General features: G+C 39.3%; 2 protein-coding genes and 1 long non-coding RNA gene across 4 annotated transcripts in view; 2 read left to right on the top strand and 1 right to left on the bottom strand.

The window, feature by feature from the left end:
* The window catches only part of LOC123755090 (uncharacterized), a 21,539-nt gene extending 4,534 nt beyond the window's left edge, over window positions 1-17,005 (top strand). For both annotated transcript variants that reach the window (XM_069332813.1, XM_069332814.1), the window contains exons 2-7: window positions 1-901; window positions 1,624-1,800; window positions 2,891-3,002; window positions 4,083-4,267; window positions 8,287-8,449; window positions 13,709-17,005. The exon at window positions 1-901 is cut by the window's left edge and continues 22 nt beyond it. In XM_069332813.1, the coding sequence (XP_069188914.1) occupies window positions 6-901; window positions 1,624-1,800; window positions 2,891-3,002; window positions 4,083-4,267; window positions 8,287-8,449; window positions 13,709-14,428 (2,253 nt within the window). In that variant the 5' untranslated portion in view covers window positions 1-5 and the 3' untranslated portion in view covers window positions 14,429-17,005. The remainder of the gene's footprint in view (window positions 902-1,623; window positions 1,801-2,890; window positions 3,003-4,082; window positions 4,268-8,286; window positions 8,450-13,708) is intronic.
* Window positions 17,006-20,472: 3,467 nt separating this feature from the next.
* Window positions 20,473-26,722, bottom strand: Wee1 (Wee1 kinase). Its single transcript, XM_045737488.2, has 5 exons — window positions 26,014-26,722; window positions 24,650-24,922; window positions 24,298-24,519; window positions 23,850-24,007; window positions 20,473-22,410 (listed from the first exon to the last, which is right to left on the bottom strand). Exons 1-5 carry the CDS (start codon window positions 26,577-26,579, stop codon window positions 21,797-21,799), a joined length of 1,833 nt encoding a protein of 610 aa, XP_045593444.1. The 5' UTR covers window positions 26,580-26,722; the 3' UTR covers window positions 20,473-21,796.
* Window positions 26,723-26,980: 258 nt separating this feature from the next.
* Window positions 26,981-54,889, top strand: LOC123755041 (uncharacterized). Its single transcript, XR_006772463.2, has 3 exons — window positions 26,981-27,199; window positions 42,745-42,901; window positions 50,648-54,889. It is a non-coding gene; the product is annotated as an uncharacterized lncRNA (long non-coding RNA).
* The last annotated feature ends 17,200 nt before the right edge of the window (window positions 54,890-72,089 follow it).

The raw sequence follows: 72,089 nt of genomic DNA on the forward strand, positions 1-72,089 counted from the left end.
TAATCATGGATGTAGACGAAAACAGTGACACAGCCATTACCGCTTATGATGATGAGGCTGATAGTGAAGATAATGACAATTATGGAGGTGATGGCAATGGTGACGATGGTGATGGAGATGGTGATGATGGCTATGATATGGAAGGAGACCAGCACTCGGTAACAGAGCTAGAACTAAGTCGAGAACTTGAGCCAGACTCCGATTTTGAACAAGAACAGCCACAAGCACAGACCCCCAACCAAAATGAAGGAAACGACCATTCCCAAGGTGGTTGGGGCATTGACACCAATTCTCAAGGTGGATTTGGAAATGACAGCAACTCCCAAGGGGATTTGGGATATGATGACAACCCACAGGGTGGTTGGGGATACAATGACAATCCCCAAGGTGGATGCCGTAAGAGGAACTGCAAGAACAAGAAAGGCAAAAAAATTAGTAAAGGCATTAACACGAGTAGCCATAATTCTCAAGATAATTGTAGTAAGAACAATTACCAGAATAATAAACAGAGTAATTCTGCTAATAACAGCAACTTCATCAATAAACGTCATTATAATTATGAAGATTTTATGAAGAGCGGTAACAACAATTCTGACTTCAATAACCAGAACAATTATACCAGCAATAACAAGAACAATTATAGCAGTAATAACAAGAACAATTATAACAGTAATTTTAAGAGCAATAATCTTAATTATAACAATAACAACTACAATAATAATAATAAGAACAACTACAATAATAATAACAACAACAATTTCAATAATAATAATAGTAATAATAAGAACAATAACAACAACAACAACAACAACAATAACAATAATAAGAACAATAATAACAAGAATAATAACAAGAATAACAACAAGAATAATAACAACAACAACAATAATAAAGAACAAAAGTAAGTTGCAGAAAAAATTTTGTTGTAGAATAAAACATATTAAGTAATTTAGTGTTAAGTTCTAAATAACATTAAATTTTAAGTTAACTAAAGGAATGCTTTATCATTTAATTATGAAAGCGGGAAGCTGCGTGAATATTTGTAAATCTTGCATTTCATTAACTTAATTAATGAAGTGCAAGACAGTGGCGTGACTCCATAGATCTGGTAGCTGGCACTCTTGACCTTATTGCAATGGCACTCATAGACAAGTGAATGATTGGACTTCTCAAACCCCCATCATACATTTTGCAGTACAGTAGTATTAAGTACAATACCATATTATGTGACATTACCCAAAATACATTCTAATTAAAAACCCTCTCATTAATCTTGAGTCCGCTGAAATGCTGAGCAAAATTGTGGCTTCATAAAAAATACAAATATGTACTTTGAAATCACTGTAATCAGGTCTTATGTTATTTTGTAATCAGGTCTTATGTCACAAATACATTACAGTACTTAATAAGCATCTAGGATGGATAAAAATGTCATGTCCATTTTACGTGGGGATTGGGTTACACATTTGTAATTTTCTTTACTCTACTGCTTCACTTTCCCATGTTATGAATTTATTTACTCATATTCTAAAAAGTAATTCTTCTCCTAAGAAATCTTCTGCCTGCATACCATATTTCATGTTTTATGTGATCAGTAATATCTTTTTTTATTGTTTGTATCAGGAATGATGATGGAGCTAGCACCCCAAAGAAAGTTGATTTCTTCAATCAATTAAAAGGCATCTTCAAATCATCTTTTAAATCCCATGAGGCTGGTCCTTCACCAATAGATAGTCTGGTGCTGAGATTACACTATCGTATGGGGGTCTGCTTGTTCCTGATTGCATACAATGTAGTCCAGTAAGTTTCTCATAAGTGTTAATATAATGTGGTTGCTTTCCATTCCAGATTAAAGGTTGTGTAGATAATAATAATTTCTGGTGTCCAGGGCAGAATTACTGTACTAGGCATGTACCGAGGTTTTCCCTGGGTGAACCAACTGATCTTTTCTAGGATTTAACCGCAACAGTTGTCTAACTCCCAAGGATCCTGGGACTTGAACCTGGGATCCTAGATTGTAAGTCAAGAACATGAATTACAGGTATTATTATATCCCGCTTTACTACAGGACCCTTTAATAAAGAATTTATTTTAGTATGGTACATGATAAAGTGTTAAATAAAAGTGAATTTTTTTTTTTTAGAATGCTTAAAATCTTGGAGATATATGTTAGGAAGGAGAGCGGTTATTGAGAAGATAGATATATGGTATTTATGTAACTAATCTAATGTCAGTTTGACTATATAGTAAAAATTAAGCAAATATAAATGTTATCTGAAGAATATGTTCCACTGACATTTCAAATTATATATTTTTTGGGTGTTTGTAAGAGAAAATTTGAGTGCATGAATACACTTGTTTTGCATGTGATTTTTGTGTTTCCTTAGATGTGTTATTGTTAAAAACTTTATTTTATTTAAACTTCCTTTTTTTCTTTTACTTGACACTAAGAGAAGGGTGTACAGTTAAAATTGTCTTTAGACAGCACACAGCCCCTCAGTTTAAATCCCTAAAAATGCTAAAAATACACTCCATCCACACATTCTCTGGTATTCTTTACACTTCTAAAGCCTTATTCCTAAATTCTAATCCTGTTTTGAAACACTTCCTAGATATAATAGAATCCATGAAGATCACACTAGTCAAAAGACTTTTGATCCTACAGTATATCCTCTAAATTGCTAAAAAAATAAAGGTAAATGTTGGCAACAACAAAAATGATGGGTTAAGTGAAAAAATGTGTGAAATTTGAGTGAAAGAGAAGTATTAGAAGAAGTTGGGAGGTAAACACTTACAACTTGAGGTATGTGACTGGCTAAAGACGAATATACGAAAAGAAATTACTGCACTTAATTTTTGTCTAGTTGATCTTTAATTTTTTTTTTTTTAGGTCTAATTGGTTTTTAGGAGATAGTATCCACTGTGTGTCTCATTTTAATGCTGAGGAAAAGGTCAAGTTTTACATAAGGAACATCTGCCTCTCTTATCCCTATGTCTGTGAGGTACGGACTCAGTTTTATGTTTTGGTGAATTTTTAACATAACCTTTTCAATTCATTGCAATTAAACTTCAGTTGGTTTTGTCAAGTTATGCACAAGAGGTACAAGAACTAAATTGCCTGCATTGCTCTTGATTATACATGTCAAGTGGAATGCTTTATAAAAATACAAATTGGTAGAGTAGATTTAAAACTTTAGCTTGGAATTTACCATAAATTATGTGGTCCAAGAAACTGTAAATGCACAGTTACCAGCTGTAGCCTTATTGCAATGAGGTGGTGGTTGTTGCAAATTCGCTTGTAGAAGCTGCAGCAGAATTTTTGGGAAATGTATCTTGTATTAAGTATTTGTATTTTTTTTACTGCACTGTAATTATCAATCTATGAATACTTATTTAACCCTCTAAGTTTTCACTTGAACATCTATAAAATTAGTTGTGTATCATAGTGGTTTTGCAAGAATGTATCATTTAATAATCAAAATCTGTACTGTACTTTCCATATATAACCCATTGTACCACCTTTTATAGATAAAAAATAAATAAATAAATAAAACTAATATTAATAATCAAAATAATAGTATTATATCAATACTGGTATCAAGTAATTAGATCATAATTTATGACAAGATTTTTTGATAATGGCCTTTATTTTCTACAAGTTGTGCTACTTTTTGCAAATCTTTGCTTCTTGGCAATAGAGTAATGTTTTCTTTTCACTTGATGCCCTTAGTGTTTCACACATTTTATCACACACAGAGATCACACTAACGTGATGCATCAAATGAACAAATCCACAAGGGCCGTGACGAGGATTCGAACCTGCGTCCGGGAGCATCCCAGACACTGCCTTAATCAACTGAGCTACGACAGGGTAAATTAGATCGTAGCCTCTCCCGTAGCCTCTCCGAGGCTACGGGATCCAGTAAGTTTAGTAGAACTTCGGTTTCAACCCTTTTACCCTGTCGTAGCTCAGTCGATTAAGGCAGTGTCTGGGATGCTCCCGGACGCAGGTTCGAATCCTCGTCACGGCCCTTGTGGATTTGTTACACATTTTATCTTCATGTTATTGCTTTATTGTTCAGGAGGAAGAGATTGCTGGAGTCAAAAAAGGTGTCTGCCCCCGGCAATACATCCTTTTCTATCGTTGGATATACTTCTCTTTCCTGCTTCTGGCTGGGCTGTATTATATTCCACGGATAATTGCCAAAAAAGCTGAAAATCCACGGCTTCGGAAACTTATGACTGATCTGGCTCAAGGAGAAAATAGGTGAGAAGATTTTTGTTTGGAAATTTTGCAAAATTTGCAAATTTTGTTTACTATGCTCTGTAATCTTCTCGTATATCTGCATTACATCTGGGTGACAGGATATCATAAGCCTTTAATTAATTTGTCAAAATGCATTTTATGTATATTTGCTCTTATTATTACTAATGCTAAATACTATATCTGTACTGTTGCTAAAACTATAGATTCTATAATGTAGTAATCTGTGCCTATTACCTTTATATTGTCTATCATTATTAAATCTCTTGAAACATCACATTGTTAGCATATTTTTAATTTTGTATTAAATTACCCATTATACTCATACAATTTTTCAACTGAATTATTCTAAGTTTTGCCTGAAATGCTTTGTGTATTATTGGCTTTATTTAATATGCAACCTCTTTACCTTCAAGTATACATCTGTATTATGTTCTTATTTATGCATGTTTTATGGCAAAAAATTGTAGACTAGTTGCACTAACATCACACATAATTAAAGTTTTTGAAAGAGTGATTAAGAATCAAATTTCTAGTTTTATGGAAAATAATGAACTATATAACCCAGGACAACATGGATTCAGAGTGGGGAAGATCCTGTCTGTCACAATTACTCAACCACTATGACAAAATCACAGATGCCTTAGAAGAAAAGCAAAATGCACATGTTGTATACACAGACTTTGGAAAGGCATTCGACAGATGTGACCATGGAGTGATGGCACACAAAATGTGGCCAATGGGAATAACTGGTAAAGTAGGATGGTGGATACTCAATTTCCTGTTGAATAGAACACAAAGAGTAACATATTTATTTATTTATTTATATATATACAAGAAGGTACATTGGGTTTGTGAGAATACATTGGATAGTACAGTATTTACACTCTTGTAAAGCCACTAGTACGCGCAGCGTTTCGGGCAGGTAAACTATATATAATAGGCAGGTAATATATATATAGGCAGGTAAACTATATATAATAGGCAGGTAATATATATATAGGCAGGTAAACTTTATATAACTATATAAAATCAAGTCCAAGCGCAGTTAAAAGCTCTGTACCTCAAGGTATAGTCCTTACACCACTGCTTTTATTTATCTCATATCAAATATAGACAAAAATACAAGTCACAGCTTTATATCATCCTTTGCAAATGACACAAAAATCAGCATGAAAATTACCTCTGCTGAAGACATTACAATACAATTTACAATACAATACAATTTTATTTAGGTAAGGTACATACATACAATAAATATTTACAAGGATTGTTTGACTTATAGGTATAGCTAGTACATACAATGCCTAAAGCCACTATTACGCAAAGCGTTTCGGGCATGATAAACTTAAAAAAACACATTGAAACATTGAAAACACTTAAACATTGAAAAACTACAAGCAGATATTAATAAAGTTTTTGACTGGGCAGAGAAAAAACACTATGTTTAACAGTGATAAATTCCAGGTACTCAGGTACAGTAAAAATGAGGACCTTAAACATAATACAAGGTACATAACACAATCAAATCTGACCATTGTAGGAAAGCAGCATGTAAAGGATTTGGGAATAATGATATCTGACGACCTAACGTTTAGGGAGCATAACCAAGCAAATACGTACTATATTGCATAAGCCAGAAAAATGATAGGATAGATTACAAGAACTTTCAAATCCAGGGAACCCATCACATTGATTGTACTATTCTAATCATTTGTGATGTTCCATCTTGAGTATTGCTCAGTACAGTACTCACTTTCCCCCTTCAGAGCAGGAGAGATTGCTGAAATAATGGGAGTATAAAGAACATATACAGAATACTGTACATAGTTGCAATAAAGCACCTAAATTATTGGGATCATCTCAAAGCTCTCCAAATGTACTCACAAGAAAGGCAACGAGAGAGATATCAAATAATATACACATGGAAAATGCTGGAGGGCCAGGTCCCAAATCTACAAAGTACAATTACAACAAACTAGAGTGAACAATATGGAAGAAAATGCAGAATAGAACCAGTGAAGAGCAGGGGTGCCAGAGGCACAATCAGAGAACACTGTATAAACATCAGAGTTCCATGGTTGTTCATCCTCCCAGTGAGTACAGTGGCACCTCGACTTACGATTGCCCCTAATTACGATAATTTTGAGTTATGATGTAAATTTCATCGAAAAATGCGACTCGACATCCAATGGTGTCGTCGACTTACAATATTTGTTGGTACATGTTCGGGTCGACCGAGCACGAGGTTCCCGGTCACGCAGCCGACCTGCCTCAGTTTTCTACAGCTGCTCGCTTAGTGACGATCGCGCCTATAAGAAATTTCGCTTTTGTGGTGATTTTTTTCATTTTGAACATTAAAGTAATTATTATATATCACGCCATGAGTTCCAGGAAAGTCAGTGGTAAGGCTCAACATATGAGATCCCATGTAAAGATGATCATAGAGCAGAAACAAAAGATCATTCTTAAATATGAAGATGGTGTGTGGGTTGTTGGACTGGCTAGGCAGTACAACAAATCTCAGTCAACGATATCCACCATATTGGCCAAGAAAAAGGACTTTATGGGTGCTAAAGTGATGCATCATTACAGACAAATGTTAAAATGAAGGGAAAACAAATGTCTTGACAAATTTGTAGTGAGACAAACAAGCACTGAACCACAACCAGGTCCTAGTGGTAGTCAGGCAAAACGTAGGAGAGAGAGTATCCCAGAGAAAACATCACTGACTGATGTGATAATGAAAGGGGACTCCCCTTCCAAACAGTAACAACTCTCCTCCTCATCACCATCTTCCATATGCCATCAAGAGTCCTCCATAAAGGTAAGATAAACTTAGGTACTGTATTGTAATTAGAAAAAAAATTGTATTCAGTATAAAATGTATTTGTATGTTAATATTTTGGAGGGTGGGAAACGGATTAATTCAAATCCCTTTATTTCTTATGGGGAAAAATCACTTCGACTTACGATATTTTGACTTACGATCCGTCTCTGGGAACGGATTAGCATCGTAAGTCGAGGCCCCATTGTATTAGAAATATTACCAGAACAACCAAGAACAGCTTCAAGAGAAAATTGGATAGTTTTCTTCTAGAAGTGCCAAATCAACCGGGATGTGGTGGATATGTGGGCCAGCAGGCCGCTCCAAGCAACAACCTGTTGGACCAAGCTCTCACAAGTCAAGCCTGGCCTTGGGCCAGGCTTGGGGAGTAGAACTACTCCAGATACCCCATCAAGCAGGTATCCTCCCAAAAAACTACAGTCTACAAGCTCCAAATTTAGCCTCAGCATGTATTTTGACAACTTTTTGTTCTAGAGCAGGTTTTTTTTTCAATAACTCGTAACCTTTACATATACAGCTCGACATTTACATATAAATTAGTGATCCTTTAATGTATTAAGAGTTTGTAAATTTTATGTGGTTTGTCTTGTATACTGTATGTACATTGGTTATAATATATGTTGTACACAAATGGTATTGTATATCAGTACTGTATATTTTCCATAAGGCTGCTACATGTAATAATGTAGGGCATTTTGGGTAGATCTGAAAAATTACAATATGTTTGTGATAAAAGTTGAGTTAACATGGTACAATATAATATACAATAATATACAATATAATATACAAATGCTAATATACAAAGTACAAGATAATTTAATAATAATGTAATGATGATAATTTATTTAGACAAAAGTACTGTATATACATAGAATACAAGAACACTGGAGGATACCTAGGCGAGACAAGTACAATGCCTAAAGCCACTAGCGTGCACAGCATTTATAGTGGAATGTGAGCTTCAGTTTATAAGTAAAATATATGTAACTATATACAGATTTATAATACCATTATAAAGAAATATTTTACCAAATGTTTTCAAAAACCTCACAGTCCTCGCCATTTGTTTATAAATATTTCTATTCAATTCCAGTGACCTTGTTATGGTACCAAAGATGTTATTTTTCAGTAAATAAATCAAATTTACCTATCATTAACCCCATCTTTATTTTAGATATGATGGATCCACCTGGGATAAAGACACGGAGATCATGCTGAAGTATCTGCAGAACCACACCTCCACACACAACACACTGTACATCTGGCATGTTGTGTGTCATGTGATAGCATTGGCTATTGATGTAGGGGTAATATTCTTCTTTGATTTTTGTCTCAATGTAAGTATGTACAGAATTATTCTTTGCTAGTGACAGTGGAAGCATGCTCTCGACCATTGACACTGCTACTAAATTCAGTAATTTCTTTGTATGAATTGCCACAAGTCTTGCAAGTGAGATCCCAGTAACCAAAATTAATGTAAATAAGTACAGAATCTCACAGGCAACTATCACACTAGCATTATATAATTAAGATCTGAAGAATTTGTTGGGATAGATATGGACTCAGGATGGCTGCCTGTTAGGTTGTTCCAGTTGATGAGAGAAACTGACAGCATGTTTCCACTGTTGCTGGCATGGATACTGGTTTTTATTTGTGTTACCATTGATTTTATTACACTTTTCATAGCACTGTATGAGCTCAGTTATCCTAAGCCTGTTGAGTTGGATATTTGGGTTATCAGGCAAAAATGGAATTCAGACAATTTTCTGGCAAAACTTCACCATATCTGGACAGAAATCGAGATAACCTGGGATTTGGTTGGATGCCTCAGACTGGCATTGAGTCTAAATCAAGTCCTGATAACTTTCTGCCAAACTTTACCATATCCAGACAGAAATCCAAAAAACCTGGGATTTTACCGCATAACTGGGTCATTGGGTTGGCATTGTGTGATACTGTATTAATCCCTTACAGCAGTGACACGAGACACGGGGTATAGATGGGGGAGGGTTATGTCAGGATAGGGGATAGTAGGGAGGGGACCATCTGTGGGATGAGAAGCATGTGAAGGAGCCTGTGATTACTGTATAACCAAAAATTATATTAGAACAATAAAAAATACTGTATATCAAATATAACAAATATAAATTTCTTAAAAACTGCGCATACAGGCAAGAGTAGTTCTCTGCTAAAATCAGGGGAATTTATTTTTCATCTGGCAGCTTATGTAGCAGGCCCCGTGGCGCAGTGGTAAGACACTCGCCTGGCGCTTTGTGAGCTATTTGACCTGGGTTCGTATCCTGGCTGGGTAGGATTGACCTGCCAAGCCTTAACTGTAGCCTCTGTTCACCCAACAGTGAATGGGTACCTGGATAAACAATTTGGCAGGTCGTATTCTGAGGAAAATTAGGATTAAGGACCTGCCCTGAAATGCTGTGCGTGTTAGTAGCTTTACAAGAATGTAAGAACTCTTGTACTGGTATGTATAAATACATAATGTGCCCCAACTGGACCCGTCCAAGCCCAGTCAACAACTGAGAGAACATGCCATGTGCTCTCTCCCCTTGCATTATACCATATTGTCTTGCCATTAGAAAAATTTTCTTAGCTATTTTTGTTTTCGTAGTAACCTTGATAATTTTTTGCAAAGACTTCCCCATATCTGGCGAAGTCTGGTAGCAACAACAATCATCTAGGAGTTGTTAAAGAGAAAGAAAGTTGTGCTATGCATTAAAGATAAGCTACAAATTATTGAACTCTGTTGGTCACTCGGTTGGTTGGTTGACTGTGTGTGTGTGTGTGTGTTGCAAAAGATTTTGGTATAGGCACAAGTAATATATAATATATAATATCCTCTGATATAAGGAAACAAAGATGAATACATGGAAAAACATAACAACCAGTAGTTAAGGAGCATGCACTCTTATAAGGTGTAATAGAAAAACGTTGAAGCCTGCACACTGTGCAGAGTTGGATGAGGATGTGTAGAAGTGGTTTGCACAACACTGCACAGTTGGTATGACAACTCACAGTGCAGAAATAAGAAATGCTGCAAGCAGGTTTGCAGCCACCCTTGAAATACTGGATTTTAGGGCAAGTGATGGTTGGATTTCCAGGTTTAAAGTGAGGGATAATATTGTAATGAAGAAAAGTGAAGTCTCACCAGAAAGCCAAGAGCTTTCAGCCAGTGATGCTTCAACAGCTGACAATTAGAACTGACCTTATGAAGCTTGTAACAGTTCTATTGTTATGTAAAGTATGGTGAGAAATAAACACAGACACTAAGATATTGTACTATATATATATTTGGTCGAATATACAGAAGTACACAGGTGATACTTTGGTGTGAGTTGAGCGCACTGAGCGTCGGTACAGTATCTCGCAAGTGTCTGCTCTAGACCACACTTGAAAGTTGACTAGTTAATGTTTGCTATTCTGCTGCTTATATGCTCGGGCAACACCTCACCGTGTTGCCCGGGCAACGCCTCACCTCATTCATCTCCAAAGGTTGACAGGAATATTAACAATGCATTTGGAGCGAGTATATTATTGGGATAATCTACTCGCTACAAGCTCATGAACAGTAATTTTAGTTTTGTGTTAGATTAGCTTACGTAACATTTCAAGATCTACAATATCAATAAAGATGAACAAAAACAAGGTAAGCAGAAGATTCTGTTTTAAATTATATTTTGTAATTATACTGTGTGTGTAGAAATTATAATCGATGTGGTACAAACAATTGGGAATACTGTATGTATATTTGTTTTAGGACTTTCCCAGTAAGAATTCCAGGGTCCTTCCCTATAGTCCGGATGAATGAGAGTAGTCAGTAGTTTGTTTTTGCTCTTTATTACCTTAGCATTGTCAGGTGCAGTGGAACCTTGGTTTACGAATGCCCTAGATTAACACTTTCGCGCTCACGGCGTTCAAAAAAAATCATACCCTATGCGCTTTTGGCGGTTCGCACGCCTACACGGTAAGACCGAAAAAGTGTACACTCTTTTGACTGTCCTGACAATAATTGAAGGCGCACGTATTTAAATTTGGTATCACTGTGTTCGCAATAAAATTGTCTATAATAACATACCTATAAAATGTCGCCAAAGCATAAGGACTATCAACACCAAATAAAAAACTATTCAGATCACTCGCCGAGAGCGCCAAACAGCAACAAAATGTTTCCACTCTCTTAATGGTTGCGAAGCCTACAGTTGTCCTACATCGCTAATTGTGGTATCATTGGAATCGCAATAAAATTCTCTACACGGACATATGCATATAAATATAGATTCAATGTCGTAGCCCACCCAAAACAGTGTGGGAAGTGGCCGAAGTGTTACCTGCGGCGGCATATCGGCGAAACTCGCTTTGAAAAGTGTATATTCAATTCACTGTCCTGACATTATTTGTAGATGTATGTATTTCATTTTTGTACCAATGTGCTCGCAATAGAATGTTCTATAAGAACATAAGTATTAAAGGTCACATAAGGATGCGTTCGACCGGCAACATATATAAAAACTACGTCGATTATACTCGTCGTGTCAATAATACAATTGTTTTACCACGATGATTGACTGCCACGCCGTTCTCTTTAATAAGCTGTTCGGCTATTAGAGAAAACGTAAATTTCATGGCAAACATTTGTAAACTATTCCCAAGTTGATCGGATAATTTTTTTTTTTTTTTTTTTTTTTTTTTTTTAGATATATACAAGAGTTGTTACATTCTTGTACAGCCACTTGTACGCGTAGCGTTTCGGGCAGGTCCCTGGAATACGATCCCCTGCCGCGAAGAATCGTTTTTTCATCCAAGTACACATTTTACTGTTGCGCTAAACAGAGGCTACAGTTAAGGATTTGCGCCCAGTAAATCCTCCCCGGCCAGGATATGAACCCATGACATAGCGCTCGCGGAACGCCAGGCGAGTGTCTTACCACTACACCACGGAGACTGATCTGAGACTGTGTGGAAATGGATTTTATACAAATATTTTTTCTCGTGACTCCCGAGAGGGGCACGCGTGCGGTGTGATTAATAATATTGGTGACAACGACGGTCTGCTGGAATGCGCCAAAGTGTTAAGAGCTTTTTGGTATACGAAGTCAGTTTCCTTGTAAACTTTGACTTGGTGTACTAAGTTTGCCTTGGAATATGAATTGTCTGTTGATATTTGTATGGGCCGAGCATGTGGTTCTGCTGGGTGTGGGGCGAGGCACGCTCAGTTTACCAGTGCATTTCATCTAGTGACAACCGCGCTTGAATTCTCTGTGACGAATTTCATTGTTTTCGGCTTTTATGGTTTTTGAACATAAAAGTTCTTATTATATATCATGCCATGGGTTCCAAGAAAGTCAGTGGTAAAGTTCAACCTAAGAAAATAGTTGAGTAAAGGCAGTAGAGGCTGTCACTTCCTCATTAAGAAAATGTGTGCAGTATGGGAAGAACTGCAGAGTTTCGTTGAAAAGACTCTTCCAGATAAAGCTGTAGCAGGCCATTGCATTAACCTTTTTAATGATAATGTGATGTCTCACAACAGACAAGTGTTAAAATGTAGGGAAAAACAAGTGTCTATAGACAGATTCTTATTAAGGCAAGCAAGCAGTGAGCCACAACCAGGTCCTAGTGGTATGCCTGTATACCATAGGAGAGAGTACCCCAGAAATGGCATCACTGCCTGATGTTAGAGTATAATGGAGGGGGACTCCCCTTCCAAACACTAAACCTCTTTTCTCCTCACTGTCTTCCATACGCCAACAAGAGTCCTCAATAAAGGTAAGGTATAGTAAAAAATATGATTAGTATTCTGTATAAAATGCATTTTCAAGTTAATATTTTTGAGTTTATGGAACAGATTAATTCAATTTACATTATTTCTTTTGGGTTTATGAATTTATGGTGTACAAACCGTCTCTTGGAACGGATTAAATTCATAAACTCAGGTGCCACTGTACAGCTTTGTCATTTATTTGGAAATGGCCCCTATCCGGGGCCCGGGAGCTGGTGGCTGAGCTGACAGAACACTGTACGCGTGATCCTGTGGTCCCAGGTTCGATCCCAGGCGCGGCGAGAAACAATGGGCATAGTTTCTTTCACCCTATTGCCTAGCCGTAAATAGGTACCTGGGAGTTAGTCAGCTGTCACGGGCTGCTTCCTGGGGGTGGAGGCCTGGTCAAGGACCGGGCCGCAGGGACACTAAGCCCCGAAATCACCTCAAGATAACCTCGAGAGGCTCCTGTATTTTTCTCGTTCTTATTTTTATAAGTGCCCACTGTAATATGATCCTTTGTCTCTATACAAGAACAGCTCAGCAGCTCTTATGGGCAAGCCACCACTGCATGTTTGCACAAGTGAAAATTGAACTTAAATTGTTAAGATGACAAAATTGTTCTTTACAACAAATCCTTGATACAAATAATTAGGAATTGAAATATTTAAATATATATTAAATAAAACTTGGGGAATGTTTCATAGGATGCAGTATGCTATGAAGATGAATACTATATAATGTTTGAAAATATAGACTTTAATTGAATTTATGTTCTTTAGATGTTAATACAGATTTGTGGCCAATGTTTTGTATCTTTTCACAGGGTCGCTTTTTGAAGTTGATTTATGCAGCATATCCTTTTGACCGTGATCCAGTATACTTCAAGGATGAGCTCTCTCGCACATTTCCTCCATTTGTATATTGTGCTATTGATACTCAAATGTTAATTAACAGTGAGCGAGAAGATCTGCTTGGATGTCATCTAATGCTGATGGAGCTATATGAGAAAATGTTCATCGTGATCTGGTTTTGGCTGGCAGTAGTAACGCTGTGCACAGCTTTGTCAGTAGTATGCCTTCTGCTGGTTGTACTTCCACCCTTCAATCGACTCTTTCTTAAAATGCACACAACCTCAAAAGATATCCGAAATATCAAGAGGAAAATATTAAAACTTTGTCCCTATGGTGACTTGTATGTTTTGTACTTGATGAAATGCCACAGGAGTGAGGCACAATTCATCATGTTTCTCAAAAAATTTGTCCATTATTCTGAAGACACTTTACAAGAGGTTGTGGTTCAAAGTGAAAACAAAAAATCATTGAATTGGAGGGAAAGGTTAACAAGCATAGAGAATATCACTAATTCCTCCAATACTGTGGAAAATGAGAGACTGTTAAATGATAGTCAGGATTTACCTCATCGTCAGCAAACATCAAATTTTCATAACAAGGATGATCATTTTCAGAATGTCAGTACTTCAAATCCATTTCCAAAACCTTGGTATCGCCCTCCTACCATACAGTCAAATGAAATTAAAGAGTGATATCCAGTAGTTTAAGCTTATGGAATCTTGAAATGGGTGAAATATTTAGTGGAAATTGTCTAGATATAATTGCATTGAAAACATTACTCAGGGATGTATATTGATACACAAATCCAATATTTAATAAATTTTACTTCAGAACATTTAATATCCAAAGTGTGAAATTGAAAGGTTCTGAAAAAACTATGGAATTAAAGGTCCATATAGACATTAAATGTTATGAAGATAATGGTAAAGTTCCAGATAATAACTTTTAGGACAAATTAATGGAGCTAGTTTCCTTTTTTGTCATATTAGAATGTTGTTTTATTTCTTGTCTGTTGATTTTGGGTAATTTACTTTGTGCATATCATTTGTTTTGAAAAACTGTTGGTTTCTAGTCCTTTAATGGTGATAGAAGTGTTTTTTTGGCAGGCAATCTATATGCTCTTATGAAAGGCATTCCAAAAGCATTATTAAATAATGTTCAGTGTTCCCTACACATGGTGTTGCTTAACGACTTCCAGACCTGACGAGTGTCATTTTGTAAAAGAAAAGCAAGGTTAAAGGAAAAGTGTAAAGAGTGCTAACTTAGGTTTATTATAGCTATACCACACTTGGCCTTGAGAACCCATGCACTGCTCATTAGTTCTTACTTAGGAATGATTCTTAAACTGTAACTACTGTATTGTATGTGCTCCGAGTAAGTAACCTCTGTTCAAAATGTTTTCCTGTATGCAGCAAGTAAGCATTAGTAGTGTTCAAAATGTTCTGTATAATATTTACTTTAGAAATTGTGTTCATTTTATTGCTCACTGTGCTGTGTAATATTAACCTCGTATACAGTACTGTATTTGTGACTTAAAATGTGCATGTTTAGTTTACTCGGTAAAAACCCATGTATTTACTGACATAAATTTCTTGAAGCATTTTCATAGTTGTTTAGTATGCCTAGTTGCTCAAATCACTTCTCTTTTAGTTAATGTTAGAAGGAATATGTTTTTTTTTACAGTGACAATTACTTATTTGGTTACCTGTAATATAGCTACTGTATATCAACTTATTTGTACTCCTTAAGATATTTATGGTATACTGTGTATTTTTTCATGAACCAACCTTAATCATTTTAATGTTCAGTTTTTATTCTGAACATTTTTGCAGTCTGTGAATTGTTGTTTCCCCTAATAATTTTCTGCTTAGTCATATATAATTTCATAATTAGGCTACTCCAGAGCCTAACTTGTGTGTATTTTATTTTGAATTTTTTGAAAAAACGTTCAAGAATATTAGAAACCTGACGAGTTAAGTGTTAAATATTCTTGGAATTATGTAATGTGCTCGTCACTGCAGCCACCTGTACAGTTGTCACTACAAGTTTGCAATTATCAGTTTAAAGTAATAATTTGCTTCTCCACTATTGTACCAAAAAGGACAAATTGTCAAAGATGTATCCTTACCTTTTGCTTTCATAACTGTATAACTGTTTAGTGATTATATATCGTATGCCAATTCTTTTTCAAATACTGTATTCATAATTTAAACTATAAAGCTCATATAACAGTTTTGAAAAATTAATAATTATAAGTGATTCTTTTAAGTGTCATAATGGCTCGAGTAGATGATTATCACAATTATACGAGTCCACCCAATTTAATTCACACTATGAGACTTGGTTCATCTTACTGTGGTTTAAAGTATTTGTCTGTAACTCCTTACATATTTGTTATACTATACAGAAAGCAATATAGATTTTGTTTATTGTGAAATGTTTTCCATTATTAGTTAAGCATATTAAAGGTTGAAATTATTATTTGTAGTCATATGAGTGTAAATAAGTACTTGATTGGCTTAACTGCATTTTTCAGAGTGACTATTAATTTGAATAGAATTTATAGTCTTTATAGAATATTTCTGTGCGTTACAAAGTACAAATCCTTCACTTAAGAGTACAAATTGCTCAGCAACAAGTAGGCTAAAATTAACAACCAAGTTATTTACACATGAAATACAATTGAACAAACGTCTTTAACTTTTACGTTACTCAATATTACCTACACACAGAAATCACAATAACGTGATATATCAAATGCATAAATCCACAAGGGTCGTGATGAGGGTTCGAACCTACGCCCGGGATATTTCCAGATGCGCCTTAGTCAACTGTACCACAGCCGTGTCATGGTACAGTTGACTAAGGAGCATCAGGGAACATCCAGTGCGTAGGTCCGAACTTTCATCAAGGCCCTTGTGGATTTGTTCAATATTACCTAATCTCTCACTTTTTTATATGGCGAAGATTCTTTAGAAAAAAGTTTGCAGCAGTGTTTATACTCGCTGAATTTCAGAGCTCAGCAATGTACATACTGTATTTGTGTTTATCTTTTTCAAACAGGTATGTGGCATTACAATTTTTTTTACTGTAGATGGTTTAATTTTAAATTTTCTTAGTGTTATTGTCTGCAATTAACCTCATTTTGTCAAAAGCCTACTTGTTAAGCTAAAATTTTGTAAAGGTTCATGAGATGCTTTCCTTAAATCTTTTGTATAGGATCCATTAATGGTTATGATTTTGAAAATAAAGGAATTTGCAGCTGTGTATCTGAAATTTGTTTTGTTTTCCGTCATTTATCAGAACATTGGCATAGCTGTGTTTGGTTTTCAATGGACCAAGATGTTCAAATCTTCGATGACAAATTCTAGTAATTATATTTCATCTTTGGTGGGGGGAGGGGGTAACTCTCTCTGGTCAGGACAGAAATTGTACATGTAAATTCACCCATTTCCATGACATCCTTCATGTGTAAAGTTCTTGAAAGGATTATTATTGACAGGTTGATAGCTCAACTCTGAAATCAATGTATGGTTTCCTTGCTTTGCTGAATACTTTATCAACCAGTGATAAAGCTCTCATGCATATTATATTGAGCTTCAAACTGCTTTTGACACAGCTAATTACGAGTTTATCTTGGAACAATTAGCCTCTTTTTGTTGTCGAAACTACTGACATGCAAAAAGAACATTTGAGTACCACATCTGCTTTGCTCTCTTTGAGGGTATAAAAATATCAGTTTTATGCCACTGTTGACCATGGTACACACAATTTTTAATGCTTTGATGCAAAATTGTTGATATGCCTAAAGCTGTAATAGCCATCATCTGCTATCCCCACACGAGAACTAATAACCCTCTATATATAAAAGTTTTCAAAATTAAAATAAAATCAACACATTGGAACCCAGGGACAACATATACCTCAGAGTAGGTATCAGAACAGTGATATAGTAAATAATTAGTAGAAACATTGGTATCAATGTTAAATATGGCAGACTATTTTACATGTGTTACCTGAAGAGAGCTCTCGGAGTTGTATTCCCCAAGCCCAGCCTGGGGCTAGGCTCAACTTATGCGAGCTTGGTTCAGTTGATTGTTGCTTGGAGTAGCCTGCAGGCCCACATGACTACAACATGGTTGCTCCAGCACACGTTTTTTTTTTTTTTTTTTTTTGCAGGGAACTGTCCATGATTTTCACGTAATTTGCCTCCCCACTATTGAACTGAAACTGAAGTGCAAAAGGAAGCAATGAAGGTAATTCTGTGTTCATAGATTAAGAAAACTTAACAAAACGTGTTCACTATAACCTACTAGAGAATTATATAAATCAACAAGACTTAGAATCATGAGGCCAAAATCTCCAGGACTAAATATATTACACTGCTTTGTATATATGCTCACTGGTGTAGTACAGACTTTTCCTTGCTTTTCAGACCTTTAAAAGCAATAATTGTCAATGACATCCCACCTTATCTGTACCACAAATAAATTATCACACCCATAACCAAGTATAGGAATCGAACTCCTTTCTGATGCAGTAACGCTTAAAAAAAAAATGGCCTCCTGTTATTAATCTAAGGCCACACAAACAATTACACTAATGTAAATTAATGCCATGTTATGGAGTGTAAAATAGAACAGACCCCACACAACCTATAAATTATGTGAGAAATCTTTAAAGAATTCTGATAAAGAAAAAATCTAGGGGTGGTTCTAGATAGAAAACTATCAGCTGAGAAGCACATAAAGAACATTGTGCAAGGAGCCTATGCTACACTTTCTAACTTCAGAATTGCTTTAAATACATGGATGGTGAAATACAAGAAATTGTTCATGACTTTTGTTAGACCAAAGCTGGAATATGCATTGTACATAGACAAACTGGAAAAGGTGCAAAGACATGCCACTAAGTGGCTCCCAGAACTGAAGGACAAGAGCTACAAGGCGAGGTTAGAGGCATACTGTATGCCAAAACTAGAAGATAGAGGAAAAAAAAAAAAGAGGCACTATGATCACTACATACAAAAGAGTAACAGGAATCAATAAAATTGATAGGGAAGAACTCCAGAGACCTGGAACTTCAAGGACATGAGGTCATAGATTTAAACTACAGTAACTAAACAAAGCCGCCGAAGAAATATAAGAAAATTCACTTTCGCAAACAGAGTGGTACAGTACACGGTTGGAACAACATAGGTGAGCAGGTGGTGGAAGCCAAAACTGTCAGTAATTTCAAAGCATTATATGACAGAGTGCTGGGAAGACAGGACACCATGAGCGTAGCTCTCATCCCATAACTTGGGTAATTACAGTACTGATATTTTGGTTCAAGTAACAGGATGCACTGCAGCAGCTTCTAGGCTTTACATCAGTCATATACATTTAATGTATAGGAGAGGTATACCCCACATTTTGTTTGCTTGTTTTCGGAAATACAAAGCCTGTTAGGCTGACCTTTCCCAGGACAACTCCCACAACAATTGTCTAACTCTCGGGCACAGTACAAACTTACTGGTAGGTTTAAGAGGCATAAGGTGAAAGGAAACGTGTCGATGCTACGAGAATCAACCCCTGGAACTTTTGGTTGTGAACAGATTGTGCTGTTCAAGATTGTAGTATTACCATCGATTCATTAATTTATTGCTGTGGTTATAGTAACTCTTTCCTGGATGATAGGCTTTAAGCTCAACACCAAATGAAATTTTACAGAAACATCTGCAGTTAAGACTAAAGAATTGGCTTAACTATTTAGATGTGCAAAAAAAGCTACATATCTATTCGCTACATGCACGAGTTTAGAGTTGAGCCTGACAGTGATTGCACAATTGTCCATGTACCTTAGGAGCTGCAGTGTACCATATTGTATGAACAGAGCCATATGTCAATATAATCCTTGTATGACCGTAGGTAAATACCACACCCATACATAGAATAGAAAAGTTGCAGATATGCTAATACATGGTTATCATACCTAAATGAACAATGCTATGAGACTATAGTTGTTAAGTAACCCAAAACTATAATACTGAAGGGCAGTAGGAATCATACAATTAAAAAAAAATTGCAACAATGAGGGCTAGAAATCAGATTCAAATAAAGAAAAAGCTACCAAAAATTACTTACACGTTTGATTTTTTGCACTGGTTAGCCAACTGAATAAATTGAGGGTAACAGCAGCTGCCAAAACCACCTGAAGCTTAAAAATTTCATGTAACATAGATTACACAAAACCCAGGTGCTCTTCCTCTGGATACCTTTGGTAGTTACCACTCAAAACAAGTATTTCACAACAGCAATCAAATAAACCTATTGTTGCACAATACCGTATACTGTAAAGTATTTTTCAAATGAATACAATCTTAATAAATATAACTATGACAAAAACACCTATAAAAATTTAAATTGAACTATGCTTAGGTACCTGCATATTACTAATACTGTGCCAAACAATTGGGTACTTCAAGGTCCAAAATCGCCACTATAAAGAACAATTTTGCTTTGATCCAACACCAGTATCGAGAGCAGAAAAGTATATGACATTTACATTGAGAATTAGGCATGGGGGTCAGTACTAGAATCATGGAGGTCATTCAGCTACATGTACCTCCTGTTAGTCGAGGATCCTAAGACGACTAGCTCTTTCCTTGGGTTTTAAAGGAACACAGAGCTGGAAATTATTAAAGCAAAATTTATGTAAGGTATTTTGTGCTGGTGGTCCATTATGAAAGTCACTATAAAAAATATAATTTTATTTTGGAAAACAGCAGACATGTTTTGTTTAATGCAAAATATATTTTATTAATTTTAATGCCATACACCATCAATTCCTGGCTGACAAAGCTCATAGGGACTGATGTGTACAATAATGACAAAATTCACAAAAACTTAATTTGAAACTGAATTACAACCTAAAATTCAGTATTTGCCAGGAGCAAACAAAGCAGTTTACAAATTAATATAAAATTTATTTATACAAAACAGTACAGGGAAAGCAAGAAATCACAGTAAACGGAATGTCTTATCAGAAGACAGCCTGAAAAAAACCTGGAGAAATTTTGTGACAAATCTACTATATGGTCTACTATCGGCCAAAAGAAAAAGATGGCATTTCATCCATTAGAATAAAACTAAGTATACATACATATCCCTATGTATCAAAAACAATTTTACCTAAAACATTTTGTGATTATAGAAAAAGCTACCAATACTTTTGTTTAATAGTAAAAGGATAACCAGATAATAAAGAAGATATAACTACTATCACAATAATAAGGCACGTGATTGTATGATTGTTACAATGCATTTTGAGTACATGGTAAGGACAGTATCACAACACTTGATATGGTACTTTTGAACACGGATCATTAAGGTGAACATCTACCCTTACCATTAAAATTTCAGGTTATAATCAGAGGGCAAGCATTAAAATTCCTGAAACTGGTATTTTGTAACGAAAGACTTGACATGTGACCCCAAGACACCTTAGATGCTATATTGACTTTTAATACACAAAATACTGATGAATAAAGCAGTCAACATAACATTCGAAGTTTGTGTTACAAAATCAGTACCACCCAAAACATTCGGAGTATATTGGTGCCCAGCAAATGCGAGGCCAATACATAAAACAGTGCTTTTGGAACTGAGCACTATATTGCTATGCATACAAGGTTCCCCATGAATTGTGGGAATATCAATATAGTGTGAGCATTGCATGAGAAAGCTCATGCACGGAGACTAGATCCACTTCTTGAAGTCTGACTCCATTATACTGTACATCTTTCACTCCCGAGAATCATGCAAACTTCTACATCCACATTCTGAAATTACAATTCAGTTCATATCCACATACTCTACATTATCTAGATCAATATTATCTTAAATTACTAAACAATAAAGATCTTTTGATCTGACTATTTCTGCAGATACCACTGTACATGTATTTACAAAATGACTAAAAGTAATATGAATTGACTAATTCACAAGACTATTGAGTTGAACTGCATATAATTAAAATTTTAAATCGACATATAATTTACTTATAATCTTTTATACAAATCAAAAATTACTTGTACTCGCACTTCGATTGGCTTTTTTACCTATTAATCTAGAGTTTCTAGTGGTAGGACCTGATCTCGTGGATGGCAGAGATGGAACATTAACAGGGGCAGGTGCCACTCCAGCAAGCACACCAGATGATACGGCAACTAAGTTAGATGTTACAGTTGCGGGACTTAAACTCTGAAGACACTTCGCAGCCTCTTTTAGTTGTCGAGATAAAATATCATTTTTTAGTCTTTCTGCATTCAATTCACGTCGTAGTTGTGCACGAGACATGATTATAGGAGGGCAGAGTGTAGGATGGTGAACCAACTGTGCTGCTGATGGTCGAGAAACTGGATCAGTTTGAACCATGTGCTTGAGTAATGATTGCATTTCTGTGGAGTATCCTCGAAGTGGTTCCAGCTGTCCATTACGAATAGCATGCCACTCGTCTCCATTAAGGGGTAGAGGTTCTCCTCTTGCAGCTTCATATATTGTAAGCCCAAGAGCAAATATATCTGCCTTTGGTAACTGAGAAAAGTCTTCTTGTAGAATCTCTCGAGGAAGGTACCGACAGTCTCCCTCTTCCACTTGAGGGTTAACCATGGACGTAACATGACCAAGATCACCTGAAAAAAAAAAAAAAAAAATTAGTATTTTCTAAGCAACACAATATGCACATACAGAAATATATAAATCAAGCTACAGATTTAATGCAGATTTGTCTAAATTTTTGGTGTTCTTAAGCCAGTTCAGAAAACCTGGAAATAAAAGTACAGTACAGTACTAGCATTTCTCTTATTTACAACATCCTTATGTTGACTACCAATTCCTACAATTGTCATTACCCTACAGTATAGATTCCAGTCCTCTTTATTATGTAATTTCTCAGTTATGGGGGAGAATAAAAAAAAGCAAATCTAGTAAACATAGGTCATAAATATTTGTGGTGGGACAATACTAACATTTCTAAATTCCGATACCAATTCCACTAAAATGTCTATTACAATACAATTATCAATTTAGATTCAATTAAAAAATATAGGTGAATATTTTCTGAAAATTGTCCTATTTTGGATTGGAAAATTAAATGATTAACATTATGAATATATAATTGAAACTGTATCTTTAGGTTATCTTGAGATAACATATCTCGGACAGGTACTACTTTACATTTAACTGGCATTCGTTAAACCAATTTTCCAAAGGGGCAAATGTTTTTAGGGACAAAGCATAAGCTATTACAGTATTTGATACACACATAGATCAAGAGCAATACTTGTCTCAAGGCTGACCTATGGGCACTACTTTTAATACAGTACTACTATTAATGTTTAGCCAATTTAAATCGCTTCCATTTAGAACTACTGCTATACCTGTTTGTGTAACAATAACCAACCAACTTTATTCAAGACTTGGTACCAAATGCTTTAATGGAATAATATTCCAAGAGGAACTACCAAACAACTTAAAAAATTTAGATAAAAATATCCCATTGCTTTCAGAGTAATACAGTACTGAATACTGAACTTTTTTTAAAACAAGATTTGTCCAATTCTAGCACAATCACTGCCCTGCTCAAACATTTGTTACTAATTAATAGTACAGTATAACTTAATACAGTACTGTATACCGTACCCTGTATCCAACATATCCATATTCCTTAGGTAAGATTTCTATTCAATGTTCCTCAACATGTGCACTCATGTATTATATTTCTAGAAAAATGTTTAGTACACGTATAGTATTTAGGAAATGCAAGATTAAGCCACATTTCACTTAGCTAGGCAGCTCTCGTATGGTGTTGCAAACCCAACAGAGCTATGGACACTTCATCATATTAGTTGAATGTACAGTTCAGAATGAGGTGGCTATTATATCTTATCCAAATGCAGCAACCAGCCTGTATCTAAATGTACAAGCAGTAAACTTGCCAGCTGGGTGTTAAATTAACCATTTGATGAACCTTCGGCCTACCACTAAATTTTTATTTAACACTTGCAATAAAAGACTCCTTGCAGTTCCTGTCTATAACACTAAAGTTAAAGACAAACAATAAACATCTTACCAATTTTATAGGTAACCTCTTCTTCCTCTTCTACATGTTCTTCCTCAAACCCATCATCTGCTGATTCTTCCCCTTGCAAATTAACTTTCTGCTCTCTTGATACAAAAATATTGGCTGGCTTAATATCCATATGAACTAGCTGGAGTGAGTGAATATACCTGCAAATAAGAAGTTAGTTTTGTTGAATAATTAACAAGCATACAGAAATGTAAATATAACAAACCTTATGCATTAACATCAATCTTCAAGTGCACAATCATGGATTAATACACAGATATCACATTAACATGATATATCAATCAACAAATCCTCAGGAGCCTTGAGGGTTCAAACCTATCCCTAGAGCATGTATGGGAACACCCAGCGCATAGGTTCGAACCCTCATCAAGGCTCTTGTGGATTTGTTCATCGTGATTAATACAAACACCAACTTGCATAAAATACTCACTTGAGGCCCTTTGCTACATGTAGAAGAACTTGCTTCAGTACATGTTCATTTATTTTGCTGCTCGTTTTATTCTTCTCTATCTTATCTGCCAAGGATCCTCCATTACAGTATTCATTCTGGATGATCATGTGATCATTCTCCGCCCAAGCTGAATAGTACCGAACAACATGGGGATGCTTTCCCAAGACTGCATGCGCGTAAACTTCATTTAATGCTATTCTCCTGTGGGGGAAGAGTAAAAATTTGTTTAATTAATAGCAATAAAACAGTATGCTAAAAGCTTTCTTTAATATTCATGCCTAGTAGTGTATAACACCCGAATAAAAGTTAAACTAGTTGAAATAATACTTACTCATTGACTGAACCTGCAACTGGTTTAAGAGACTTTTTGATGGCATAAATGCAGCCATCTAATCTATGCCGGCACTTGTACACCCCACCAAATTCTCCTTGACCAATTTGTTCCAATTCAAGAAATTCATGATGATATCTTGAGACATTGGCTTCATGCATTGCTAATCTTTTGGTGGGCCTCCCTGCTTCATCCTCACACTCGTCACAACAACAGTCATTACAAGAACATTCTTCAAGACTGAGGTCCATACTCTCAGGAAAGCTGGTTTCCCTGAAAAAAATTAAAACAATTAAGTAAGTGATGGAATGTGATTAATTCTTACAAGTTATTAATTAGTTACATTGATAAATGTTGGTAATTTACATATTTGCTCAGCAATAAGCTAGTATAAATAAAATATCAATAACAATATTAATATCCAAGGTTTAGATACACTAAAACACAGTACAAGGATGGACATATTTCCATGTATGACTAAACCTTTTGAATACCGTACCATAAATAGGCAATAAATATTACTTCATTATAAATTACAATACAGCATTACCCAAACATACATAACTCAACAGGCCCGTAATCTGGTTTTTAAATACCGTAGTCTATACAAATCCCAATTAACTTAAATTATGTATTAACGGTAAAATTATCGCTCTAGCGCACTCTAGCACCAATGCTAACTATCCCTTTACACAAGCCATTACAGTATACCATATAAAAAGGCTCCAAACCCCCTAACAATAAACCCCAAGGGGTCAATTTACGGCGTGTTAAAACCCCCGCGGCCGCTGGTACTGGTCAGCGCGCGCGCCCGTAGCAACACCCACCCCACGCCACTCCCCCCTAACACTTCAAAATACTCTTCGCCTTTGTAACAAAATAGATACCATTTCACCCAATGTGACAACATCCTAGACATTATTAAGCCTTGAATCCAACCGATTAGTTACGTGGGAATGTGTAATATTTTAAATGTGTAGACCGTGAGGTTTGGCAACGCTTGTGGTGGGCCGGAGAGGAGGGGGATGCCGGGGAGGACGGAGGGAGGCAGCTCTCCTGTACCTATTACTCACCAAAACCTAAACTACGTAATCCAGACAACGTTGCAGAGGAATATATATAGTAAATATAACAAAAACATCAACTTTTGTATGATTAGAACAAGTCCTCTTAATATAATAGGGACTGATAAATTAAAACTGATAACCAAACCGCTGCTATACTCGCCAAGATATACTACCAAGACCCATCAAGAAATACTCGTTTAACGAGTATACACACACACAGATTTAAACGCCGCCGTTAAACCACCTTAAGACATATCGCTAGCTCGTCCTGTATAAGTGCAACAGAATGTTTCTTACCCAGGAGTTACTTCTCTCCTTGATCTTGTCCGCTTCCTTGACGACAGCAACATCCCCGTTGGCGTGAAGGGATTAATATTGGCCACCTCCTTGGCTGAACACTTGCCCTTCTGGTCCTTGGGCGGCGCGGAGGCTGCGGGCGGCGTCACCGTCGCCGCTGGGGCCGCTTGCGGGGATGCTGTCAACACTGATCTCTGTCGCAAGTTGGGGAATAATCGTGATCGCGAATTGGGTTTGTTTGAAGTTTCTGTTGTACTTTTCTGGAGGAGCGTCTTGGGCGTCGCTGGAGAGTCGAACAGACGCAATGCTCGGATTTTCTTATACGGTGGGGACTCGAGGGTCATTTGAGTGGCATTTTCGCTCTCTGGTTTCATAGCTGGTCTGGCGGATTTTCTAGGACTGAAGAGACGCGCTGGGTTAGGGCTGGTAGGCGCTATGGCAACGAGATCGTCGCCCGAGAGATCGCCGCCATAGTCTATATCACAGCCAGAGCTAAGCGTGTGAAACGACGTATTCACTTCCTCGTCGTCACAACTGTCAAAGTCTAACTTCATGGCCACATCCATCTTCACCACTTTATATAGAGCGCGCACTAACGTTTAACATAACACAAGAGCACCACACACACAGTGTCGAGGCAACGCAGGCTGTCACAAAACTGAGCACCCGTTCACCCCGCACGACTTCATCATCTCAACTCAAAATGGAAGCGGCTAGACGCGGGGGATTGTGGGAGTCGCATCTCCACCAATCACAGCCCACGCCCACTACTACAGCCAATCAGCGGCGAGCGTACGCTAGTGACGTCATATGCGCCACTCCCGCCAAATCCCAGCTGATCCTGATCACGTGACTAGGTCGCATGTTTCCTCAACTTAATTTTCCACATTTATTTCTCATCCAGGAACACGAGAACATAAAATACGGTAATAAGAGCGGATTCCTACTTTGCTTAAAGGTAGCTGAGTGTAGCTTATCTGCCGAAACAATGTAAAGTTTGCTTAAATTCATACTATGACACACGTGGCAGACTATTTGTTTTGAACCATACCTTCCCACCAGCTCGTGTAGAGCGTGATTCATTTCAACGATCTCTCACGATAGTACACCATTACCCATTAATCCCAACGCTCTTACGAGAACCGCAAGTTGTATACCACACTGCTCATGAGATACACATTCATATGTGAGTAAATGAGTGTTGCACTCTCAATGTTGCAGGTATTATCCGTTACACTATTGCATCACGGTAACTAAATTTATGTGATGCGGTGTTGATGCCGCCGCGCTGTGGCGTAGCTGCCTCCACCGCTACCACACCACCACCCAACACCCGCAGGTGGTGTGGTTTATTGGTGCAAAACTATGTTATTACTACAAGTACACCTATTTTATCTATCTACACCCTATCTATCTACCTATCTATCTTCCTATATATATACCTATCTATCCATTTATCTATGTAAGTATATATGTATGTATCTATCTATCTACTTATATCGTTACCAAGCATAAGTAAAAAAAAGACTATTTCTTTGGTTGAAGCGTTACTAATATGAGAACTTATTTGGTTGCAAAAATGGTATTCGGTACCTTTTCATTCACGATGATAAATGCTTTTCTACCTGCACAAAGGGATACTACATATTATTTGTTTACAATGATAATAGAATTCTCACCTCATTACAACTGATATAGACCAGTATTAACTGGATTATGATATTTTAATTTTGTTTTGAGTACAGACTATATATATATGTGTGTATAGTATGTATCCTACAATGCCTTTAGAAGTTTATTAAACCGGGAGAATTTACAGTACTCCGTTACCGCTGTACTGTGGAGAGATGTTGGGTAAAAAAGACCATATACTGACCACATTGTTGAGACCATAGTAGCCCGGTCAGAGTCCGTTGAGCAAGCCTGTTCATTCATGTTTCAATAGTACAAGCTATCTGCAGACATTTGATAACGATGATAATAATTTGATTTAGGAGAATAGTACTTCCATACACAATGAGTTACAAGCAGAATGTTGTATTTCTAGATAACGCAAGTATATACTACGCCTAAAGCTGCTAGTACGCACAGCGTTTCGGCTATTGATAAATCGGCATTGTCTGTAATTATCATACTCGGTTAAATTGTCTGTAATTATCATACTCGGTTAAATTGTCTGTAATTATCATACTCGGTTAAATTGTCTGTAATTATCATACTCGGTTAAATTGTCTGTAATTATCATACTCGGTTAAATTGTCTGTAATTATCATACTCGGTTAAATTGTCTGTAATTATCATACTCGGTTAAATTGTCTGTAATTATCATACTCGGTTAAATTGTCTGTAATTATCATACTCGGTTAAATTGTCTGTAATTATCATACTCGGTTAAATTGTCTGTAATTATCATACTCGGTTAAATTGAGATGTTTCATAATGACACGGGGAGTTATAGGAGACAACGCTCAATTAAAGATTAAGAGTCTGTGAACTTTGAAGTGAAACTTAGGAGCATACCTTGAGCTGCGTCCACGTCATGGGAGTGGAATGCACCCTCTCACGCTATTGAGTCATCGTACATCCGGCGTCTGTGCGTAATGTTGCGTAAATCATGTTATGTGTAATCATCAACAAAGTTCATGTTTTTAAGGAAACTTAGTATATATGAACTTTGAAATACACCTCGGTATATATACCCTAGCAAATCATGCTTTTTCACTAAATAGAAATTTGAAAGATAATTTTATTACTGGTTTATTACTTAAAGTAGCTCGATGTTAACAATGAACAGTTTAGTTTATTTATTGTGCACCCCATAACCATCCTGTGAGTGGTGGTGGAAAAGGTTACACACACGCACAAGGGCTCAGGAACGGAACCATCATAAGTAGCAATATATCTCATTTAATATTATTATCATAGATCGAAATTTAGCTTCGGCTTTTAGCTTCACTGGAAATTATGAATAATGCACGTGAAAGCATACTTACAAACAAAATATTCGCAAGCTATAGTAGAAGAGCAGAGACTAAATTGAAGACATAAATAAATATATAGGATTGAGAAAGAAATCTCATGAACGTATGCGATGGACAGAAAGAAGAAAACGAGGAAAAAGAAAAAGAAACCATTCAAGACAGGATTAACCAGACAGCATTATCCTCTGCCATTATGACTCATCTCAAGGTCCGGCCAGGTAACGGGTGCTCCTGTCCATATATTGTCGCGCTGCTCGCTCACTCCTATTCATGTTTTTCCAGATGATTCGGCACGTGCCGTGGGGCCAGGCATACGTTTTAGAGAACCTATTCTTCCATCGTCGCTGAAGTAATGGGGAACATGACTGAAGTGTCCAAATGCATGAGAGGGTTAAACAAGGGGGAAATATATTGCATTTGATTTTCAGAACCCGTTTAATAATGACGTAGATTTAAATGGAAGAGCGTCGGAACAGCTGGATGTAGCAAGTGGCGTGCCACAGGGGTTAATATTGCGACCAGTTTTGTTCTTTATATATATAAATAACATCAATAATGTTTTATGTTGAACAAGTATAAAATTCACCGATGACACAAATCTAGGGAGTAATGTTACATCAAGTTAATTCTCAGATGAGCTAATAAACGAAAATTAAGGCTAAGACCTAATTATAGCAGTAATTAACGCTAATTGCTAGCAGTAATTATAGCAGTATAGCAGTCAATAATTATAGCTAATAATTATAACAGACCTAATTATAGATGATGAAAGAGACCTGGCAGTGATAGTAGGTAGCGATTCAAAGCCAAGTAAGCAGTGTACCGAGATTGTACGTAAAAAATAAATATATTTCACTTGCGAGATCTTCAGCATTTCATTTTGAGAAAATTATCTTGACTGTACAACTCATTATACCCTTAATAAGGGCTGCGTCATAAGGACTAATATTTCTTATATTGCATACAGTTTTGATTAGCACTTTTAACGATGATAAAGATGAATAAAAATAAACCACATGAAACCCGCCATGAACATAAGAACATAAGAACATAAGAACAAAGGTAACTGCAGAAGGCCTATTGGCCCATACGAGGCAGCTCCTATTCTATAACCACCCAATCCCACTCATATACTTGTCCAACCCGTGCTTGAAACAATCGAGGGACCCCACCTCCACAATGTTACGCGGCAATTGGTTCCACAAATCAACAACCCTGTTACTGAACCAGTATTTACCCAAGTCTTTCCTAAATCTAAACTTATCCAATTTATATCCATTGTTTCGTGTTCTGTCCTGTGTTGATACTTTTAATACCCTATTAATATCCCCCCGGTTATGTCCATTCATCCACTTGTAAACCTCTATCATGTCACCCCTAACTCTTCGCCTTTCCAGTGAATGCAACTTAAGCTTTGTTAATCTTTCTTCATATGAAAGATTTCTAATTTGGGGAATTAACTTAGTCATCCTACGCTGGACACGTTCAAGTGAATTTATATCCATTCTATAATATGGCGACCAAAACTGAACTGCATAATCTAAATGGGGCCTAACTAGAGCAAGATATAGCTTGAGAACCACACCAGGTGTCTTGTTACTAACGCTGCGATTAATAAATCCAAGTGTCCGATTTGCCTTATTACGAACATTTATGCATTGATCCTTTTGTTTTAAATTCTTACTAATCATAACTCCCAGATCCCTTTCGCAATCCGACTTCGCAATCACAACACCATCTAGCTCGTATCTTGTAACTCTATCATCATTACCTAACCTCAGAACTTTACATTTATCAGCATTAAACTGCATCTGCCAATCCTTTGACCATTTCAAAACCCTATCTAGATCAACTTGAAGTGATAGTGAGTCCTCCTCCGAATTAATTTCCCTACCGATTTTCGTATCATCGGCAAATTTGCAAATGTTGCTACTCAAACCTGAATCTAAATCATTTATATATATTATAAACAACAGAGGTCCCAGGACAGAGCCTTGAGGCACTCCACTTACAACATTTTCCCACTCTGACTTGATTCCATTTATACTAACTCTCTGTTTCCTTTGGTATAGCCATGCCCTAATCCAGCTTAATATAGCACCCCCAATACCATGAGACTCTATTTTTTTAATCAGTCTTTCATGTGGCACTGTATCAAAACAAGAACACTTTCATGTGGCACTGTACCATGTACAAGAACAACTTTCTCAATCTTGAATGGAGAAGAATGCGACTGAACTTAATCAAGGTATTTAAAATTAACAAATGACTCGACAATATTGGCTCAGAAAAATAATTTAATATTAGACAACGAAACAGAACGAGACAAATTTATGGTAAAAGCAAACTGCCTGTGGATGCAAGCGATGCCCCAGTGGGTGCATAGTGAGTAAACCTTAATAACGTTGATTCTACGTTACTCGAGCCTGTTTTGCCGGTGTATTGACTAGAACTAGGGCAATTAAGGTATTGTTAGGGGGCTTTATTGGAGGGCCGTCAGAGCTTCAATTATTAGACCCTACAAATCTGTGTGTGTGTGTGCAGAGGGAGGGAGTTGGTTTCGTGGTCCATTCCTGGGTGAGGTGCTGAGAGGAGTTCAACGTGATGTAGTATTTTCCCCTGTAAATTAATGTAAATCTGATCTTTATATTGTATATTACTTTTTTATATATATAGAAGAGTTCTTACATTCTTGTACAGCCACTAGTACGCGTTGCGTTTCGGGCAGGTCCCTGGAATACGACCCCCACGAAGAATCCTTTTTACAACTTAGTGCTGTACCCATTTTACTGAAAAGAGACTACAGTTAAGGATTTGCGCCCAGTAAATCCTCCCCGGCCAGGATACGAACGCATGACAAAGCGCTCGCGGAACGCCTGGTGAGTGTCTTGCCACTTAATAACTTAATAACAAAACAGAAATGTGGTGGGGAAAGTTGTTAATCTAAACTTCTAGCTATTGGCGGGAAGACCAGCACCACACCATGACCTACAAACCAACAGCTTGTAATATAATAACTGCAATGTTGTTTTTATGTTTATTATATATCAACTTTTTCATCAAACGCAGTGCATGTTATCATTTGCTTTTCTTTGATATAAATGTTGTTCTCATTTAACATCACATTATAATTAACATCTAATTATTTACGATAATTTACAAAAATAGTATTGAAAAAATCGCAACTGTTTATTTTGAAAATGTTTACAAATGTTCACTGTAGCCTCTCGCTGCTACACAACGCCTGAATAACAATGGAATTCCTAATTGAATAATACTATTGCGACCGGCGGTGTCTTATGAGCCACAATGAGAGTATTGTGTCAAGTGATATAATCTCTCCCGCCTCTTCTTCAGACAGTGCCGACGGCCATCCTCGTCAACGACTCTCTTGTCTCCTTCCTCTACCTGATAACATAACTACCTTTGTCTGGATACCGAAAAGGGTTGCGTCACTCACTAATCATATCGTGTTATCACAAAATGAGCAAACTAGTGTTGATCCTCGCGTGAAAGTGAAATAGATAGTTATAAGTGTTGATAGGCTTCTGCAAATTACAGCAGCAGACTTATGAAGCGCGAGCGATTTGGTATGGGTTCGAGTCCTGGCCAGGGAGGATTTACCGGGCAATAATCTGTAACAATCCGCCCCTATTAACCTAACAGTAATTGGGTACTTGGCAGTTAACCGATTGGCAGGTCATGTTCCAGCAAAATCTGGAACATGAGATTGCACGCATTCTATACATATACTCAGTAATGGTTCATGGATCAAGGTAGTGGAGTCTATCAAGACTCTCGGGATTTGCTGGTGTAAAACATATCGAAGAATATGTTGTCAAATAGGAAATTAACCCTGTTTCAGAAGGCTGAGCGAATAGAATCCAGGGAGATTGATTGATTGATAAAGATTAAGCCACCCAAGAGGTGGCACGGACATGAATAGCCCGTAAAATCCAGGGAGATGACAGCTCTGTATTTACGGGCTACTCATGCCTGTGTCACCTCTTAAGTGGCTTAATCTTCATCAATCAATCAATCAATCAATCAATCGATGACAGCTCAGCTAACCTAGACGTATTGATTCGTCAAATCCGTACTTGTTGTTTAACTAATTAAAATTATAAATAGAGGTGGCTTCCAAGACTTTCTCTTTCAGTGCATTTCACTTCTTGGAAACGCATTTAATTATGATAGAGTCACATTATATTGCAATTAGAGAACTCCGCGCTCTATGAGCAGAAATCCTACACACTTGAATACACACAAGAAAACAAAATCCCAGAGAATTTGCCGCAGAAGATCCGTGTAGAAAATGGGCAAAATGCTAATCATATTTACTTGCACTGGACGGCACAATAGCTGGTCTGTGAAAACCAGGCCAGCATGAGTGTGTGTGTGTGCACGGGCGAGGCCTCCCACCTTGTACACTCCGTATTCATTCACAATGATGCCTTAATTTATGATTGAGCAATCCTCTCTGCGGTAACTCCTATACTTGGTAAATGCTACTTAAAAGTAAGGCCGGGTTAGGAAATTATCTATTTATCTATTATCTAAATTATCTATATTTTTTTTGTTTTTTTTAAGTTTTCTAAGACTAGATAAAGGCAGGATATATTATATGCAAAATATATATATGTTTTTATCAAAGAGCTGTGTAAATTAACGGGAGATGGGAAAATATGCAAGGTAGGACCTAGATGATTTAGTATGATATTTGTTTTGTTAAGTATTTTTGCCCAGGAACACGATACGCTAGTCGATTGCTAATCTCTGAAGACAGGGTTTAGGAAAAACAGCTGCAGCATCACTAGATCAGAGGATCAGATAAGATCACAACGTCAGAGACCAAGTGGAAACCAAGACAAATTTTTTCGAACAGGACAAAGTTGAAAACACATATGAGTTAAAGAGATATAAGAAAGTACTCCTATGGGAATAGGAGATTCTACATTCACAATTTTAAGGGCAAGTTGGACAAGCACTAAATAAAACATCGGGAGGCCTAAACGAACCAAGTAGCCTACTATAGCAGCAAAAGGTAAGGGAACTATCAGGGGAAAAGCGCCAAGCCATTACGACTATATAGCGCAGGGAAGGAGTCAGGATAAGCGGGCTATTCATGTCCGTGTCACCTCTTGGATGGCTTAAGCTTTATCAATCAATCAAATCAGGATAAGGATTTGGGTTGGGACGGGGGTAAGGAATGGTGCCTAACCACTTGGACGATCGGGAATTGAACGCCGACCTGCATGAAGCGGCTCGATAAAGCCTAATCCTTTACTGTAGACAACTAAGTAAGCTAGTCAAGTATTGTATTCAAACCTAAAGTAAAAATTCACACACATAAACAAATACATTACACACGAAAATTATGAAAACGAAATTTTATGTTAATTTTTAGCTACACGTTTTAAATATTTAAATAATATTCAAGATAATATTGAATAGTATGTTTTGAATAATATATAATAACATTACATATTTTGTAATAATATTACATATTTTGTAATAATATTACATATTTTGTAATAATATTACATAATATGTAATAACATTACATATTATTTATAATTAAATTATATCAATTATATATGTAATGTGTACGTTTTAAATCAAATGTATGAATGATCATGTACATTAAAAGAATACACCCACAAATTTACAAATGCACGACAAAACACACTCGTGCTAATAATTTTAGATTCAAGTATACAAAAGTAACAAATAGGCACCACGATAGGCACAAATAGCAAATAGGAATGTGTGGCACCACGACGAAGGAACACATTGGGGTTACTTATATAGAGCATGCACTAGTTAACATCATGACCCCCTTCACAACGACATAACTAGCAACGCTCCCCTCTGGTAAGTAGTTAACATGCAATAAGCCTAGCTCTCTTGGATTATCTATAGGGTTTAAATAAGGGAAAACAAGTTAAACTATAATTATATAACAAGAATGCCTTACATGGCTTGTAGTTTAGTGAGCTTCGGACGTTTTTCATGACCGTTTGGCAGACTGCTCATTGCCACGTTGTGTAGAATAATTCCAATATTTTGTCGGTGCATAATTAAGTATCTGAAGTATTCACACGATGATGGGATACATATTGCTTTGCTCTGCGTGTTGTATCAAAGGAAATGTTATATATGTGTTAAATGTGCATGGTGTTGTCCATGAATATATATATATATCAACTGGCAACCGCGCACGTGGGAGGCGAGGCTCCTACAAGGTTACATACTGCACCTGGAGTCATTTTCATACCATATAAGGAGTTAGTGTTGGAATCGAAGAAGTCTGCATTTAGCAGTTTATCCGATAAAATGAGCAGCTTTATGTAAGAGGAAATAGATCAATAGTCCAATAATTAATCATTCATTAATGACTTGATAAGCATACAATTCATTTTTGTCAAGTGTGTGAAAACCTTCCTTCTCAATAAATCGATAAATTTTAAAAAATACAAAGTCAAGACAAAAAACATGTGTTGGGAGGTCAGATGTGTACAGGGGGGGAAGACAAACATATAGATGAGCACGTCCGCGAGCGGCGGCCAAGGTTGTGATGAATGGTTTGATTCACGAGCGGTTGGGAGAGCCAGTGGAGACTTGTTGGGCATGGTTCCAGGCGCATGTTTGTTGGTGCTGTGCCTGTTTCTCTTACTTGTTGGGCATGGTTCCAGGCGCATGGTTGTTGGTGCTGTGCCTGTTTCTCTTACTTGTTGGGCATGGTTCCAGGCGCATGGTTGTTGGTGCTGTGCCTGTTTCTCTTACTTGTTGGGCATGGTTCCAGGTGCATGGTTGTTGGTGCTGTGTCTGTTTCTCTTACTTGTTGGGCATGGTTCCAGGTGCATGGTTGTTGGTGCTTTGCCTGTTTCTCTTACTTGTTGGGCATGGTTCCAGGCGCATGGTTGTTGGTGCTGTGACTGTTTCTCTTACTTGTTGGGCATGGTTCCAGGGTGACCCAGACTCATGTTTATCGTAGCTTAGCCTGCTCCTGTTACATATTTTGCATTTTATGCGATAAGTTTACCTGAATTATCTGGAGGCCATTAACACTTTAGTGGCCTCGACGAGGACAGGAAGCTGGCGGCTTGTCAACGGACCCCCCCCCCCCCACCCCCATTTGCCCTGATGATTTTTTCCAGCTGGACTTTAAAATTTAACAACGTTTTTGGCGTTTACGACTTCGGCGGGTAGGCGGTTCTATGGGTTCATAACCCTGTTTGTGAAAAAGCATCTCTTGTTTTCAGTCCTACATTGTGGCTTGCTGAGCTTACAGCCGTTGCTCCTTGTTTGTGTTACATATGACCTTTTCAACAAAAAAAAATCTGAATCAGCCTCACAGAATTTACTCCCACAGATTTTTCCCACACAGACTGTACCCACATAGACTTTACCCACACAGACTTTACCCATATAGACTTTACCCACACAGACTTTACCCACACAGACTTTACACCTGTACGCTCACAAAAGACACATTAAGGTTTTGTCAGCAGTATGCCTGGCTGCTCCCGCATAAGCCATGACAACAGCAATTCAATCCTTCCATAAAAAACTCTCTAATCACAACTTTTTTGTAATACTACTCTGGAACATGACAGAGTTGACAAGACAACCTTCACATGGTGATGCTAATGAGGACAGCAGAGAGAAGGGAAGTAGGAGGGAGGGAGAAATGAAGAATAGGGAGAGATGAGAAGGAAAGAGAGAGAGAGGAACGGGAGAATAAAGGAAAGCAAGAGAAAGGGGAAGGGATGGGATATATATATAATATATATATATATATATATATATATATATAAATATATATATATATATATATATATATATATATATATATATATATATATATATATATATATATATATATATATTTCATCTCCACATTAATCTGTAAGTTCATCATCTTCGACTTACATCGAAGTTTCAACAATATACTTGTAATTTGCTGTATGGGAGATATATTTAATACATTTTCACGTCGGAGAAATAAGCTTATATACAAGAATAAAGTTCATATGCGGGACATACATATATACGTTAATAAATACATCCTCCAGTATTAAAAATATATATAATTAATCGCCCCCGTCATGGTATCTAAAGTCATATCGAAGCAGCGACCCTCCGATCTGAACCCTACAGTATGCAAATGAGAAAAATGTAAATTCTTTGTATGCGTGTGTGTTAGCGGCTTTATTGGTCAACGAGGCGTGAGAGAGCAGCTACGACAGGGGGGATATACAGTATAACCAAACCCACCGCCATCTCCTCTTCCGTTCTCCCAACATTAATAATAATAATTATTTTATAGCCAAACTGCATCATTTGCGGGACTTGGGACTCCCAGAAAGCCTCTTCTGAAAATGAAACATTCTCCTAGTATACGAGATTGTTGTTACTTCATGGCCAAGAACTACTTTTGAATCGCATTGTACACGGTCAATTACTTCGCGGTCTTATCAAACACACCGAACACGGTGAAGGCATAGGGTCTAAAACCTGGGGAAAAGAGTGCGTACCCCTTTTACGTCGTCGTTACTTTGGAAACACGTCCACCCTAACGAAAACAAGAGATAAGATGTTCTTTTTTATTATATGGTGTGCACGAGATGTGTCACGTCACTATAACGTCATGATTTTTATGCTGGTACAGGCGACGTAGAGCCTTCTGAACAGGAGAACTACATGGAGAAGGAACTTTAGAACATTAGCTTCAGGAAAAAAACGCGTGATTTTCAGGCTAAAATCCGCAATGAAATTAATAATGAAATTATAATAGGAAAATGAAAACCAGAACACAAGGAAAATACACGTTTCTCAGAAAAGAGGATCTACGCTTACCGGGAGGTGTACTTCTTGGTAAGTTTACCGGGAGGTGTACTTCTTGATAAGTTTACCGGGAGGTATATTTCTTGATACCCTTACCGGGAGATGTTATCTACCGGGAGGTGTACGCTTTGATATATTTACCGGAAGATATGTAGTGCGCACATACACTGAGAGTTCACTTGAACTCATGAAGAAGTAGGCCGTTGCCTGCCTTTCGTGTGTTGCATGTCGAGGAATAAAAAGTATCTCAAGAGCACTGAAGGAGGCCCACAGCGTCTTTCATCATTCAATCCAAACGAGGCTACTTGATATTGAAAGGCCTTTTTTATAGTCCAGCTTCGCCTGACCACTGAACTAGTAGCAAATATTAAATACTAAAAATAACTGAAGTAATTTTATCTATAACATTCATAAGCTCTATGTTTAAGTTCAAGTTCAAGTAATTTTAATGAGAAAAGGAAGTACATCTCGAATGGATAGAGTAGCGTGGGCTATTTCTACCCTCGTAAGCTCAATGTTGTTCATTCAAAACCCTGCCTTCTTGATTTGGTTTCTGGTAAGTACTATTTTACATTTATCTATAATATTACTCAGTTTATATATTTGGACCAACTTACTAGTTTATCTAGACGAATTTGTATTATGTTTACAGGGTAAACATTACGGTATTTCAAGTTATAATACAAAATTATATGAAACATTTATTATCATTATTAAATAATGGTAATGTCTTCTCACAAACATAATAGGATAAAAACACACATTTGTGAAATTTATGCAAAGAATTTACACCAAGTCTTTCACACTCTCCTGAGTGCTTTGCCAAAGTCTGAGTGTGTGATGAGGACGAGACTTATTATTATTATCATTATTAATATTATTTGCTGACTTTTAATCTATTGTAGTAAATAGTACAGAAAATGTAAACCAGTTCGTGTTACATTACATTGGTGCCTCAACTTGACTTTCACAGTAAAGTGCATGACTGTTTATTGCTCACGCCGCCCAACCTACTTGAATACAATCTTGTGGAATGGAACTGTATCATTGGAGCCCTATAATCAGACGCTTCTACCTGCATGCAAACCAACTCACCGTCAAAGGTCCGTGACGTTGATTATTATACCCAGCGGGGGTAACCCTCCAGCCCCCGCCACGCTCCATGTACCCCACAACCAACTCTTGGACCCAAACATACCTGCCATTCTGTTGGGGGGTAAAAGAGTCACACACAAGATTAATTCTTCGTCCTGGACACGGGTTTCACTTGTCATATTTCCCCGTCAGAGGTGACACAGTCTCCCTACCCCCTGCCTCCCCCCCCCCATCCCCGACAACCTGGCCAAAAAAATGAGACTAGGGTAGGAGAGCAGAGAGGACGAATGGCTGTGGTCTTGTAATGAGTGATCGTGGACACAGGACGGACAGTCAAGCCTAGCGTCTCTGCTCCTGCCGGAGTCCTGTTTCTACTAAATTACACTTGTCAGTTAATTTTCTAAAACTGATTGATAAATTATTGATCTGGAGGGGGGGGGGAAAAATGTCCATCCACTTGGATTGGTCGGTGTAGCTAGGTCGGTGCTCGATCCCCAACGGTCGCAAGATGTTGGGCACCGTTCTGTCCATCCGTCCTAATATCCCAGCTGCTTGTCTTCATATATCGGTTCCATGTTTTCATATCCCTTCCATGTGCCGTAAAGTCATATTGGCATATCGCTAACTCCTAATAATTCTTCTTATCTGGAGGCGCAACAAGGAGATCGGAGAGAGCCCCACCTCTACCTCTTGGCGCATCATGCCTACGTTAAAAATGTAAACATAAGCATCCACTCACCCAAATGAATAATACACACACACATACTCGGCACTGAATAACCGGTTCCAGTACTCGGTTCCGGGAGCAAATCCCAACATAAGTGAACAATTATGGTTCTAGAAATTGTGCTTGGAGTCACTTTTTTTTTTGTATCTGTTTCTAGTTCATTGATATGTCATGAGTAAGTGAATTTCTATAATATTAAGAATCGCTATTACTATCAGAGTACTCGCACCGATGCTTCAAGTCACACATTAATGAAGTATATCACTCCAAAAAATTTATCAATATTACTGTTCTTTCTAGCAGCATCTGTGATAGTAGGTACATAAATGGTAATATGGTGGTCTCAATACCAACATTAACAGCAATCTTTGTGTTGGTGGGTGGTGGCATCAGCAGTAGTTATTTATTATGCACCCCTTACCAGTGTAACAGCAGTAGTAATATGAGTGATGATGGTAATTATAGTACCAACAGAAATGAGTCTAGCAGTACTATTAGTAATGGTTGTCGTAGTAGCAGCAGCTGTAGGGATATATACAGAATACACACACTGTGTGTATACTCACCTAGTTGTGCTTGCGGGGGTTGAGCTCTGGTTCTTTGGTCCCGCCTCTCAACTGTCAATCAACTGGTGTACAGATTCCTGAGCCTACTGGGATCTATCATATCTACATTTGAAACTATGTATGGCGTTTGCTTCCACCACATCGCTGCCTAATGCATTCCACTTGTCAACTACTCTGACACTGAAAAATTTCTTTCTAACGTCCCTGTGGCTCATTTGTGAACTCAAGTTTCCACCTGTGTCCCTTGTTAGCGTACCACCCGTGTTAAACAGTTTATCTTTATCTACCCTGTCAATTCCTCTGAGAATTTTGTAGGTAGTGATCATGTCTCTCCTAACTCTTCTGTTTTTCAGTGTCGTGAGGTTCAGTTCCAGTAATCTTTCCTCATAGCTCATTCCTCTCAGCTCGGAGACTAGCCTGGTGGCGTTCCTCTGAACCTTTTCTAACTTCGTTTTGTGTTTGACTAGATGGGGACTCCACGCTGGAGCCGCATATTCTAGTATTGGTCCGATATATGAGGTATACAAGGTTCTGAGTGATTCCTTACACAAGTTTCTGAAGGCAGTTCTTATGTTCGTCAGCCTTGCCTACGCCGCTGATGTTATCCTTTTGATGTGGCTTCAGGGGGACAGGTCTGGTTTGATATCAACCCCCAGATTTACTTATGTTTAGCCTCCTGCTCCCTATGCCTATCTTCATCACATTTCACTTGCTCGCCTATCTTCATCACTTTGCACAAATAGTTACTAAACTCTAGTAGCCATTTGTTGGACCATTCCTTCAGTTTGTCCAGGTCATCCTGTAGCCTCTTGCTGTCCTTCTCTGTCTTAATCCTTCTCATAATTTTTGCATCATGAGCAAACATTGAGAGGAATGAGTCTATACCTTCTGGAAGATCATTCACGTACTGTATATCAGAAACAGGGTAGGTCTGAATACAGAACCCTGTGGGACTGCGCTGGTGACAACACGCCAGTCTGAGTTTTCACCCCTCACAATAACTCTGCTTCCTGTTGTTTAGGTACTCCCTTGTGTGTGTGTGTGTGTGTGTGTGTGTGTGTGTGTGTGTGTGTGTGTGTGTGTGTGTGTGTGTGTGTGTGCGTGTGCGTGTGTGTGTGTGTGTGTGTGTGTGTGTGTGTGTGTGTATTCTGCTTCTTGGTGTATTTGCACTGAGTTTTCTTTAGTTCGGAACTGAGTCCAGGACAAATGTACTGGCTGGTTGGTCAGTAAGCTATTGTGCCGGCCTTAATAACCCTCCCGCGGTTGATAGGCCTCAACACAAAACCAACAGCAGCAGTAGCAGCCTATCTTTAGTGATTCTGGTTGTAGTAGCAGTGCTATAAGTGATGGTGGCTTTAGTAGCAACAGCAACACTAGTATTAGTGATGATGGTCATTGCAGAAACAACAGCAGCACTTATATTAATTTTGTGGTTATTGAAAATGTTTAAGTAGTAATCACAACAACACAGTATGAAGACAATTATTAGAAAATTCATTATATAGTAGAATTAGTGTTGCCCATTACGAGTGTTGCCAGTGGTTCTCTTCAGAATATCAGGTCACACAGTGTTACTCCTTGTGGAGCTCATGCCTGCAAGGAGGTCCAATACTCGCAACACAACTGGAAGCAAAACATTGATACAATCAAAATATAATATGGCTGAAGATAAAGAAGGGTACAGATTTTCGTTTTTTTTCACTATTTTGAATAAAATCCTATAATACGAATGGACAGAATATTGAAATTTAAAAAGATTCTCGTTAAAACTAATAGACATAAGACAATAAACATCTTAAATGCACATGAAACAACTACAAGTTATAGATTGATTGATTGATGAAGATTAAGCCACCCAAAAGGCGGCACGGGAATGAATAACCCGTAATGCAAGTTTTATATATATACATTAATTTATATATATACTAGTGTTGGTCGAGCGGTTAAGGGATCCTGTACGCCAGCAGTGTGCTCCTGGCAGTATGGGTTCGAGTCACTTCTGGGGTGTGAGTTTTCAGTTGCATATAGTCCTGGGGACCATTCAGGCTTGTTCGTACATTCATAGTTATAGTGACAGCAGCAGCAATGTGAACTGGGGCAGTAGTAGGTAAGGGGAAAACCCATGCAGTGTAGGCCTACTGTAAGCGAACGCAGTCTACTTAATCAGTGGTTGGTTGGAGAGAAGGGGGGTCAAGATTTACCCCTTTACAGACGTAAGCGACGGTGGGTCAACAATTATTACCCCTGGGCAAGGGTTGAGAGACAAGCATTCACTTCTTTTCATCTATAAACCAAAAGACTCGGAATACCGTTTGCTTGAAGACAACGGACGCGAACGATAACCTCCGTACGAAGTCGCTGCTTTTTTTCCGTTGATTTGTAAAAAATTATGATTTGCTCATAAAAATCATACATTTCACCTGTTTGGATAAGTTTCAGAATATGAATGCTACATATTTTTCTTCCTTTAAGCTGCAGAATCAATATGCTTTTTCGCTTGATTTAATTTCAGAGAGTAAAACGAAGCGTGCGGGGAAGACCGAAGGCTGGAGACGCATGGTGGTAGCCTAAGGCCAGGCCTGCCTACCACTACACAATAATAACGCCAGGCTCCGGTAAATGTGGCAGCCGTGTCCCACCACCCCTCCCATCACACAACCACAATCTTGGTTTGTATGATTAATACTGTAGTACACATCTCAGAGAATACACACACTAATGTATCGTGGTTACACCTGATATACGAATCATCCTCCTGTTCAGATAGCACTTTTTGTAAATATGTGCACCGTCGTACATACATAGACGTAATGGACAGCTAGATTTAATTTGGTACTATTCACTTTATAGTCCGAAAAAATAAAGCTAAAAACCATATTTAAATGTTCCTAGGCCTAATATACCACATATATGTGCTATATTAATCCTCAGATAGCGTGTATTAGGCCTAGGAAGGTTAGGTTAGGTTAAGTTTTGTTTGCAAACTTCAGTACAAAAACCCTTTCCGGTTTGTCCAAATTCAGTAGTACCGATTTCTACTTTCTAATTGCCCTTTACGTCAATATATGTACGATGGTCCTCAATTTCTTCATACAAGAATGATTGAGATGCTGTGATTCCATGTTTTCTTGTGATCTTTCTTCTTAGCACTCTTTCAAAGATTGTTATGCTGTATGATGTTAGTGATATAGGTCTAATTGCCTCTGCTTTATTCCCTCCTTTATGGAGTGGTGCTATCTCAGTTGTTTTTACATGAGAATTCGTTTGGGTTATCAATTTTTAGTGTTTTAGGGGTTTACTGAAGACGGAATCGTACTGTAGCCTCATAGTTCATTTAGCTAAGTTTTGTGGCTAGTTATGCAATTAGTAATACAAATGCATTACCTACTTTGGATCTGTCTGCCTGTCTGTCTGTCTGTCTGTCTGTCTGTCTGTCTGTCTGTCTGTCTGTCTGTCTGTCTGTCTGTCTGTCTGTCTGTCTGTCTGTCTGTCTGTCTGTCTCTGTCTCTCTCTCTCTCTCTCTCTCTCTCTCTCTCTCTCTCTCTCTCTCTCTCTCTCTCTCTCTCTCTCTCTCTCTCTCTCTCTCTCTCTCTCTCTCTCTCTCTCTCTCTCTCTCTCACTCTCACTCTCACTCCCTCTCTCTCTCTCTCACTCACTCCCTCTCTCTCTCTCTCTCTCTCACTCACTCCCTCTCTCTCTCTCTCTCTCTCTCTCTCTCTCACTCTCTCTGGCGTATTACACACACGTCACTGTTAGAGACCAAACTACTGTTGGAGGCGCTGAAACATGGAACCGCTAATGCATTTACCACACGCGTACGTTATTTCACCAGCAGGTGGGTGAGGACAGTTTATGGGTCTGAGTGAAAATAGCTTAGGGGTGGATAGTGAGGGTAACGCCATAGTTGCCAGTGGCTAGAATGGGTGTGGGTAGGGTACGTAGTGATTTTAGATTTAGATTTAGATTTTTTATTCAGCTAAAGGTACATACATTGAAGATCTAGTACATACATACCTAAAGCCACTAGTACGCATAGCGTTTCGGGCAAGGATGTTGAGGATGAGAACAGTGTGTAGTGAGGGTGTGGCTGATAGTGTATAGTGAGGGGTGTGGATCATAGCAGTGTGTAGTGAGGGTGTGGCTGATAGTGTATAGTGAGGGGTGTGGATCATAACAGTGTGTAGTGAGGGTGTGGGTCATAGCAGTGAGGATGAGAGGAGTGCGTAGTAAAGCCAGTGTAATGAAGTGAGAGTGTGAGTGATCCCAGTATGTAATGAAGGTGCGGGCAAGGCCAAAGTGCAGTAGGTGAGGAGATGGCCAGACGTGTGGGTGCAGGTAGTGAGGGGAGGGAGAGGAGTAAGCAGGTATATCATACATCCATATTAGCAGGTGACAAGCAGATCCCCGAGAAGCCACAACAGTTCAATAGGCCTAGTCTGATCCCTCACATTTTTATGACAGAATAAAGCCGTATCACACCACAATCTGTCTGTCTCAGGGCGCGGATCTTGAAACTTTCTTCAAGATCCCTGTGTAGAATTGTATAGTTAACAAAAAAAGAATATATATTTTTAATGTAGACAAAAATTGAAACATTATATACTGATCATATACTTCACTAGTCCTGTTAATATATAATACATAGTGTCGCACAAAATATAAGCAGAAAAAAACATAAGAAAAACTACATTACATTAAATGGATGATGCAAAGTTCACCTTCCACCTAATTAGATTAAAAATAAATAAATACAAATAAATTCCTAAACTGGTAAGGCGGCTTGTGTGCTCAGTGATGCCATATTGGGAGCAGTGGTCCCATACACTGCCTCAGGGTAGGCCTATGCTCCGAGAGTTTACTATTCAATTCAGAACTCTGTTCGGGATTAAACATCAAAATTACCACAATTTTCTTGGATTTTAGCACCACGAGCATTATTAATATCCACATTTTAATGCGGTAACGTGTTTAGCTATGCGAATATTGCGGCTAAGCTCCAGAGCCTATTATATGAGCGGGATAGGTAGTTACTGACAGCACCACCGTTTACAGCAAGGGGGATAGGTATTAAACGCATTATAAGTTATTTAAACTATGCACAAGCACGAAATAGTTTAAAATTGACAAACTATTTATTTATAAATACTTTGAACTATTTATAAATAGTTAAATAAATATATTCGTGATAAAATAAATTCAAGAGGGCTCAAGAAATTCCAGGCAACACACACACACACAATTCTTAAAGCTAGATTGGAAGAAGAATTTGAAAGTTAGAATAGTTCAATTATAAGGCAGCAAGTACAATAAAGTAGGCCGGTCATGAAGAGCTAGGCTTCCCGTTCCCTTTGTCAGTGATAGGTAAGGCGTGAGGGTCTACAGGTGTAGCTATAGTGAACCTTGTAGCATTTTTTTGGTATAATACGATATCTCCCCGGTATCTGGAGTACCCAAAGCAAACTTAAGCAAGGAAGTAAGTTTGATGTGGTAGCCTACTGGCGCTCAATGAGCACAAAGCAAATTATAGTGACGAGGGCTGCTAGCTGCTAGCTTCCCTCCATGAAGCGTGTGAGCGGCTCACTAGTCTTGTTTTTTTTTTTTTTTTTTTTTTGGGGGGGGGGGGACTCTGTTCTCCCTCCTACTCCCTCGCCTGCCCTTCCTCCTCCTCCCTTACCTGCCTTCCGTCCTCCTCCCTCGCCTGCCTTCCCTCCTCCTCCCTCGCCTGCCTTCCCTGCGCCTCCCTCGCCTGCCCTTCCTCCGCCTCCCTCGCCTGCCTTCCCTCTGCCTCCCTCACCTGCCTTCCCTCCGCCTCCCTCGCCTGCCTTCCCTCCGCCTCCCTCGCCTGCCTTCCCTCCGCCTCCCTCGCCTGCCTTCCCTCCTCCTCCCTCGCCTGCCTTCCCTCCGCCTCCCTCGCCTGCCTTCCCTCTGCCTCCCTCGCCTGCCTTCCCTCCTCCTCCCTCGCCTGCCTTCCCTCCGCCTCCCTCGCCTGCCTTCCCTCCGCCTCCCTCGCCTGCCCTTCCTCCGCCTCCCTCGCCTGCCCTTCCTCCGCCTCCCTCCATCGCCACACCTGAGTTTCTATTTTGAAATTCAAGCCCAGAGCTGTAGCAATACAGTATATCATTAAAGACAAGTTCAAGTATGTTTACTAAGACAAGAAAATACATTTCAAAGGGATAGAGTAGCTTAGGCTATTTCTACTCCCCCCCCCCCCCCCATTAAAGACAAATGAGTAATTCAAGAGGATTACAATATCTAATATGATATTTTAATACATGATTATTCCGTTTATAATTCTTGCGTTAAAAAAAAATTTCCATGGGGAAAACAACGATGGTAGATAAATAAATAAAATATAGAGTAAAATACTGTTCTTTATGTATTTACCTAAGGTTCCGGTAAAAGTCGTAAGCTGTTATTATCATTTCACATCAACGTAAAGGATATTTGACAGAAAGATCTCCGGATGATTGTGAGGTGTCCGGATGATTGTGAGGTGTCCGGATGATTATGAGGTGTCCGGATGATCGTGAGGTGTCCGGATGATTGTGAGGTGTCCGGATGTGGAGACAACCAGGAGTGATGCTGTTATTCTTAACCATAATGTAAATGTTATTGTAGGGGGGAGCAGTGAAGGAATGTTATCGTAGGGGAGCTGGAGAGGAATGTTATCGCAGAGGAGGAATCTTATCTCGAGAACTGGGAGGGGGGAAGGAGGAGGAGAGGAATGCTATCGTAAGGGTGAGCAGTGAAGGAATGTTATCGTAGGTGGAGCAGGGTATGCATGTTATCGTAGGGTGAGCAGTGTAGGAATGTTATCGTAGGATGTGCAGTGTAGGAATGTTATCGTAGGGGGAGCAGGGGAGGAATATATTATCGTTATGGGGAGCAGGGGAGGAATATATTATCGTTATGGGGAGCAGTGTAGTAATGTTATCGTAGAGGGAGCAGGAGAAGAATGTTATCGTTAGAGGAATGAGAAGGAAAAAGGGAAGAAATGAGAGCTAGGATGTGCACCCAGCAACCTTATAAAGTAAACAAATAGATTAATTAGTTTATTTATGGAGCTCTGACCCATCTACTGGGCCGTGGCGGAATGGTTAGTCACGTAACGGCTGAATGAACTGGCTAAACAATTTACACTTGTGTTCAACAAGTTATGTTATATCTGTGTTCATCATACAGCCATGCTTTGGGTGACGGTAGCAAAAGTTAGTCACACAATGATCTCAGAATATATATATATATATATATATATATATATATATATATATATATATATATATATATATATATATATATATATATATATATATATAAATTCATTTAAATTTATATATAAATTCACAAGACATGTCAATTAGAAAATAAAAACCTCACATAATCGGTTGTTGAAAAGAAAATAGGTCGACAAACGACAAGAAAAAAAAAGTGGATAAGTGTAAGTTCGACTTATCTGGGCAATCGAAGCCACCAAATCCCTCTGGAGAGCTGCCACGGGAAATGCCACACCATCACAGCTCTCTAAGTTATCCTACATCACTGGGAAAGGGAATCCTCTCAATTTGTATTTCAATGGGAATATGGGACTCAATCGACCTTCTAAAAGTAGTCTCGATTATTGTTTTTTGTCCTGTGATTTATGTCTTAATTTTATCTGTAGTTTTAGTCTACAGATGTAATTGCACATTTTTAGATATAAGGACTCTACACTAACCTTTCTATATGCAATTTACAAACGCTCCGAATTTGTAAAAAAAAATATCTGGTTTTAATAAAAGGTTTGAAATTCAGCAGATTAACAGTTTTCGTCATTTTTCCTCACAAGCGACTCCTATGTAAACAGAGCAGCAGGCTGGTGGTGGTGTAATGGAAAGAGTGCTGAGTTTGGTGAAGGGGACCCTTTATGGAAAGAAGAAATTATAAGTTTACCTAATGGGAAAGGATCAGTACAAGTGATTAATTTGAGCAAAACGTTTACATACGTTTCTGTGAGGGATGCACCATTTGAAATGTTGAATGGAACTATTATACACATACTGGTGCACCACAGAGAAAGTAAGCTCATTTTTATCAATGCTTGCTGGTGACACTAAACTGACGAGAAAGATCAGAACTGAGGATTGCAATACAATCAAAAATAAACTTAACAATCCCCAATATCCTGCTCCTGCAAGAAGTGCTGGATCAACCAGGATGTCTCGTGTTCCTGAGGATATCCTGGTGATGCATCCAGGGTGTACCAGCGCAAGCTGTTCACCACATTACTGAGTCAACACCTGTGCCTTTTCACTGAAACAGAAGTCCCTACCCTCTTCTCACAGGAGCGTGTTAAATTACAGGTGCATACAGTGATATTCAATTGCCTACCCATAACAAAGGAAAGCTATACTTTACAACTAAACACTGAAACTGTTACAATTTTTATTTTGGGTGTGTTTTCTGATCATAAGAGGAGTTAGAGTCGCATAGAGATTTTGAGATTGCAGCTCTGAGTAGTGGAAACGTCTCATGTTTCACAACTCATGGGCGTGACTGAGAGGTGTGAGAAAGATGTGAGGTGTTGCCTGAAACAGTGTGCGTATTAGTGGCTTTAGACATAGTATATACTAGTTCTATCTAGAAACCCAACATTCAGTTTGTAACTCATTTTGAATGTATGTATATGAATAAACATTTATTTATTTATAAGAAGAGTCTCTCTCTCTCTCTCTCTCTCTCTCTCTCTCTCTCTCTCTCTCTCTCTCTCTCTCTCTCTCTCTCTCTCTCTCTCTCTCTCTCTCTCTCTCTCTCTCTCTCTCTCTCTCTCTCTCTCTCTCTCTCTCTCTCTCTCTCTCTCTCTCTCTCTCTCTCTCTCTCTCTCTCTCTCTCTCTCTCTCTCTCTCTCTCTCTCTCTCTCTCTCTCTCTCTCTCTCTCTCTCTCTTTCTCTCTCTCTCTCTCTCTCTCTCTCTCTCTCTCTCTCTCTCTCTCTCTCTCTCTCTCTCTCTCTCTCTCTCTCTCTCTCTCTCTCTCTCTCTCTCTCTCTCTCTCTCTCTCTCTCTCTCTAATATATATATTACATATATATATATATATATATATATATATATATATATATATATATATATATATATATATATATACAGTATATATATAAATCCCATCATCCCCCACTGCCCAACCCACCACCCAGCCGTCGGCCAGGAGAAGACCTTCCCCACCACCCCTAGCAACCCACCACACAGCATCCCTCCTCCCCGAACACCCATAACCGACCCCCCCACCCCCTCCAGCCCCCCACATATGGACGCCTCCCTCCTGGTAGGTTTCCTTGGCCTGCGCCTCCCGAGTTTGAATTTAAAAGTCCCTGGGAGGGGCCGTTGGGAGGGAAACATCGAGCGGGGTGCTCACTTAAATATATTCACCTAGTTGTATTTACCTAGTTGCGCTTGCGGGGGTTGAGCTCTGCTCTTTCGGCCCGCCTCTCAACTGTCAATCAACTTGTTATTAACTACTAACTCATTTTTTTTCCACACACACCGAAGAAGCAGCCCGTAACAGCTGTCTAACTCCCAGTTACCTATTTACTGCTAGGTAACAGTGGCATTCAGGGTGAAAGAAACTCTGCAAATCTGTTTCCGCCTAGTCTGGTAATCGAATCCGGGCCACACGATTACGAGTCCTGTGCGCTGTCCACTCAGCTACCAGACCCTGTGTGTGTGTGTGTGTGTGTGTGTGTGTGTGTGTGTGTGTGTGTGTGTGTGTGTGTGTGTGTGTGTGTGTGTGTGTGTATGGAGGGAGGAGGGGGGATTATATTGACCTACATACTGACATAGATGTGCTTGCAGTGTCGAACGTTAATCCAACAGTTAAAGTGTTTTCTTATCATTTGTTCACCACAACCACGTTTTGAATGTTTGTGTCCGAGAGTGCGTGCGTGTGTGTTTATGTATACATTCGTGCGTACGTATGTGTGTATGTATGGGGGGAGGGTGGGGGGTATGTGTGTGCATGCGTGTGCGTGCGCGTCACGTGCACTCAGACATAAAAACAGCATTTTTCCCTCTCGCTCGAATGCCCCCACCAAGTTTGATTCACAGGATGGCTCAAAATGGTGGTTAAGGTGGGCGTAACCCACGGTAAGGTTGAAGATCACGAAGTTCACTCCCACAGTAAGGTTGAAGATCACGAAACTCACTCCCACAGTAAGGTTGAGTTGAAGATACAGAGGTATCTGTATCTGAAGAGTAAAGATACTCTCACTTCTTGTATCCAAGACGCAGCTTGCTTTGCTCTTTCAAAGGCTTGCTTTGCTCTTTCAAGGTTTACATGGGGGGGGGGAGTATACTTAAGGTTTGCCTGTACCTACATATATACGACAATGTGTTATCTTATTGAAGTCTCTGAAGATTAATGTAAGTCATTGTTGTTATTGCAGTGGTGGAATGTTGTGTTGTGAGGTGTTGCCAGCGAGAGGAGTGTTGCCAGCGAGTGGGGTGTTGCCAGCGAGAGGAGTGTTGCCAACGAGAGGGGTGTTGCCTGTGAGTGGGGTGTGAGAGTGGTATTACCTGCGGGTAGTGTTGCCTGAGAGTTCCCAGGGTGAGTGTTGCGTGGTGGTGCACGTGTTGGAGAGGCTGAAGGATCCAACACCCTCCCCCTCTCCCTCTCCCGACCGCCACCAGTGTCTACACAATACACCCAGCCAGCAAGTGGCTCGCTCACCCTGACACAACACCCACTTTTTCCTAAACCCCTGCACCCCCCACGGAATCTTTTTGTCTTGTTAGTGGATGTACCTGTGCTGGAACTCTGTCAGTACGCGTGTTTCTGTTTGCACCGTGAATATGGGAACTTAGTCATGGACATAGGGGCTTGTATGCGCTTGCTCGTGATTGCGCTCACACACACACACACACACAAACACACGCGAGGCTTGACCAAAGAGCCAGAGCTTAACCCCCGCAAGCACAGCTAGGTACACACACACACACACACGTATTGAATGTATGGGACAAATTGTAGCAAGTTCCTGTAGACCTTAAACCAATTCATTATTGTACCACCGTTCCACAGTTCTCTTACACAGTCAGTTCTTATCTTAACTTATTTTACATCTTGATGGGATATATCCAACATCTTATTTATATCCACCTAATATACTATTAGTTGTGTAGAGGGTCACAACACAAATTAAACAGTCCTAGGCCTAGAGTAGCACATATTCTACATTTGGCCTAAGATTGCTTGGACAGATTACGCTAGTTTCTTTAGTTACTTTTCCATTTTCTTAGGATGCCATTAGGGCTAATTCAGTAATACAAAACGTGAACTTTTTAGAAGGCTCAACAGTCCAGCTTTGCAGGTTTGACCAAATAGTTGCTATAAGTACTAATAGTGTTGGAGGATAGGCTGTGCGTGTGTATGAACTACGCCGTCATATGGTTTGAGGCTGTGTACCTCGCTGGGAAGTGTATGATGCCAGTGCTCCGGAGGACCTTAGTATACGTTTCATAAATTAGCCTCATTATTCCTCAGGTAATGACACACGGGTATGTAGTATGCAGGCTCTTGTTGTGGATATTGTGTTCTTAGGCTTAAGGCTTATAAACCTCTGAGAAGCGGGGATTAAGGCCGCCACAACAGCTTACTGCTCAAGCAGTAAGCTTACTTTAGAACTAAATATAGTATAGAAATAAATTAAACCCTCACTGTATATGCATCGAGAAGCCCAATACACTTCTCGACATATTCCGTGTCGATAACCTTCGACTGTTGAAACCAAGGAATGTTTATTGACAAATCACTTCTGGCACATCTAGGATCAGAGGATACTTATTTAATTTAACAAAAAGTAGAAACTTCAACATGGATAAACCAATTGTGCGAAGAGTCATGAATGGGTGGAATGATCTTAAGGACCACAAAGAGTTAATTACAAGGTGTAACTGATGCCCATGCTGTAAGCACACGGGTGAGTTACCTCTGAGATTGCTGGCCCAGCAGATGAAGTTGACCTCGCAAACACAATGAGGTTACTGAGGTCACACAAGGCCAGTAAACATCAGGAGTCCATGAACAGGAGCACGATTTCGGCAAAATCATATTTGTAAGTACAAAAAAAAAATTAAGAAAGTCCAGAGATTTACCATCTAGTCTAAACTATGAGGGGAGACAAAAATAAATGTATATCTTATGAGGAGAGAAACGATAGTCAAGAAGTAGGCTACCTGAAAAAATGTGTGACCAAGGCAAGTGGAGAGAACGGGAAACTGAACGCCCATACAAGGCAAGGAGATAAAAAAATAAATAAAAAGGATTTTTTTTTTTCAGTGTGAGGGATAACACTGAAGACAGGAAGTAGAGGTGTATACACAGTCCCGAATGCTAAGCCACTGTGCCATATCTCATAAGACTAAATGTTAAAAAAATTACAATTATTCGTGGCGAATAATTCCACAAATTATTGGAGAAGAGAAGGACCTCACTACCATGTCTCTTCTGTACGCCCATGAGCGTGACTCAGAAAGTTGTGTGAGGCGTCCCAGCGGCTGGCTTGAGGGCGAGGAGCGTGTTGGTCATTGAGAGGCAGTGTAGTGAACCAGGCAGTGGAGGCCAGTGGGGCGTGTTGCACCCTCCTCCCCCACACCTCCCATTCATTGCTTTGTACAGTGCTGAAGGGTAGTCACCTAAACTCCGGCACCCGCAAACTTTATTCTGGTCTGTCACGAATGTTGCCATCTTGTCGCGCGCGTGCGTGTGTGTACTCATCTAGTTGTGCTTGTGGAGGTTGAGTTTCGGCTCTTTGGTCCCGCCTCTCAACTGTCAATCAACCGGTGTACAGATTACTGAGCCTACTGGGATCTATCATATCAACATTTGAAACTGTGTATGGAGTCAGGCTCCACCACATCACTTCCTAATGCATTCCATTTACTAACTACTCTGACACTGAAAAAGTTCTTTCTAATGTCTCTGTGGCTCATCTGGGTACTCAGCTTCCACCTGTGTCCCTTTGTGCGTGTGCCACCCGTGTTAAATAATCCATCCTTGTTCACCCTGTCAATTCCCCCCCGTGTGTGTGTGTGTGTGTATTCACCTAGTTGTGTTTGCGGGGGTTGAGCTTTGCTCTTCGGCCCGCCTCTCAACTGTCAATCAACTGTTTACTAACTACTTTTTTTTCTCCACACCACACACACCCCAGGAAGCAGCCCGTGACAGCTGACTAACTCCAAGGTACCTATTTACTGCTATGTAACAGGCTAACCCGCGCCACAAAATTACGAGTCCTGCACGCTATCCACCAGGCTACCAGGCCCTTTGTGTGTGTGTGTGTATGTGTGTGTGTGAAAGTGTTTGTGTGTGTGTTGTGTACTCACCTAGTTGTACTCATCTAGTTGTGTTTGCGGGGGTTGAGTTCTGGCTCTTTGGTCCCGCCTCTCAACTGGTGTACAGATTCCTGAGCCTATTGGGCTCTATCATATCTACATTTGAAACTGTGTATGGAGTCAGCGTGTGTGTGTGTGCGTGCGTGCGCGCGATTGTGTTTACATGGGGATGAGCTTTACGCCTCTACTTCACTTTCCATGTTATTCCACTTCATTACGACTCTGACACTGAGAAAACGTTTTCCAATATCTACATATGGCTTAATCGGTTACTTTTACCTGCCATTAACCTCTCTGAGAATGTTTAATGTAGTGATCATGTCACCCCGTTTCTGGTGTTCCAGTGACATGAGGTTTTTAGTGCCTCATGTAATTTCTCCTGTGTTAACTTACCTATTTTTTCCTGCAGGCGATATGACTGAAGTATACAAACTGATGAATAGACATAAGAAACAAACGAAATTAGATTTTCAAAGAACGTAACATGAAACACTGTTGTCATGAATGCAACTTCTATGCTTAGATTTCCAACAGAAGCCCATTAAGCGTGTAAATCCCCAGAGAGGTGGGATGGAAAGAGGGAGGGAGGGAAGCCATCACCCAAGATTTGAAATTAAAGCTCCAGGAAGACGGTCAGTTGGCGGGCTGGCCGGCCAGGGGAAATTCAAGCCACGCGCCTCTTTCTCTTTCTCTCCCTCTCCCTCTCTCCTGTCCCCCCCCCCCCAACCCTCGCTCTATCGTGTGCTCTATAACCTTCGCTCTATCATCGTTCCCTAACAAACTAATTTTCCATAACGAATATTGTATCTTGAAGATTTTTTTGTACATTGAAAGATATTTGTGTTTGATTCAAAAATGCTAAATTTGTTTTCAATTTTAACCTCAACTGACTTAGTAAACTTATCTAACAAGAAGACTGTCACACATCAGTAAAACGTCGCCATTCATGTTATCAATATAATATGGTAATGTTGTGAAAGACGTACTAATTTCCAAGGAAACAGTGAAAGTACTGTATATACAAAATCCTACTTTCTAAGCTTAGTAGAGCAGTTCTGGTAATTAGGTTTTGTGAGGGGGATATTCCTGCGGCGGGCCTAAGCCTCTGGCTGGCCCACTGTTACTCATTATTGTCTTACTTAGGCGGTGGTGTATTTATGACTTGTATTTTGGCTGTATATATACTAGTATATTTTGGTAGCAGTCCTGTAGACATATATTATTAAATATGACCGAAAAAGTAAGATTAATAATTCTAACACGAATTTTCTCAATATTTCTTATGTTTCTTTTCACTGTCGATGGTAATTGAAAAATTGAGAAAATTCGTTAGAATTATTAATCTCACTTTTTCTGTCATATTTAATAATATATATATATATATATATATATATATATATATATATATATATATATATATATATATATATATATATATATATATATATATATATATATATATATATATATATATATATATATATATATATATATATATACATACATGCATACATACAAAGAGTCAAGGTGTTGGGGATCAAAACTTTCACTTAACAAAATCTCGGAGGATACATTGAAAGGGTAACTGGGAGAGGTATAGCCTTAAGACCGTTTTGTTGTTGGCCTACTGGTCCCTGACCATTATGTGTGGTGGTGGTGGCGTGGTGTGTACCACACAGTGGTAGAGCTTCGGCTCTTTGGTCCCGCCTCTCAACTGTCAACCAACTGGTGTACAGGTTCCTGAACCTACTGGGCTCTATCATATCTACATTTGAAACTGTGTATGGAGTCTGCCTTCACCACATCACTGCCTAATGCATTCCATTTGTTAACTACCATGACACTGAAAAAGTTCTTTCTGTGTGGTGATGTCCGCGTCCGAGCTGTACTATGTGGTGGTGGTGATGATATGAGATGCTCCAAGGCGATGAACAGCACATGAGCTCAAAACTATGTTTCCAATTATCGATATTCCACAATTACAATTTTAATATCGATATTCCTCAATTAAAATGTTTGTCTCAAACTGTCCAATTACTAGTATTTTCCCCTGCAAATTGTTGTAAATATGATCTTTATATTGTACATTATTTAATACAGAAAAAAAAGACTGATTGCCACGCCAAAAAGGGGAAAACGAAGAGGAAATGCCGTATGACCGTGGGATCTATATTGAAGAACCGCGACTATCACCCTTAAGGATTTATAGCAAACAGTCGCTTTTTCCTCTTAACTAAAATGTGACCATGAATTCGGCCGATATTTTTTCTGTTTCCTGCAAGCAATGTAGAACTGAGGCTGCTTGCAGACTGGTCGAGGGGCGACCTTTTTCAGTCCATGTTCTACCACAGACGCGGTTATACAGTTATACAAAGTCTTACACAGACATGATTAGTGAGCTGTAGTACTTGGTTTAGTGGGATGGAAGTGGTGCACTTAAAATTCTGGGACCGATTCATTTCTTCCAATCTGTGCTCCGTGAAGGGAAGGAAGGGAATTATCAGGAGAACACGCCAGGCCATTACGACTATATAGCACTTGGAAGGGCCCAGGATAAGGATTTGGGATGGGACGGGGGGGAAAGGAATGGTGCCCAACCACTTAGACGGTCGGGGATTGAACGCCGACCTGCATGAAGCGAGACCATCGCTCTACCGTAACTAAGACGAAATAAATATGGAAAATATAGGAAGGTCAAATTGATAACCTACACAATAAAATTACTACATACTTGCATACTTGAGTAAGAGATAATAGAGGTAGTGTAAAATAAGTGCTGTAAAATAAGTGGGTGCCATCAGCAGAGCTGGAGAGTACAGCGTAAACATTACAAGTCCAGAATTCTTCAACCTCATGTCAACAACTATGAGAATGTCGCTTGAGTAATGCTGCAAATGTTAGAGGGAACTTGGTAAGTTTCGTATGGAGTTGCCGGATTATCCTGACTGTAATGACTATGATATGGTCCTTTGGGTTATGAAGACAACCTGGGTTAGCATTCATCAAGTATTTACGCACCCACTTACGAAACCTGTACATCTTTCCTCGATTCTGACGGCTTAGCCTGAACGTATTAAACAGTTTAGAGCTTCGAAAATTAGCACCCCAAGTTTATTATTGTTATAGACAACCTTGTAGCGCGTAGGAGCTCATAAAGTATTTAAGACATACACATTTTTTAAACACACGTCGAAGTGCTAGATGAGAAGCTGGTTACAGGCCAGGCTGCGGGCTTAAAGTCCTCAACAGGTTAGGAACAAGTGATAAACAGAGACAAGCGACGGCCCCCCCCCTAAACCCTGTCTGGCTATCAGGGCGTATGGACCGGGGCGGGGTGGTCCCAGCGGGTTGGTGCAGATGTACCAAACATGCACACACACGAAGGCTCAGGCATTTCCAGGTATTGCCCTCCAAGGTGGCTTTGTACAATTTGTGGTTAGCTCCTCCTCTCTTGGGAGCACCGCACCTGTGTATACATGTATTCATGTATGCAACTATGTATTTTATGTGTTATTGCAGACACGTATATTAAATTACTTAACAGTGATACTGGCAGCTGTTTGTAACATTATAAACTCAGAAGAAAGACTATATTTATCACTACATCTGCCAGACTCTTCTACACACAGAGCAGACTGGTGGTGCTTGAACAAAGGAACATGTGGAAACTTGAGTACCCAAATGAGCTAGACACCCCTCCCCCCCTCACACACACACTAATAAAACTTTTAATTAGCACAAATGAAAACTTATAAATGTAAGTTTTTGAGGCTATAGGACATAGGGGACCAACCAAAATTAAATATTATTGATGTATATGCTAACAAATTCTGTAGCTAGCTCACAAATATTTTAACTTTGTTTTAAATTTGTAGGCTAAAAAGAAACATTTTGGCTATTCAGCAAAACCATTTAGCCTATTGAGTTTTAAGTCTTGATTAGAGGTACCATTTTATAGCACTTCAGATTTATTGTTTTCTTTATATCCCACGGAAAATAATGTGATAAGGCAACTAATGAGGGCATGTGTGTCCCAGGAGAGAGAAAAAAAAGTATATTGTGAAATGCGATAGGCATAAAGAGCGGGTAGCAGCGTGTAGGGTTCGCCTGACCAACACCCACACCGCAAACCGCAGACTAACAGCCAGTGAAGAAATATTACCTCGTTTCTTTAACCAACTACGCCTGACACTGTATAACTCTCACCTATGTTATACAAGGTAACTTATTTACACTTACTTCATTAAAGATAATTGGGTCTAAATTACAAAAGACAGGGTATTCCGAGGGGAAACTTACCAAAGGAGGTGGGCGGTGTCGGCTATCAGTCAGCTGCGAGGCTCTTATGGCCACCTCCCTCGGTGGCCCAATAGTAATAAAACTGTTTATTTAGTCTATGGCAAACCGTGAAGCAAGTCGTGTAAGAATTACCACACAGGAGGCAGAGGTGTAAGAAGTAGGCCTATGTATAAGTTTTGAAAGGAAGAAATCACAATGTATAAACAATTTTTACGAAGGTTTGGTACTGGGAACATGATTCATCTTTATAATTATAATACATAACAGTTTGCTAATATGAAGGTTGAGCTGTCTGTTACTCTGAGGGTGGAGTTTGAGGTACTTGGTGCTCTGAGGGTGGAACTTGAGCTGTTACTCTGAGGGTGGAGTTTGAGGTACTTGGTGCTCTGAGGGTGGAGGTTGAGCTGTTACTCTGAGGGTGGAGTTTGAGCTACTTGGTGCTCTGAGGGTGGAGGTTGAGCTGCCTGGTGCTGTGGGATGGATGGTTTAGGTCCCTGGTGCTCTGAGGGTGGAGGGTTAGATCCCTGGTGCTCTGATGGTGGGGCGTGAGCTACCTTTAGCTCGTGAGGATGGAGATTGAGTTGCCTGGTGCTCTGTGGGGTGGAGGGTAAGGTCCTTTGAACTCTGAAGTGAGTTGCCCAGAAGATCTGAGGAGGGTGTGCGAGACAGAAGGATTACCAAGGTGTCATATTAGACTGAAGGATGCTTAGACTTACCCTTAACCTGCACCTCTCCTCCTTCTTTACCCCCAACCCCTAAAAAACTAACTTAACCCGTACTAACATAACAAATTAAGTAGCCCAATTTAACCTAGCCTAGCATTATATTTTAAGACTAAAACAAATCGGAAATTAAGTTTTGTTGCAGTCACTGCCGTTTACTTAAATACACGCATGTATATTAACACACACATTCTCAGAGGAATTGACATGGTAGATAGAGATACACTACCACGGGCAGTACACGCACAAGGGGACACAGATGGAAACTCTGTACCCAAATGAGCGACAGGGACGTTAGAAAGAACCTTTTTAGTGCAGGCGATGAGTCACAATAACGTGGCTAAAGTATGTTGACCAGATCACACACTAGAAGGTGAAGAGACGACGACGTTTCTGTCCATCCAGGACGAACCGAAACGTCGTCGTCTCTTCAAATGCATTAGAATGATGTGGTGCTTGGAGGGGTCCCGGGAGTTCTACTCCCCAAGCCCGGCCCGGGGACAGGCGTAACAGGTTATCTTGAGATGATTTCGGGGCTTTAGTGTCCCCGCGGCCCGGTCCTCGACCAGGCCTCCACCCCCAGGAAGCAGCCCGTGACAGCTGACTAACACCCAGGTACCTATTTTACTGCTAGGTAACAGGGGCATAGGGTGAAAGAAACTTTGCCCAGTGTTTCTCGCCGGCGCCTGGGATCGAACCCAGGACCACAGGATCACAAGTCCTGCGTGCTGTCCGCTGGTGGAGGCAGACTCCACACAGTTTCAAATGTATTTTATTGAATAAAGATAAAAAAATGTAGCCTAATAACCTCAGGAACCTGTACAAAAGTTAACTGACAACAGATAGGCGTGACCAAAGAGCCGAAGCTCAACCTCCGCACACACAACTAGGTGAGTATATAATATTCGTGAGTACTCCAGTATGCACATGAGTATTCAAGTTTGTACGAGTCGTTACTACTTTGTGATAACAAGATGATAATTCTGTATTATCAACACGCTTAGTTATACAACAGTGTGATGCTCCCTAAGTCTATATGAGTGAAGGTCAAGAGTGAGGTAGGTTCACCCATTAACCCCCCCACCCTCACCCACCTCACCCATCTCGCAAGATGGTCGGTCAAGCACAGGAAAGCGAGAATCGGTCCCTAGTGTATTTTCCCTTGTAAATTGGTGTAAATATTAGCTTTATATTGTATATTATTTAACAAAAAAAACTAGTAACTAGCCTGCATTGCGCTAGCAAACTTCGAGTGGATTACGAGGATATCAAGCGTGAAGGTTTCCTTTACAAGTTCAAGTACGTTCAAGAAGAAGATAACTCAAGATAAGAGATAACGTTTATTGGGATAATAAAAATACATCTCAAAATAGAGTAGCTTAGGCTATTTCTACCCTCAAGTTCAAGTTCAAATACATTTATTGGGACAATAAAATACATCTCAAAGAAATAGAGTAGCTTAGGCTATTTCTAGCCCCATTTTTTTGCCTTGACAGATGGCCGCTAGCCTAAGAACTCGGTGACGTATGGGTGTAGGTGTGATTATGGGGGTGGAGGGACAAGGGGAGTGTAGGGAAGGAGAAGGGTGTAGTGGGCAGGGGGTATACAGACTGGTGGATAGCAAAATAGGAGAGGAGTGAGGTAAATAAGGTTATTTCTCATAACTCGACGCTGTCCGAAAAGTCGTGATACAGAGTAAATGAAAGTATGAAAATATTGCTATAGAAGATATCCTTGCAAGCAGAATTTATTTTTAAAATCACCAATTAATGGTAGGCTTTTATGGAGTTGGATACAATGCCAATTAACCTTAAATCCCTAATTTAATACACGTGGATGATGTATTAGTCCTACACTTGCCTGGTCTTACAACCCTGGTCTAACACACACCTGTATAGCGCTAAACCCTGATCTAATACACCTGCCTGACCGTACACACACCCGCCTGGTCCCACACACACACACCACTTATCGCATCCCTGTCTCTTAAGGGGGTGCGAATCCCTCCTCGCTGCCGTCCCACCAGAGGGCGCACCGAGCGTGTGTAAACATGTCACACACTGATAAGTTACCCCTACGAGGTTAATGAGGCACAGAGCCACTGCCACCAACCACTCTCCGGGTGTACAAGTGCTCTCTCCACTTGTGTATAAATAAGCAGCTGTCTCGCGTGAGTCAAGAGGAGATGCCTCGTTTAGCCTCGTATTGGTCGCTTGCGTGGGGTTAACAGACGCTGCCTCGTGTGGGTTAATAGGAGCTGCCTTGTGTGGGTCAATAGGCCTTACGCAGGTCAATAGCACAACAGCTGCTTCGCCTGGGTCAACAGGAGCTGCCTCGTATGGGTCAGTAGTATTTGCCTCGCATGGGTCAAGAGGAGTTGCCTCCCGTGGGACCAAAAGAGCTACCTGGCAAGGATCAGTATATAAGCTGCGCTGCGCGGGTCAATAGGAGGAGTTGCATCACAGGGGGGGTTAATATGGACGCGTAACTGAAATAATCAATCAACGGATAAATGCATGAATTGATCATTCAACAGATGAATGGATAAAGTAACCAGTAAAGTAATGCATGAATAAATGAATCAAGCCCCACTTGTGACACAGGTCCACGAAACTACGATGTCGCGCGAAACTACGGCATCGTACGAAACTACGGTGACGCACGAAACTACGATACACAACACACAGCCTCTGGTGTTGTCCTTCATGGGATACATTATGACAGATGCGTGATGCTGAATGGAGAAGATGGTGAGGGGGAAGGGGAGGGAATGGGGGGGGGGGTCAGCTGCAGCAAACAAGGAGCTTACAGCAAAAGGTCAAAAAGAGCTAATGGGTGGAAAGGGAGTGGGTAGGGGGGGAGTGGAAGGGTAGGTGATCGGAGAGAGAAAGAGAGAGAGAGAACAGAGAAGACAGGAGAAGACAGAAGAAGACAGAAGAGAGAAGAGAGAGAGAAGAGAGAGAGAGAGAGAGAGAGAGAGAGAGAGAGAGAGAGAGAGAGAGAGAGAGAGAGAGAGAGAGAGAGAGAGAGAGAGAGAGAGAGAGAGAGAGAGAGAGAGAGAGAGAGAGAGAGAGAGAGAGAGAGAGAGAGAGAGAGAGAGAAAGGAGAGAGGGGGGAAAGGGGGTGGAAAGAGAGGTCAGGTCACACAGGTCACACCGCGAGACGGTTACGGCTGCCGTTACCCCGAGTTACAATGACCATTTAAAACCGTTGGGGAACCTGAGAATCACACACACACACACACACACACACACACACACACACACACACACACACACACACACACACACACACACACACACACACACACACACACACACACACACATACTCTCCCCTGGTAAGGGGGCCTGGTAGCCTGGTGGATAGCGCGCAGGACTCGTAATTCTGTGGCGTGGGTTTGATTCCCGCACCAGGCAGAAACAAATGGGCAAAGTTTCTTTCATCCTGAATGCCCCAGTTACCTAGCAGTAAATAGGTACCTGGAAGTTAGTTAGCTGTCACGGGCTGCTTCCTGGTGTATGTGTGTGTGTGGTGTGGAGAAAAAAAAGTTAGTAAACAGTTGATTGGCAGTTGAGAGGCGGGCCGAAAGAGCAAAGCTCAACCCCCGCAAACACAACTAGGTAAATACTAGGTGAATACACACACACATATGCACACACGTGATGTGAGAGGGTCTGGTATCTGAGTGGACAGCGCGCAGGACTCGTAATCCTGTGGCCCGGGTTCGATTCCCGGCGCCGGCAGAGACAAATGCTCAAAATTTATTTCACCCTGATGCCCCTTTTTACCTAACAGTAAATAGGTAGTTACCTAGCAGTAAATGAGTAGATAAGGATGGATTATTTGACGCGGGGGAGGGTGGGTGGGTGGGGTTACGGGCTATTCATGACCGTGCCACCTCTTGGGTGGCTTAATCTTTATCAATCAATCAGCTCAGGAACCTATATACCAGTAGATTGACAGTTGAGAGGTGGGACCAAAGAGCCGAACCTCAACCCTCCCCCCCCCCCCCGCAAGCACAACTAGGTGAGTACACGCACTGAAGTCTCGCGGCTGAGTGGACAGCGCTTGGGGGTCGTAGTCGTAGGGACCCGGGTTCGATTCCCGACCGCGGCAGAAACAAATAAGAAGAGTTTCTTTTACCTGATGCCCTGTTCACCTAGCAGTGAAACGTTACCTGGGAGTTTGACAGGTGCTACGGGCTCTACCCTGGGGATGTGTGTGAGAGAGAGAGAGAGAGAGAGAGAGAGAGAGAGAGAGAGAGAGAGAGAGAGAGAGAGAGAGAGAGAGAGAGAGAGAGAGATAAAGAAGGTATACGAAGGAGGATAAAGGGAAGGAAATTGAGGTCCATTTGATGAAGGTGGGAACTGAGGACAGAATGAGGAAGCCTGACGAGGGGAGGGAATGAAGGGATTAGGAAGGAATAGAGGAAGTGAGAGACAGAGGAAGGGAGGATAGGATAGGATAGGATAGGGTGATGTGAAAGAGTGGTCAAATCTCTCCCTTTTTTCCCTATGGGCTGGACCCCCAACACAGGGGACCGGAACTGTGTTTACGAGCGAGACGCATTCTTCTGTCCCGATCACTGTCACGCTGGCGGGAAGGTGTATCTGTCAGCCAGATGGAGTCCTGCCACAGGGTATACGAGTTTACTTTTGGAAACTAGTTAACCTCCGGAGTATCTAATGCGTATTGGTGGCTTTAGGTGTTGTATGTACTAGCTCTATCTATAAATCCAACATTATGTTTGTAACTCATCTTCTATGTATGTACCTGAATAAGCATTTGAATTTGACCTCTTTACTACTAGGTGAGCAGAGGCATTAGATGAAAGGAAACGTGCCTAATCATTTGTCTCGCCCGGAGATCAAACCCGGGATCCCTGGATTCCACCAATGACTACTCGCCAAATGGTACCCACACGTCCACAAATTTAATACCAAGAAAAATAGGTACATCTGTTGTGTCTCAATCCAAGTTTACACAATTGGAATTCATTGTTAATTGTTCTGAACTTTTACATTTTGAATATCAAACTTATAACACCTTTATGTATACATTTTGTGCCCATTAATTGACTTTTATATCCATTTGTTTACTTAACTATATCAGCCCTTACTCTACGTCTCTCAAGGAACTCCAGTTTTCTTAAGTCTTCCTTCGTAAGGAATATTCCTGGTGGGGGATTAAATTGTTATATTTTCAGTATATATACTAGAAAGGTCTCATTAAAGAAGGTAAATTTGAAGGATAACATTAGTTTTTCTATTACTAACATTTCCAGTCAAGAGCTATAGTGTGTATGTTGGGTGAGGGTTCATGCACTTAACAGGTACTGTATAACCCAGAGGTGTTTTCCGCTTCTGTGTGTATATGTACTGAGAATTTACTTTAGTACATCTCTGTGTCCAGGACTACAGTCAACTTGCTGGTTGGTCAAGTAGACTGTGTCCATCTAGTGTGGTGGCCACAATAGCCTTCCGTCGGTTGAATAATAGACCTCAAGCCCAACTCCGAACAAAACCAAGCCGAAAAATCAATATGCCCATTTCACACCTAACGCATCAGCCAACGATAGGCAAATTTCAAGACAAACACAGAGTGTTGGTCAGTCCATCGGACTCCAAAAACTGGCAGCCAGTACCAAAGAGCCAAGGCAATAATTTAGACAGTTGTATAGTAATTGTAGGTCGCGGGTGGTAGAGGATTATAAGCTGATATGCAGGTGGTGAGAGGAAGATATAGCTAGGTAGGTAGAAATAGATCGAGAAAAATAAATAAATACATAGTTGATCAGATACACAGGTATACTGGTAAGATGTTGAATATGGGATTAGACATGTTTGGAGAGTTTGATTCATTAATAGAAGTAATATAAAACAAACCGTTGAGAGAGAGAGAGAGCGAGAGAGAAAAAGGAACAGACAGAGATATCGGAAGGAGAGCAGTAGGAAGCCTAATATTACGAAACAGGAGGAGGGACGGGGGCAGATATACAGGTAAGGCTGGGTTTATGACACTGCTCACCAAGATAAGTTAGTACAGCTAAGGGAAACAGGGCTACCCCGAAGCCGGTGTGTGAGGCTCACTACTTTCATGGGCTTTAAAATTATTTGTTTGTTTGAAATGTGTATCCCAGATGGTAATCGGGCGGCCATTTTCAAACTACAGGTTAATGGTCGGCAACTTTTCACGGTGGGGAACGTTTCGTTACGTTGTGTTATTCAATGATAACATCGAAGTTGAACGGCAAACAGGAATAATGTGAAATTTGATATTTATCTTGTAATTTTTAAACAAAAACAAATATTGTGACTTATACAGTGTGTAGTAAATTTTTGTATGTAGTATATGCAGTATGTAGTATGTATATAGCATATGTATCTGCATATGTAGTTTTAGGTGTATTTGTAAATAGTTTCCCCATAACACTTGTATACAATTCTATATTTTATGTTGGGAAATACATTCCTCATGTATAACATATCGCAGGTCAGAAGGAGAAATGTAATCCTTTGATCGCATATCTCCCACGCAGCGACCCCCAACACCAACCGTTATCCCTTAACTGCCACAACCCTTATGCCAAGACAGCCGTGTAATTAAAACGAATTAGCCTACTACGCCGGAAAGTCCGCCGGTGGCTATCGCCTATCTACATCTGTCAGGAAGAGAGTGACAAGATCTGTTAGTTATCTAAAGCCTCGGGAAGAGTAATCGGACGAGTTGAGCGTTTAAATCCCGGTGTGTGTTTACGGCGCAGGAGCCATGGAGGGTTGAGTGCCTGTGTGAGAACCTGCCTCGCACCTCTCGTCTCTTGGGTTCCAGGCTGGGAACTTTTCCCCTGTAAATCACGGTAGGAGAACTTGTTTGACAAAGTATCTATTCCCGTATTTATATCCATAATCGTAAACTCGTACTAATCACTAATGTTTACGTGTTGTTGGTTGAGGGGGGCGGCGACGACGATCGAAGGATCGGATTGCGCCATATGTTTACGCCGTGTACAAAGAATAATACTGCTACTGATTGGAAAATTTTGAAAACAATAAACTTTATGTTGCCTGCTGGGGAACTTTTCGTCTGTATATTACGATAGGAGAGCCTTTACAGCGACGTATCTATTCACTTTCTGTATATCCAAATACATCGTAAATCCGCACTCATTCCATGGGCCACAACAACCTATCATAGGACTTTTAAAATTTAAGAAAAAGCTTTCTCTCGTGTTTCACGACAACCACTTGGTCTGGCCGGTAGAGCGACAGGTCTCGCTGCATGCAGGTCGGCGTTCAATCCCCGACCGTCCAAGTGGTTGGGCATCATTCCTAACTCCCTCCCCCCCGTCCCATACCAAATCTGATCTCTTCCCAGTGTTATATAGTCATAGTGGCTTGGCACATTTCCCTGATAATTCTCTCCCTCGTGTTTTACGTTCTCTTGAAATACGAACTAATGTCCTGATTTTTTCTCTGATAATTAATACAAGGAAGTTTTGTCTGACCTTTAATTAAAAATATATACTTACTCGGTACTTTAAGCTCTGAAGGGGATTATCTATTAAACGGTAAGAGTTTATCAAAGCCTTGGTAATACTTATTGCACTAACTTGTCACGTAACAAGTCTATTACCGTTGTAAATACTTACAGAAATACGTACGTACACTTATTTAATTTTTACATATACTGTATGTAAAAATGACAACATATGAATAAGACAGAATGAATGAAGGTTTCGCTTGCAACTTGATCAACAGTGACCCCTGGTTTGATAATTAGTAGAACCAATAAAATTTGCGATTTTTCTATTTATTTCATACGTATTTAATGTGTCCTTTCAGTCTTCGTTCGTTTATGGTGATCCTTATTTATATAGTTTCTTAATTTAGCTTAAGAAATTTGGAGTGTATACGAGTAGTAACACTAACATGGTGGTCAACCTTGCAGTCTACCAAAATCTTTTCCTTTTATATTCCAGGATGATACACCATATTAGTTAAGATTAGGATACATTAAGTTCTGTTACATTAACTTTGGTTAGGTTAGTGAAGGATTAGTTAGGATTCGCCTAAATTAGGTAAGGCTATACTAGGCTGGGTTAGAGTAGAATAGGTTGGCAAGGTTATGCTAGGTTTAGGACGGTTAGGCAGTCTTGCCACAACTATATCTTTTTTTTTTCTTTTCCTCTCACCATTATTTATTAAATTTTCTCTGTATCTAACAAAAACCCCGCCTGGTAAATAAACTTAGTGCTCTTAAATGACTATTTTGTAACCGTGTAACCGAAGAAAGCCTACATTTATCAAGACTAATCAATGAAATGTGAGAAGCAGTGATAAAGGTTATCATGTGGGCAGTAATTTGACGTTATACCTCACACCACAGTTACATTTTGACCCTTCCATAACATCCCAAGATTTAAACAAAAAACGTGGTTTTGTATCTGTTAAACATCATATTTAAGGTAAACATGCTTATTTGTTCACATTATTAACCTGCTATTGGATATACCCATTAACAGCGCCGCAAATTCGTATAGTTTACTAACTTTTAGTTTAGTTAATTCATATTTATGCTCCTATACTCATCCTGTGAGGTATAAAGGAAAAAGTTACAGAGGTACATAACTGACGCAAGAAATTAACCCACACCAGCGAGTTGAAGACACATTTTAATGAGGCATAAGAAAGGCAACTAATGATATATATATAATATAATGCAGACGAAGAACCCACCACCTGGCTTAGATTATATAATGATTTTTGTATTTATCTTTAATATACAGTATTTTGTAGTCATATTCGCGTTTGAAATCTCTAATTTCGGTTTGACATTCTGTCATAGTCCATTTTGAAAGACAGCATATATGTTAGTAGCCTACTGCGGCAATCCTATTAGATATCCTTGAAGAGATGAAAAAAACATAAAGAAAAATTAGGAAGAGAACAGAGAAAGACAATAATTTGTAAACCTATTACAAGATTAAAAGATAACAAGCCATGGAAGATGGGAAGTAGCGAAGGGTGAAGGAGCTCTCTCACCCCCCCGTCACGAGCACTGCACCTCAAGGATTATCACCTTCACTGGACCTCTTGGACCTCAGTGTGGCGATTAATACTTTCAGGAAGGAAAGGTACCGAATGATAGTAATTACAATGATAGTTACAATGACTACGTGGACAAATTATAAAACAATTACTACTTTTGCTACCTCTACTTCTGCTGCTGCTACTGTTACTACTGCTTCTACTACTGCTGCCGCTACTGTTGTCGTTTCTACTGCTGTTGCTGCTTTATTTACTACAATACAATTGCTACTACTCTTACTACTACTACTACTGCTACTATTATTACTACTACTACTACCATCACTCACTGCCGCCCCTGTGTTGGTTTATTTTTTTTTTTTATTATTTTCTACCACAGACGTGGCCACACATTTACAATGCTAACCAGCATATATACATTTTCTTCTGTTCTCCATGGACAGGGTTAGAGATGTGTTAAAAATATAGTTCAAAGGTTTATTGAACAATCAACTACAGAAGGTGATTCGGTGCTTTTAAAATGCTAAGCTAACCTACATACGTAAATACATAGATACACAGATTTACGTATGCCCTACATAAAGTGTTCGATGTGTCATTAATGTGCGTTTATTTACGCTACTATTACGCTGTTATTATTGCTAACTATTGTTTTTAATAGTACTAATATTGCTTCTACGATTACTACTGCTACTAATACTGCTTTTACTACTATATTAATATTTATTTTACTTTGAACTAACATTTTACCAGATAAATAATTTGAAAAATCATATAGCTATATATTTTTTCCATATTTTAATTTTTAATGAAAATAACTATGCACCACACAGCTCCAGTCTAGGGTTAATAACATTGCCAGCTGCCATATATAAAGAGTGGGCGTGGGAGGCAATGTTGCCATATATAAAGAGTGGGCATGGGGGCAAGGTTGCCATATATAGAGTGAGCATGGGGGCAAGGTTGCCATATATAAGGAGTGGGCATGAAGGGAAAGGTTGCCATGTATAAAGAGTGAACATGGTGGCAAGGGTGCCATATATAAAGAGTGGGCATGAGGGCAAGGTTGCCATATATAAAGAGTAAGCATGAGGGCAAGGTTGCCATATATAAACAGTGAACACAAGGGAAATAACAACAAACGAGACAGATTGCTTTTCTCTGTAAGATTCATTATCAATACAACACATATATATATATATATATATATATATATATATATATATATATATATATATATATAATTTTGGAGAATTGATTTTTTATTTACCTCCAACAGTGAAAAGAAATGTACGAAAGATTGAGAAAATTCGTGTTAGAATTATTAATCTTACTTTTTCGGTCATATTTAATAATATATGTCTACAGGAAAGACCGCTACCAAAATATACTAATATATATGTATATATATATATATATATATATATATATATATATATATATATATATATATATATATATATATATATATATATATATTATTACAAATTTGCCAAAATATAAAGCCCACAATTTCATATATTAAAGATTAAAAGTTATAGTTAAACCCTTCATGTTTACTTCTAGAGTCCTGGGAAGGCCTGTGATCTCCAACACCAACACCCTCTCAAAGGTTTAAAGGGACAAGGGAAAACCGTGGCTGTTTCCCCCATTGAGGTTAGTGGGTCATAACGTATTTACATGAGGTGTGTGTGAAATAGGGGGGATGGAGGGGGAGAGAGAGAGGGGGGTGGTAAGGTAGGGGCTTGAAGTTAGGGGGAGATGAACACATTGGTGGTCGTGTAAGAGTGGTGGCTGCTTCCCCCCCCCCCTTTCTACCACCCTTAAATCTGAATTTAACATATCCCTAGTTCTGCTATCTATGCAGCTAATTACTTCCTTAATTAATTATTAATTAATTAGGTAGTCAAGTAGCATAACATGAGCACTCTTCCAAGCTACAAAATCATAAAATGCCTGTTAATTATATAAACACATAAGCACATGCAAATAAAATATATTGCAGAAGGCATGGCTCATACAAGGCAACTCCTTTTAGAATGTAAATACTGTATAATCATAAATATATTATAAATATTATACTGTGACAGAGTATTGTTTGTGACAGATTATGAATTGGAATTAAGATTAAGAGAGAGAGAGAGAGAGAGAGAGAGAGAGAGAGAGAGAGAGGTTCCTTATATGATAGTTTCAAAGAACATTCTTATGAAATTAATAAGTTTCTAGGAGCAGGCTTCAGATGAGCTGAGGTAGGATAACAGCTCTTGCTTGCTGCTTCACTAGGTATGTCATTTGACAGCCCTTAGGAACCCTAATCTTAGTTGAAAAAAATGAGAGAGAGAGAGAGAGAGAGAGAGAGAGAGAGAGAGAGAGACAGCGAGAGAGAGCGAGAGAGAGAGAGAGAGAGAGAGAGAGAGAGAGAGAGAGAGAGAGAGAGAGAGAGCGAGAGAGAAAGAGAGAGAGAGAGAGAGAAAGAGAGAGAGAGAGAGAGAGAGAGAGAGAGAGACAGCGAGAGAGAGCGAGAGAGAGAGAGAGAGAGAGAGAGAGAGAGAGAGAGAGAGAGAGAGAGAGAGAGAGAGAGAGAGAGAGAGAGAGAGAGAGAAAGAGAGAGCGAGAGAGAAAGAGAGAGAGAGAGAGAGAGAGAGAGAGAGAGAGAGAGCGAGAGAGAGAGAGAGAGAGAGAGAGAGAGAGAGAGAGAGAGAGAGAGAGAGAGAGAGAGAGAGAGAGAGAGAGAGAGAGAGAGAGAGAGAGAGAGAGAGAGAGAGAGAGAGAGAGAGAGAGAGAGAGAGAGAGAGAGAGAGAGAGAGAGAGAGAGAGAGAGAGAGAGAGAGAGAGAGAGAGAGAGAGAGGGGAGGGGGGGATCAATTCAGACATCAAAGTTAGTAGTGGGTAACCCAGTGGTCAGTTGTAGAGTATATGACCCCCTCCCGACCTTGCCCCTTCCTCTGTACCACCACCATTGCCGCCGCCGCTGCTACTGCTGGTGTGGTGACCGATTGATAGTCGGTAGCGATAAACACAATACCCCTACTCCCACTGAGGGTACAAGAGGCTGCCGGTGGGGAACAAACAAGGGTTTAAAGGGACACCGTCTCCAGGTAAACAAGAGGAATTTAAAGGGACAGAACTGGGTTAAAATTGTGGTCAAAGGGCAAGTGAAGAGCAATATGTTTAAAGTGATGCCGTCTGTAGGGGATATAGAGGCATTTAAAAGGACAAGCTTGGGGTCAAATGTATCAAAATATAACCGACCGGATTTTTAAAAAAGAGACACCGTCCGCAAGGAAATTAAAAGTGAAAAAATTTAAGAAAAAGTGTAACCAAAATATTATCGAGAGGCAGAATGTTTTAAAGAGACGGAGTCTAGTTAAATATAGAGAAGACTGGAAACATCTGAATGACAGTGTAAGGAATGAGAATGTTTAAAACAACTAATTTCAACGAATATAACTGACAAATAATATCTTAAACAAAATTATCTACATTTTGTAAGACTTCAATTACAGGAACTGGGAAAGTGCGCTATTTAGAAAGGAGGGTTAGTGAATGAAAGGGTTTAATATATCTTTAAGAAAACATGTGTGTAGGGAGAGAGAGGTTAGGTATTAGTATATTAGAGAGGTATTAGGTCACGAGAAGCGATTGTTGATCAACTGGTGTCAACTTTAAGTTAGGTTAGGCTTGCTTATATTAGGTCATGTAAAGATGCTTTAGGTTAGATTACGCTAGGATTCCTTATATTAGGTCATTTAAAGATGCTTTAGCTTAGGCTAGGTTAGGTTAAGATTGCTTATATTAGGTCATGTAAAGATGCTTTAGGTTAGGTTTGGATTGCTTATATTAGGTCATGTGAGGTTGCTTTAGGTTAGGTTAGGTTAGGTTAGGATTGCTTATATATTAGGTCATGTTAAGTTGCTTTAGGTTAGGCTAAATTAGGATTGCTTATATATTAGGTCATGTTAAGTTTGTACTATTTATATTGTATTTTATTAAATAAAGATAAAAAAATGCCCCACCGATCGGTGCAGGTATCATCAACCACAATTACTAGCTTCAAACACATTTCCAGTAAAGGACTGAATTTTATTTGAACAAAATATATGAAAACAAATTTATGGAAATGTTAATCTCGTTTAGAGTTGATTACTTAATGAAATGTTGAAGTACAGGTAAGAGAAAACATCTAATGGCCGGGATATATATATATGGCGTGATAATGATAATTATCAGGAGGAAGTGCTATGCCAGTGTGACTATTTATCACGTGGAAAGGAAGGGATACAATGACAGGACAGGAGCTAGGATAGGAGGACGGAGGAGTAGGGCTGGTGTCCAACCACTTGGAGCTTCGGGAGTCGAAGTACACAACTAGAAGTGTATTCAAGTTTCCAGGCTTGTGTGTCTTGACATTTCCATACGCATACC

Source organism: Procambarus clarkii, chromosome 28 (genome assembly GCF_040958095.1).
Source record: "Procambarus clarkii isolate CNS0578487 chromosome 28, FALCON_Pclarkii_2.0, whole genome shotgun sequence".
Classification (NCBI taxonomy): Eukaryota; Metazoa; Arthropoda; class Malacostraca; order Decapoda; family Cambaridae; genus Procambarus; species Procambarus clarkii.

What these genes read in the sequence shown, in the direction of transcription:
- Wee1 (XM_045737488.2), bottom strand. Translation starts at nt 26,579, where the DNA reads ATGGATGTGGCCATGAAGTTAGACTTTGACAGTTGTGACGACGAGGAA. An exon ending in AGGAGAGAAGTAACTCCTGG is followed by an intron (nt 24,923 to 26,013) that starts GTAAGAAACATT and finishes AATTTTTTTCAG; the next exon opens with GGAAACCAGCTTTCCTGAGA. An exon ending in CATGTAGCAAAGGGCCTCAA is followed by an intron (nt 24,008 to 24,297) that starts GTGAGTATTTTA and finishes TCTTATTTGCAG; the next exon opens with GTATATTCACTCACTCCAGC.